The sequence below is a fragment of the Ziziphus jujuba genome, chromosome 9 (genome assembly GCF_031755915.1).
Source record: "Ziziphus jujuba cultivar Dongzao chromosome 9, ASM3175591v1".
In the NCBI taxonomy this organism is placed as follows: Eukaryota; Viridiplantae; Streptophyta; class Magnoliopsida; order Rosales; family Rhamnaceae; genus Ziziphus; species Ziziphus jujuba.
Genome location: NC_083387.1, coordinates 28,989,843 through 29,045,844, shown reverse-complemented (window position 1 = coordinate 29,045,844; position 56,002 = coordinate 28,989,843). Strand labels below are relative to the sequence as shown.

At 35.6% G+C, this 56,002-nt stretch overlaps 5 protein-coding genes across 5 annotated transcripts; 1 reads left to right on the top strand and 4 right to left on the bottom strand.

Annotated features, from left to right (window-relative positions):
• Positions 1-790: 790 nt before the first annotated feature.
• LOC132799459 (receptor-like protein EIX2) lies at positions 791-3,692 on the bottom strand. Its single transcript, XM_060811291.1, has 2 exons — positions 2,904-3,692; positions 791-2,773 (listed from the first exon to the last, which is right to left on the bottom strand). Exons 1-2 carry the CDS (start codon positions 3,690-3,692, stop codon positions 791-793), a joined length of 2,772 nt encoding a protein of 923 aa, XP_060667274.1.
• Positions 3,693-19,329: 15,637 nt separating this feature from the next.
• LOC132799458 (receptor-like protein 35) lies at positions 19,330-20,073 on the bottom strand. Its single transcript, XM_060811290.1, has one exon. It carries the CDS (start codon positions 20,071-20,073, stop codon positions 19,330-19,332), a length of 744 nt encoding a protein of 247 aa, XP_060667273.1.
• Positions 20,074-21,530: 1,457 nt separating this feature from the next.
• On the bottom strand, positions 21,531-24,983 carry LOC107435785 (receptor-like protein EIX2). The gene is made up of 5 exons (XM_060811289.1): positions 24,413-24,983; positions 23,672-23,784; positions 23,223-23,261; positions 22,852-22,940; positions 21,531-22,152 (listed from the first exon to the last, which is right to left on the bottom strand). The coding sequence occupies exons 1-5, from the start codon at positions 24,981-24,983 to the stop codon at positions 21,531-21,533; spliced, it is 1,434 nt and encodes a 477-aa protein (XP_060667272.1).
• Positions 24,984-26,712: 1,729 nt separating this feature from the next.
• On the bottom strand, positions 26,713-27,957 carry LOC112489481 (uridine/cytidine kinase UKL1, chloroplastic). The gene is made up of 3 exons (XM_060811623.1): positions 27,704-27,957; positions 27,002-27,084; positions 26,713-26,886 (listed from the first exon to the last, which is right to left on the bottom strand). The coding sequence occupies exons 1-3, from the start codon at positions 27,786-27,788 to the stop codon at positions 26,740-26,742; spliced, it is 315 nt and encodes a 104-aa protein (XP_060667606.1). The 5' UTR covers positions 27,789-27,957; the 3' UTR covers positions 26,713-26,739.
• A 4,912-nt stretch (positions 27,958-32,869) lies between these two features.
• Positions 32,870-35,286, top strand: LOC132799501 (probable pectin methylesterase CGR2). Its single transcript, XM_060811542.1, has 3 exons — positions 32,870-32,969; positions 33,482-33,856; positions 34,544-35,286. Exons 1-3 carry the CDS (start codon positions 32,921-32,923, stop codon positions 34,669-34,671), a joined length of 552 nt encoding a protein of 183 aa, XP_060667525.1. The 5' UTR covers positions 32,870-32,920; the 3' UTR covers positions 34,672-35,286.
• Positions 35,287-56,002: the final 20,716 nt, after the last annotated feature.

Here is a 56,002-nt window from a genome sequence, read left to right as displayed (position 1 = left end):
CATCAAAACTTTAGAGTGCCCTGTTTTATTAAACTAAAGTAACAAGAATTGTTTCTTACTTCCCTAAACTTTCAACTCTCTAATATCCTCTGTTTTGTTCATCGTGCATGCGGAAGAAAACAGGGCACCCTAAAGTTAATTATATACCAACTTGTTGGAGGCTTCTAATAAAAATAATAAATTAAAAAAACAAGAGAAAAATTTTAAAATATAATATAAAGAGAACTGTACATTGAGCAATTTGGAAATTTAATGTAAATATGAATATATCGGAACTTATTGTTAATGCATTTATAAAGATAAACCGCTGAAATCTAATTTACTCACTTGTGCATGGAGATTAATTAGCTGCTGTATTATTTTTCTGGTACTGGATTGAATTTTTCTATACCTACTAGAAAAGACTGGATTGCACTAAAAATTATTATTCATGAAAAATGCAAGTGAATGAGTTTGTTTCCAAATCCCAATGATGAAGAAAGACCGTAAAATTAACGAAACCTGAAGTCAGGGGACTTACGGGCCTTTATTCTATTGAGTAAAATTCTCACAGAGATTACACATCTAAAAATTGCAAAATAACAGTCTGAAATCGAAAACCATGGCAGGCTGAGCTATATGCTCATAACCTTTACATTCCACAAACGGTCAAAACAGCAAAACTAATTGTCTAAGCCAAAACACATCGTTTGGCAATCATTGAAATTTAAAACTGACAAAGCTAAATAGAAATAAAAGTAAAACCAGATTGATGCCATCTAGGATAACAGCTCAGATTTCAGTGCATCACTCAATCCGCTACATTTCTTCCTCTAAACATTCTATGAAACAGTACAAAACAAGTATCATTCACTCTTTGAACAAACCCAAAATAGGTATATCTCCAAGACCTGTTAATGATCAAGCTGCCAAAAACACTCCAAAACCCCACAATAAAGCCTAGTGCAATGCTGATGTACAAGCCTACCTTCTCAGTCTTATCCCCAACATCACCATCTTCCTCTTCTTTCTCTCCTCTTGGAGTACCAAATTGGCTGCTACCCAAACAAACATTGTCCAAAGGCTTTCCACATAAGCCGGCATTGCCCTGATAGATTGATGGATCATCAAAGGTTAAGAACTGGTTAGCTGTTGGGATTTTTCCAGTCAAGTTGTTGCACGAGAGGTTCAAATGATTCAGGAATGTCAAAGAAATCATGCTGACTGGAATTGGACCAAAAAGTTTGTTTCTTGAGAGATCAAGAGTTTCTAGCGTTGTCAAGTTACCTATGTTTGCTGGAATCTTCCCTGTCAAACGATTTGCTGATAAATTCAAAGTTTGCAGTCCTATGAGACTTGTTAGCTGCACAGGAATCTCCCCTGATAAGTTATTATCGGATAGATCAATGCTATTAATAAGGTAGAGTTTGGGGTACTTATATTCTAGCTCTCTTCCTTTTGCCATTATCTTGAAGCTTCCATTAGTTAATGCCAGTGTAGAAGATCCGACAAAATATATGTCGTCGGATCTCATCTCACCGAAATTACCAAGGCAATGTGGAATATGACCTGACAAATTATTGCGTGATAGATCTAAGATGTGAAGGCTGGTAAGGTCACAAAATTCTGTAGGAATGTTTCCACTGAAGAAGTTGGATGTTAATCGTAAATTCATCAACCCAACCATGTTTTCTCCTATCAAAGGCCGAAGTTTCCCAGAAAATTTGTTATCACCAAGATCTAGACTAACATGCGATGAGCAATTATGCAAGCAGGAAGGAAATTCTCCAGAAAAATTGTTGTTAGACAGAAGCAAAAAAGTGAGCATTTGTAGAAAACTAATTGATTTGGGGATTGTTCCAGAAAGCATGTTGTTTGACGCATCCAAAACTATCAACGGTAACTTATGTTTCCACACATCAGGAACTTCACCGGATAAATGATTATTAGAGATGATGAAGGATGTCAATTCAGTTAGATTACCTATGGAGAATGGAATGCCTCCATTGAGTGAGTTCCAAGAGATATCTAAATATGTTAACATGGGCATTGCTTTGCCGATGTCAGAAGGGATTGATCCAGAAAGCATATTGTTATTTAACGACAATGTGGAAATGTTTGATGAAAACAGTGTGAGAGGGCCATCAAATTGGTTTGAACCCAAATCCATGGTTGAACCAGGAAAAAACCTTAATTTGTTTGGCGCCCTGCCACTAATGTTATTATGAACAAAATCTAGCGTCTGAAGTTGCAAATACAATTGGAAAAACCAATGAGGTATGGTGTCAAAAATGCTAGCATTTTTTAGTACCAATGTGATGAGCTGATTTTGATTTTGAAGCCAAGTTGGAAATTTAGGACCTAATTGGCATGATTTGATGATGAGGTGTCGGAGTTTAAAAGGAGGTATCCAATTAGAGCTTATATTGAAAACCACTGAAATGCTATGGAGTTCATTACCGAGAGAAAACTCCTCCAAGCGGGAAAGATTCATGAGATGAGCTTCAGTTATGACACCTTCCCACGGGTTGTTTGAGATATCTAGCACAACAAGCTTGGAGAGCTGTCCGATACTTTCTGGGATGAAACTCTTTTCATTTCTGCATCGGAAAACTTGCTCAACAGACGTTAAGTTTCCAATGGATTCCGGAATGGAACCTCGGAATGAGTTATTCTGGAGCTGAAGAACTTTTAGACTCTTAACATATCCCAAAGTGTCTGGTAGATTTCCCATGAATGCATTGGATCCCAAGTCCAGTGTCTCTAAGCTGTTGTTGGAGCATGCAGACAAAACCTGTTATTTCACCACTAATGGCGTTATGACTCAGTTTCAAATTCCGTAGATTGCATAACTTTCCCAAATTACTTGAGAGGCGACCTCCAATCCTATTGTGTGACAAATCCAGGTGTTCAAGAGAATCAACAATTCCATCAGGAAATTGTCCACATAGACTGGAGCCACTTAGGTCAAGGTGAACCAGATTTTTAAGATTGAAAACCCAGTGAGGTAATGTGCAATTCAAGTCATTGTTGGAGAGGTCAAGCACCCTAAGGGATGTGAAATTAACAAAAGAAATATTAAGATCGGCACTTGAAAGGCCACAGTTATGCAAGTGCAATTCCTCTAGTGATGGGAGGCTATTAAGAGTTTGGATCATAGCCTTATATTCATACGAAAACCCCAAACCACCCAAGTTAAGGTACTTTAGAAAAGAAAGACGGGAAAGCCACTCCAAATGATGTGGATTTCCCATGATAACGGGTTTATCATCAAAGGCACTGAGATCGAGATGAGTCAACCACGAGAGGTTTCCGAAATTCGGAGGAATTGGTCCAACAAAAAATGAATTAGAAAGATTGAGATATCTCAGTTTTCGTAGAGAACCAAGGAAGGCAGGAATTTCGGTTCCGAAGAAAAAGTTCCCGCTCAAGTCCAAGTAATTTAAATCTTTCAAAACAAGCAAAGAAGGACTGATCTTGTTACCTCCCAACATGTCGTCAAACCATTCGCAGTTCGAACAAGGGTTGCGAAGTTTGAGGTGAACCACGCGTCCGGTTCTATTGTGACAGCTTACTCCTTTCCATTTACAGCAATCTTCTCCAACCCAAGATGAAAGCCTGCCTGATGGATCTATAAGTCCATGTTTGAACTCCAAAAGAGCTTTCCTCTCATCTTCATGACATCCTGCAGCTTCAACATCGCCACCATGCATGGCAGAAACAGAGTTTTATTAGTAAGGAACAGAATTATATATATTATAAAGCCTGACAAGTTGAATGGAAGCGGTAGTACTAGAGCCTACTACTTCTATATTTTTCACATGCTTTTGAAATATATGTGAATTAATTTCATGGCGCTATTACATATATAGCCGGAGCAAAGCAAAATTTATTATGTCATTGCCATATACGCATGCAGTGAGTTTGACCAGGGAAACTCTTCTGCTCGTATGGAGAAATCCATCTTCTGTTTTGCTGTTCGTCAGTAATTTTGAGAGGTGGGACCTATTACTTATATAGATAATATATATATATATATATATATATATATTCATATAGAGCGTAATTCAATTAGGAGCAATGTTGTTTCATTATTCGTTATAAATACTTGAGGTTACATGACCATTTATATGATAGACATTGCTTGAGAAATTAATTAATTAAGGATTTGTTTTGAAAATGTCAAAATTTTAAGGGACTGGAAATTAGATTTTCGATAGAAAATAAAAATTTTATAATATTTTTCAAAGTTTATAATAGGAATTTTAGCCTTTTCTTTTTTCTTTTTTCTTTTTTCCCTTTGGGTCTGTGAATTTTAAGACTTGAAAGTAATTTAATTAAGTTTTCTAACAGAAATTAAGGTTAAATTTGTTGTTTTACAAAATCCAAATAGTATTTTTTCAAGAAATCTCAAAATGACTTAAAAAAAAAATAAAATGACATTGACATCTATATATGTCAAACTACATTCTAACCAATTTTACTTTCCAAAATATGAAAATTTTGATTTTGGCCCTAATATTATCTTTTTAATATCACGGTGTATATATTCAGGCAATACATAACAACTTGAACACAACAAAAAACCTAATTAGAAGTATATATTAAATAAGACCCTAATTGTTAATTAGGTTTTTCATTTTTTTTCAATTTTTAATTTTATATAGATTGACACATGCTCTTTTGTTTTTTTTTTTTTTTTTTGGGTAAATACATACTCTGTTCTGTTTCATGATTACGGATTAGAGATGCAGACCATATGCTTATCAAGAATGTTATGGTGAGTCTATATAACTGAAATAAAAACAGTGTACATTTATCAAAAATAAAAAATAAACACTATACAATTATTTAAAAAATGTAATTTATACACACATACAATTCAATGGCCTAATTAACCCATTAAGTTTTTAATGGGACCATCTAATGTCAATATCCATATTTTTTTTATATATCAAATTCTACGTTCAAGTAGCCTTGATGATTAACAGTAAATAATAAAAATAAAACACGCTAAGGCCTTTTTTTTTTTTTTTTTTTTTTGGTTCCCCAAGGTAGATTGGATTGGTTATGGTACATCATCATATGGGGTAATCATTAATTTGATTGGTCAACCATTAGTTTTATTTTTCTTTATAAACTAGGTAGGGGAATTTCAACACAAATCTTGAATTTGAAAATTATCACCAATAATCATTGTTAGTGATCAACCATTACTTAAAAGTTCTACTTATTAATCTTCTTTTTTCTTGTTTGACACAGAATTAAAATAAATTTATAATCCAAAATGAGGAGGTGGGATTCTAACCACAACCCAGAAGAAGTGAATGGGAGGGCAAACTACTGAACCAACTTCATTCGTCATGATTATTAGTAATTAAGCATAATTTGATGGAGAATATATATATATATATATATATATATATATATATATCTTAGTTCTACCACTTTGGATCTTTCCAGCAAGTACCCTTGATCAGATCGTTTACAATGGGAAACATATATAATTTAAAAACAAACAAGAAATATCAAGATTTAAAAGTTTTTGTACATATCTTCTACAAAACCAAGTTTAAGAGTACTGAATTCGTACTGTACACATTGATGTGAGTGAGAATTTTTAATTCGTTACCAACGTCGTATCTTTTGTTTTAGGAATCACTTTAATAGCTAGGATGACAAACATAATTATATTATGGAAAAAATATAAAATATATAATATGTTGGGTGTATTTTCTACAAGGTTAAACTTTTAGGGTAAATGCGGAGTACTCCAAAGAGATTCAGTAAGTTTCCAAGGTCAACCAATGTTCCAGAGAAAGTGAGATATCTCAAGTTTCAGGAAGCAATATTTTGGGCATATTGGAAATGGAAGTGATTCATGCTCATCTCTACAAGTAATTTAAATTTTTTTTAAAACAACAAAAAGAAGGAGTCTAATTATCTCACCAAGCAATGACTGGTCTGCACGTCTTGAAAGATTTTCTATGTCATCTTTGAAATGGACAAGTGCTTCCCGCTCCAATTCTGCACAGTCAACGTGGAGATCAACAGTAAGGGACGGAATCCCACAAAGGAAAAGCAGAAGCCAAAGAAGTTGAGCTATGAAAGCAGTACTAGTGCTATGAGCCATGATTTATGATCAGGTTTTGCAAATTTTACTCAAAGCAAAATTGGACATTTATAGAATAATGGATATGGCGCAAAAGTCTTCCGTCAGAAAACCATACCCTTTAAAATACTATTTTATGTGTAAAAGATTCCTGTACCTACCCCTCTTACGCATTTGGTTATGGAAATTGGAGGGAGAGTAGATGAGAAGCTTAGATGCTCAAACATTTCGATCCAATGTGACCCATCATAGTGTTTCGAAGTTTTAACCATAGAATTTTCCAGATATTGCGTTCATTTCAAAAATGATAAATGGTGATTTTGACCATGATTTTTGACTCAGATTCTCATACCCATAATTGATGTCCCATTGTCTTAATTCTTTTTTGTTTTTTTTTTTTTTTGTGTTTTTATTTTGTTAATGGTATGAACTAATTACGACTCTTTATCAACAGTCAAAAAATTATGAATAAATTCTATAGGTGTATCTAGTTGATTGATATACTCCCATACATGCACTACGGAAGACATGATTCTTTGTCACGATTTTTATGATGATTTGTAACAAATTTTTTTCACAAAATCTAATACTTAGCCACGCCAAGACCTAAATTAATTAAAATGGAAATCCTATATATATAGTACTTTACTTTTCTTTTCTTTTTTTAATTTTTTTTCTCTTTGTGCATTAGGCTGATATATAATTACATATAAAGATCTAATCTTGATATAGGCTATCGAATGTTTGCCTATTTGAATACGGGGTATGTAGGATCACTCATTGCCATCTTCCAAGTATTTGTTTTTTGATTTATATATATATATATATTTTTTTTTTTTTCCTCTTCATCAGAAGCATTTGTTTTTGTTTAATTTTTTGGGTAGAAAATAAAGAAACAGTGTGGCTGATCGATGTTTTAATAAATTGGGAAGGGGAAATATCAACTGTGGCTAATATGTATGGATACATATAAAAAGCGATATTGAACATGTATGGCTCCAAATAAATTAATGAACCCGGCCATCAAGACTTATTTCTATGTTTATTATTTACCAGATGCGATAGTTAGTAATTTTCGACGAATTTTTTTGGAGGGTGAATACTTTGGATCGAAACATGACCTGATACCAAATAAGACGATTTCCGCTACTTGATCTGTTCCCCTTAAAAGACGGTTGCTTCGATGTAATGATGGTGTCTATTTTGTCTTAGAATATCTCCAAAAAGCATTCTAAAAGCTAATGTGGACCGGATTGGACGCTCCTACTGGACCGAGAGGGGGTCAACGAAGATTTTTCAAAATGATCTCACGGCTTGACTTTTCATTCATATATTTGAATGTATTTACGCACATTAAGATCACTATATGGATTATTACAAAAGGAAGTTTGATAAAGTCAAAAATAATGATGGCTACATATGGTTAACCGAAAGCACCACGTAAACAATGACTGAAGTAAATAATGATGGCGATATATGGTTGACTGACAACACCAAGTGTTGAACCTATAATTTTGTGATTTCACATGATTAAGGTTTATCAATATATCTTCAGTATTTCTAAATTAGAACGTGGCAACGGCTTGGTAAAGACATCTGAGGGTTGAGCAAAGGAAGAGATATATATAACGTGTCACCAAAGAACCCAAGGCTACCTTTTCCCATGCAAAGTGATAATCCAACTCAATACGCTTGGCACGTGCATGAAACATGGGATTTATAGGCACATATAAGGCACTCATGTTATCACAAAATAACTGTGAAGGGGAGGACAAAACCACACCAATGTCTCGTAAAATAAAGGAGATCCACGTTAACTGAGCAGTGGTAGATGCCATCGACAGTTACTCTGCTTCAAAACTAGAACGAGAAACCGTGGGCTCTTTCTTAGAACTCCATGAAATACAATTTTCTCCTAGAAAGACACAATATTTTGTGATGCTCCGTCAGGTTACAGAACAATCTGCCCAATCAACATCCGAAAAACCATACAAATTGGTTGGACTTTCAGACAAATAGCGGAGTCCAATAAACCCACCAAATAAGAGTGTAATGGCCCATAATAATGTGCAACTTAAATTGAATTATCTATAAACTTGTGCAATGTTAAAATACTAGCATGAATAATGTGAAATAATTAATAAGTGTTCTTTTATAAATTCATTGTATTTCCAAATAAAGTTAGTTCATTACTAAACCACCTACATCTGAAAGATGGCTTAATAAATAAATTCATCATATATAAATTTTTAATAACGTATGCGAATATAAATCCCATATTGATTATATATAGATATTTTAAAGTTTTTTATAGGATTAATCTTTTAAGATGAAATCCTAATTTAATTTTTATAATATTATTGATGCTTTCTATTTAATTTTTATAGGTGAGCATGATTTTGGAATTAAAAATACATTTTCTAAAGGAAAAGATTAAGCTTTGGCCAACTTGACATGCATGAATTCTTATTACCACCTACACAGCAGCCTTGGGCCTCACTCCATTTGCCAAAATGGTGTGTCCAAGAGTAGCTCCATGCCACTCATGCCATGCATCACGCCCTTTCTCCTTACTAGAACAAGTGTCCTGTACTTACCCCTCTTAAGCAGTTGGTTATATATGGAAATTGGAGGGGTGGAGTAGATTAGAAGCTTAGATGCGCAAACATTTCAGTCTTCTGTCATAAGACCATACCCATTAAAATACTCTTTTAGGTGTAACTGACCCTGTACTTACACCCTCTTAAGCATTTGGCTATGGAAATTGGAGGGGGAGTAGATTAGAAGCTTAGATGCTCAAACATTTCCATCCAATGGAACCCATCATAGTGTTTCGAGGTTCTTTCTTTTTGTTCTTTTTTTTTTTTTTTTTTTTTTCAAGTATGGGATAAACCATAGAGTTTCCGATATATTGGACTCTTCTTAAAAATGATAAATGATGATTTTGACCATGATGCTTGACTCAGAGTCTCAGACCCATAATTGACGTTACATTGTTTTTTTTTTTTTTTTTTTTTAAAGCTATAAACTAATTATGATTCTTTATCGACAGTAAAAAAATTATGAATAAATTATATAGTAGTATCTAATTGATTGATTTAACCCCATGCATGCAATATGGAAGACATGATTGTTAGTCGTGATTTTTATGATGATTTAAACAAAATTTTGTCACAAAATCTGATATTTAGCCAAACTAAGACCTAAATTAATTAAGTCGGAAATCCTATTTACATATTACTTTACTTTTTTTTTTTTTTTTTCTCTTTTCGTGTGCATTAGGCCGATATAGTTAAATATAAAGAACTAATCTTGATATGGACTATAAAATGTTTGCCTTCTTGAATACGGGAATATATAGGACCCATTGCCATCTTCCACGTATTTGTTTTTTGAATATATATATATATATATATATATTTTTTTTTTTTTCTTCACCAGAAGTATTTGTTTTTGTTTAACTTTTTGGGTAGAAAATATAGAAACAGCGTGCCTGATATTTTAATCAATTGGGAAGGGGGAATTTCAACTGTGGCTAGTCTATATACGTACATATAGAAATTAATGAACACGGCCATCAAGACTTTATTATTATATTTATTATTTACCAGATTCAATAGTTAGTAATTTTCTACGAATTTCTTGGAGGTGAATACTCTGGATCCAAACATGACCACACCTCCCCAAATTCACAAGCCCAGAAACTGCATTCTCCTTCGTCCTCAAGCTCGAACCCGTCGAAGGGTCCAGCAAATCCGCCATAACCCCCCAACACCTTTAGCCTTCAAGAAAGCCTCCTCGCTCTCCTCGCACCCAGCGATCTGAGCCACCACCGCCGTCGCATCCTCAACAATCCCGACCCTGCCATTCTTCACAACAAGTGAGAACAGCGGCGAAACAGCTTCGCGCTCGATCAGCGAGCTCCGATTCAGAGGGTAGAGAGCGATTCTGTCGATGCGATCGAGTGGAACGGTAAAACCCGGTGTATGTGTCTGCTTAAGCTCTAAAATGTTACAAATTAATCTGGATCGTTGGATTAATCCAATGGTTAAAAATGAGGCTTCCAAAAGAGGCACTGCTTTCCTTATTTTTTTTTTTTTTAAATTGTGTATATCTTTTTATTTTCTAAAATATAAAAACAAGAGAATTAAAATTTAGGATAATCCCAAAATTAATTATAAAATTCAAATAAAAGAGCAAAATTAATTTTTTTGATAGGAAATTAAAATAAGAAAAATGAAACAAATTTTTATAAAAAAAATTGAAAACAAGAGAAAAAAAATTTCTTTTGTGTTTTTATCGACATCCAAACAAGATAGAAACTTTGATAAGGAAAATTATTTTTCTTTTTCTCGTACTTTTTTTCTTTTTATTTTTCCATCCATTTTTTTGAATCTAGTTTTGGTTGTAAAAAAAAGCAAGGAATATTTCTCTAATATAGTTTTTTTGCTAACAAATATTTCTATAATATAATTGAAAAATATACACTTTTTGTTTTAATTAAAAAAAAATACATTTGTTGGATAATCCAATTAGCATAATTAAGATAAAATGTTTGTATAGTAGGCATTTATTATTTATATTTGAATTTATCAAATAATTTTCTATATTTTAGTGTTAATAAACACTATATTTTCTTTACTTATAATAATTTTTAATATTTATGAATTATTTTATTATTATTGTATTTTTATATTATCTTATTATATTAATTACTCATACGTAAAAATTTATATTCTAAATTAAATATTTACAGTTTTCTTAATTTTATTGACATTTCCATCGATATCGATATTTCCATCGATATTTTCATAAAATTATACTTTCAATATTTTTTTCGATATCGATATTTTCATCGCTGTCAATAACACAGCTTTCATTATTTGATATGTTCCTCTTACTCTTTTGTCTTTGAATATTTCCAAAAAGCATTCTAAAGCTAATGGAAAGTGGATTAGATTGAAGCTCTTAGATAGGGGGTCAACAATGTTTCCGCGGATCCATCAAAGAGTTTTTCTTCGTTTTTTTTTTAATTTTTTTAATTACATCATTAGGGAATGGGAAATTTTTGACGGAAGTTAAAAACTGAAATGCAATCTTCAGAAGTTCTAAAGAGCAGAATATCATTTTTTTTAACCATTTACAACAGTAAAATAAATATTTACAAATAAATATTTGTAATTAAAGATGTTCAGCTTGCAATAAAAAATAAAATAATATAAAGACTTTCAGGGTTATGGTCCACCAAACAAGAATGTAATGGCCCATAATAATGTGCAACTTAAATTGAATTGTCTATAAACTTGTGGAATGTTAAAATAAAAATGTACAAATATTGTAAAATAATTATTAAGTTTTCCCTTATAAATTTATTACATTTTTTAAATAAAAGCTTCTCAGTTGATAAATTATTTACATTAAAAATTATTTATATTAAAACTAAGGGTTTGAAATATCAGAATGAAAAATTTGTTATAAAAATTATCAAAAATAAATAAATAAATAAATTCATTACATAATAAGTTTTTTGCAGAGTGTGCGAAAATAAATCCCATATTTGCTTAGAAATGGGTATTTTAGTGGGCATATAAGAGGTTTGAATTATCTCTCTATAGAATTAACTTTTTAGGATGGAACCTTAAGATTCAATAAATGGTGACAAAGCTACATATAAGCATGAGATAAAAGCCTTAGGTGATTGAATGTTGATGGGCTCTCAAATGGTAGACTGCAATGGTGAATTTAGATTCCATGATCGACGACACTACTAGAATCGCGTTGATAACTGACGCAATAAATGCGTCGCACAAAATAAATAACGACGTATCGCACGGTGTCGCCTAATGTCTTGTCGCTAAATCTATAAGACAATAAGCGACGCATTATAAGAGTCGCCTATCTTTGACTTTTTAGCGACTCATATTTACTTTTAGCGACGCATTAATAGAATCGCCTATTTAGCGACGCATTGACTATTTAGAGACGCATTATTAGTGTCGCCTATTTAGCGACGCATTTTACTATTTAGCGACGCATTAGTAGAGTCGTCTATTTAGCGACGCATTAATAAAGTGACTATTTAGCGACGCATTAATAGAGTCGCCTATTTAGTGACGCATTAATAGAGTTGACTATTTAGCGACGCATTAGTAGAATTGCCTATTTAGAGACGCATTAATAGAGTTGCCTATTTAACGACAGATCGACACTTTTAGTGACGCATTATTTCTTAATGCGTCGCCCCTTCTTTTTTTTTTAAAATTTTTTTAAATTTTGTGAAAAGTGATTAAAATAGTAAAAATATAAAAATAATTAAAATACAAAAAAATGAAAACTAGCTTCATCCAAAATGAATAGAATACAAAAATTTTAAATAAATATTTTGTCATAACAAATTAATTATCAAATAAATTAAATATCATCTCATTGATATATTTTTACATAATTTGTAAGCTATTGTATTTTTCATAACAAATTTAATATTAATTAAACTTCCATGAATGCATATTCATTGAGATGGAAGTTGACCTCTTGTTGACGATATTACATCCTCATACTGCATATGGAAACATTAAAAAAGTTATTAGCATGCACTTATGCAAAATAAATAAAATATTAATCATTATTAAATTTGTAATTTAGTATAAATGAAAATTTAAAAAATATTACCATTGTTCTTAAGATTTGACGAATCACATTTCTCCCCTCATAGTCATTACAAACATAGTCACTCTCACATTCATCCTCATTATCATTTTCATCGACACTTGGCAACTATATGACAAATGGATTGTGAGCCATCTTTGTATCTCCAAGAACATCTTCTTCAACAACCGTACGATGTTGTGGTGAAGTTAAAACAATAGACCATCTTGATTCAAGTTAATCTTCAACACAAAATACTTGTTGAACTTAGCAAAATAATGTCAAGCAATATCACAAACATAATTTCTAAAAAAGCAAGATTAATAAAACCCAATGAACCTAAGCTGCAGTTAAAATGAAAAAAAAAAAAAAAAACAACCCACCTCATGTTAAGAAAAAAGAAACTCACCTAAACGATGGAGATAAAGAAAGAAGAAAACCAAAAAATCACGAGGGCGACAAAGAGAAATCTAGCTTCTCGGCTGACGACAACGTAGGCAAATGAAAAATGAAACCTGGAATATCTCACTCTTCAAGTCTCTCTTAGATTGCTTCCAAATCTAATATCGATTAGGTGGTGTACCTGATGTAGTTTTAAAAAAGAAAAAATGGATTTAAAGGAGCGCGTAAAAATTTAAAAACGCGCCAAAAATTTTCAAAAAATGGCAAGAACGCGCCTTTTCTCCCAATTGCATTTTTTTTCTTTGATTAATATTTTTATTTTTCAACTACAAATAAAAACCGAAAATATTTCTTAAAAATGCGAAGCAAAATATCGAAGATTGCTGTTTATTTTTATGTTTTTCAAGTACACCTTTACTCATTATAAAATTTGCATGTCTTTCAAAATTTTTGTTTTTGTTAATTGAGAGAATAGGCAACGTATTCTCTTCAAGAAGGATTGCCTGTGGTGTGGTGATTTCTTGAGAGTGTAGGAGGTCTTGGGTTCAATTCTTGTTATGGTCCTATTTTGATTTTATTTTTTTTAAATGTTTAAAAAAAAAATTTTTTAAAAAAAAGGAACAGGCGACGCATTTGTTGAGGAATGCGTCGCCTGTTCTTGTATTTGGCGACGCATTGATTCAATAATGCGTCGCCTAACACTATATTAGCCAATATTTGCTATATTAGTACATATAAGTGATTTGGCCTAGTGGTGTGGTGATTTCCTGAGAGTGTATGAGGTCCTGGGTTCAATTCTTGTAATGGTCCAATTTTGATTTTATTTTTTTTAAATGTTTAAACAAAAAAATTGAAAAAAAAAAAAAGGAACAGGCGACGCATTTGTTGAGGAATGCGTCGCCTGTTCTTGTATTTGGCGACGCATTGTTTGAATAATGCGTCGCCTAACACTATATTAGCCAATTTTTGCTGTATTAGTACATATAAGTGATTTGGCCTAGTGGTGTGATTATTTCTTGAGAGTGTATGAGGTCTTGGGTTCAATTCTTGTTATGGTCATATTTTGATTTTATTTTTTTTAAATGTTTAAACAAAAAAATTGAAAAAAAAAAAAGAACAGGCGACGCATTTGTTGAGGAATACGTCGCCTGTTCTTGTATTTGGCGACGCATTGTTTCAATAATGCGTCGCCTAACACTCTATTAGCCAATTTTTGTTGTATTAGTACATATAAGTGATTTGGCCTAGTGGTGTGGTGATTTTGTGAGAGTGAATGAGGTTCAGGGTTCAATTCTTGTTATGGTCTTATTTTGATTTTATTTTTTTTAAATGTTTAAACAAAAAAATTGAAAAAAAAAAAAGAACAGGCGACGCATTTGTTGAGGAATGCGTCGCCTGTTCTTGTATTTGGCGACGCATTGTTTGAATAATGCGTCGCCTAACACTATATTAGCCAATTTTTGCTGTATTAGTACATAAAAGTGATTTGGCCTAGTGGTGTGGTGATTTCTTGAGAGTGTAAGAGGTCCTGGGTTCAATTCTTGCTATGGTCTTATTTTGATTTTTTTTTTAAATGTTTAAACAAAAAAATTGAAAACAAAAAAGAACAGGCGACGCATTTGTTGAGGAATGCGTCGCCTGTTCTTGTATTTGGCGACGCATTGATTCAATAATGCGTCGCCTAACACTATATTAGCCAATATTTGCTATATTAGTACATATAAGTGATTTGGCCTAGTGGTGTGGTGACTTCCTGAGAGTGTATGAGGTCTTTGGTTCAATTCTTGTTATGGTCCTATTTTGATTTTATTTTTTTTAAATGTTTAAACAAAAAAATTGAAAAAAAAAAAAGAACAGGCGACGCATTTGTTGAGGAATACGTCGCCTGTTCTTGTATTTGGCGACGTATTGTTTCAATAATGCGTCGCCTAACACTCTATTAGCCAATTTTTGTTGTATTAGAACATATAAGTGATTTGGCCTAGTGGTGTGGTGATTTCCTGAGAGTGTATGAGGTCCTGGGTTCAATTCTTGTTATGGTCCTATTTTGATTTTATTTTTTTTAAATGCTTAAACAAAAAAATTGAAAAAAAAAAAAGAACAGGCGACGCATTTGTTGAGGAATTGGTGACGCATTGTTTCAATAATGCGTCGCCTAACACTCTATTAGCCAATTTTTGTTGTATTAGTACATATAAGTGATTTGGCCTAGTGGTGTGGTGATTTCCTGAGAGTGAATGAGGTTCTGGTTCAATTCTTGTTATGGTCTTATTTTGATTTTATTTTTTTAAAATGTTTAAACAAAAAAATTGAAAAAACAAAAAGAACAGGCGACGCATTTGTTGAGGAATGCGTCGCCTGTTCTTGTATTTGGCGACGCATTGTTTGAATAATGCGTCGCCTAACACTATATTAGCCAATTTTTGCTGTATTAGTACATATAAGTGATTTGGCCTAGTGGTATGGTGATTTCTTGAGAGTGTAAGAGGTCCTGGGTTCAATTCTTGTTATGGTCTTATTTTAATTTTTCTTTTAAATGTTTAAACAAAAAAATTGAAAAAAAAAAAGAACAGGCGACGCATTTGTTGAGGAATGCGTCGCCTTTCTTGTATTTGGCGACGCATTGATTCAATAATGCGTCGCCTAACACTATATTAGCCAATATTTGCTATATTAGTACATATAAGTGATTTGGCCTAGTGGTGTGGTGATTTCCTGAGAGTGTATGAGGTCCTGGGTTCAATTCTTGTAATGGTCCAATTTTGATTTTATTTTTTTTAAATGTTTAAACAAAAAAATTGAAAAAAAAAAAAGGAACAGGCGACGCATTTGTTGAGGAATGCGTCGCCTGTTCTTGTATTTGGCGACGCATTGTTTGAATAATGCGTCGCCTAACACTATATTAGCCAATTTTTGCTGTATTAGTACATAAAAGTGATTTGGCCTAGTGGTGTGGTGATTTCTTGAGAGTATAAGAGGTCCTGGGTTCAATTCTTGTTATGGTCTTATTTTGATTTTTTTTTAAAATGTTTAAACAAAAAAATTGAAAAAAAAAAAGAACAGGCGACGCATTTGTTGAGGAATGCGTCGCCTGTTCTTGTATTTGGCGACGCATTGATTCAATAATGCATCGCCTAACACTATATTAGCAAATTTTTACTGTATTAGTACATATAAGTGATTTGGCCTAGTGGTGTGGTTATTTTCTGAGAGTGTATGAGGTCTTGGGTTCAATTTTTATTATCGTCCTATTTTGATTTTATTTTTTTAAAATGTTTAAAAAAAAAATTGAAAAAAAAAAAAGAACAGGCGACGCATTTGTTGAGGAATGCGTCGCCTGTTCTTGTATTTGGCGACGCATTGATTCAATAATGCGTCGCCTAACACTATATTAGCCAATATTTGCTATATTAGTACATATAAGTGATTTGGCCTAGTGGTGTGGTGATTTCCTGAGAGTGTATGAGGTCCTGTGTTCAATTCTTGTTATGGTTCAATTTTGATTTTATTTTTTTTAAATGTTTAAACAAAAAAATTGAAAAAAAAAAAGGAACAGGCGACGCATTCTCTTGTATTTGGCGACGCATTGTTTGAATAATGCGTCGCCTAACACTATATTAGCCAATTTTTGCTGTATTAATACATAAAAGTGATTTGGCCTAGTGGTGTGGTGATTTCTTGAGAGTGTAAGAGGTCCTGGGTTCAATTCTTGTTATGGTTTTATTTTGATTTTTTTTTTAAATGTTTAAAAAAAAATTGAAAAAAAAAAAAAGAACAGGCGACGCATTTGTTGAGGAATGCGTCGCCTGTTCTTGTATTTGGCGACGCATTGATTCAATAATGCGTCGCCTAACACTATATTAGCAAATTTTTGCTGTATTAGTACATATAAGTGATTTGGCTTAGTGGTGTGGTGATTTCTTGAGAGTGTAAGAGGTTCTGGGTTCAATTCTTGTTATGGTCCTATTTTGATTTTTTTTTAAATGTTTAAACAAAAAAATTGAAAAAAAAAAAGAACAGGCGACGCACGGTCGCCTGTGGGTCGCCTGTTAAACGTATAACAAAAAAGAAAAAAAAAATCAACCTCAGTTATGTTGCTCTAATATCTTTATGGGTTATTTGTTGTTAAATTAAGATTAATTAAAAGAACTAAAAAAAAAAAAAAAGTGGAGGAGAGAACAGGCGACGCACAATCTATATAGTACGTCGTATATTTATTGAATTTTTACTGACGCATTAACCTAAGAGTCGCGGTTTTGTTTTTTCAGACGTGTTTGTTTCGTAGCGTCGCTAAATAAGTGTCGCTAGATATCAATTTTCGCGTAGTGCGAATTAAATTCCATTTCTAGATGGTGCAGTGATGAGGACCTCTATGCTAAGGGTATATGGAAGAGGCCATGCCAAGTGCCATGCAATTGGCCGGGTGAAACCCTAAGCCTCATTATCTATACATCTTACATGATCAAAATCACCAAGGCAATGAGCCAAATTAAGATCAGAGGACAGAATTCCACACAGATTTAGAAGTGAAAGAAATTTACTGGAAATAGTATTGCTATGTTCCATGGTTTTGATAGGAGATGGGAAAGTTGGATATGTTTTGCATAGTTTCTATGAGATATTGTATAGAGATCTAGTTGATATTGCTTATTTACAAGGTTTTCAATACGTATAGTTGGGTAAGTCAAAATTTAACTGAAATGGAAATTCTTTAATCATCTTTTCAATATATTTAGCTAAGGTGATTCTTTAACACAGAAAAAAAAATGTGTATAAATATATATATATATATATATACATTATTTTTATTTAAGACTAGAGAAAATGATCTGCCTCTAACTCAGAAATTCATTGGCTTCACATGCATAGAGCTTTCTTTCCATTTTTATATTGATTTTATTTAGATCTTTTAGAAGAGTTTTGTCTTTCTCCCTTTAACTATTTTTCAATTTTGTTTTCTTTTTCTTTTCTTTTTTTTTCTTCTTTTTTTTCATTTTTTGATGGAACCCTTCACTACTTTGTTTACGTGTTTTTGTTCTGTTTGTATATTTTCTTAGTCTATGACTTGTAGTCAATGTGGAAGACTGTGGTCTGTGGTAGCTGATCAATGTTGAAAAAAGGTGAATATATGCTCGGATGAAAGGAATATGAATGTGGCATAAACACTTAATGTTAGAGCATTTTTTGTGCACCTTCTTAGCTTCCAAACATTTCTATCATATACCAAACTAATAAAAGTACATAAGAAAAATGCGACTTTACAAATATTGGAATGTCTAAATGAAAGTTCCAATTTAATATAAGGGGTCACAAATTAAATGAGAAAATATTAAAATGTCTAAACGAAAATGCAAGCTAAAGGAGAGTTTGTTGATACAAGTTAGTTTCTACCTGTAAAATATTCTTATAATTAATATAGCAATAAAGGAGAGTTTGTTGATACAAGTTAGTTTCTACCTTCAAAACATTCTTACAATTAATGTAGTTATCTAAAATACTAGAAAATCACTATTCAAAGTCATTTGATGAAATACAAAATGTAGCAACTTAATATTGTTTTTGATTCAATTTGGTTCTCTTTTTGCCTATGAAGTGTTCTTTCGCTCTGCCAACAAAGTGAAAATAGGCATCTCTCCAAGACCTTTTGATGATCAAAGTGCTACAAACAACCCAAAATCCCATAAAGAAACCCCAAAAAAATGCTGATGAAGAAGCCTAGCTGCTCAATTACTGGATCCCCAACATCACCATCTTCCTCTTCTTTTTCCCCAACATTCTATAATGCTGCCTGTACAGTCGGTTGGCAAAGGCTTCCCACAGAGGCCAACATTGCCTTGATAGATTGATGGATCGTCAAGGGTCTGAAACTGGTTGGCGGTTAGAATTTTCCTTGATAAGTTTGTATGACAGATTCAAATGACTTAGAAATGTTAAAGAAGGCATGCTGAGTGGAATTGGCCCAAAAAGTTTGTTGTTTGAGAGATCAAGAGTTTCTAGGCTTTTCAAGTTGCCAATGTCTACTAGGATAAGCCTTGTCAAATAATTCATCGATAAATTCAAAGCCACCAATTTTACGAGCCTTATAAGCTCCTTTGGAATCTCCCCTGAGAAGTTATTATTGGAGAGATCAGGCTATTAACAATCGATAAGGTGGAGTACATATATTCTATCGTTCTTCCTTTCACCACTATCTAACTTACATTGACTAATGCTGTATCAGAATCTACAAGTTCAAATATCATACCACTCAGATTGCCAATGCAATCTGGAATATGACTTGACAGAGAATTGTAAGAGAAATCCAATATATGAAGATTGGCAAGGCTGCAGAACGTCAAAGGAATGTCTTCGGTGAAGAAGTTGGCCCGCATGTGTAAAATCAATATATTTGGCATGGTTTCTCCTATGCATGATGGAAGTTTCCCAGAAAATTTGTTATCACCAAGATCAAGACTAGCCAAACATGTGCAGTTTTTCAAAGAGGAAGGAAGTTCAACTGAAAGCTTGTTGTTAGAGAGAACTAAAAATTTGAGAAAATGAAGATTACATATTGAGCTTGGGATTGTCCCATAAAGATGGTTGTTAAAGAGATCAAGGATGCTTACATATTGTGTGGTGATGGTGGAATTGGTATTTGACACTGTACTTCTTGCAAACATTAATCCAAAGTGTGTTACGTCGTATAGACCTTTCTTTATGGATATCGATTCTGATTTCATGCCACTCAGATTACCAATGCAATGTGGAATATGACCAAAAAAGCTATTGTGTGAGAGATCTAATATGTGAAGATTGGGAAGGCTGCAGAGTTGTGAAGGAATGTTTCCAGTAAAGAAATTGGCCTTCAAGCGTACAATCAACAATGCAGAAATGATTTCAATCCAAACTGGAAGTTTCCCAAAAAATTTGTTATAACTAAGATCAATATTTACCATCTTAGAGCAGTTTCTCACAGAAGGAAGTTCTCCAGAGAAATTGTTACTCGGGATACTAAAATATTGAAGATGACTAAGTGAACCAATTGATCTTGGGATTGTTCCATATAGACTATTATTTGATATGTCTATAAACTCCAAGAAGGGTAAATTCTCCTAGAACTGAGGAACTTGACCAGATAATTTATTGTTGGAGATAACCAAGACTGTTAATTTGGATAGATTTCCTATGGACAAGAGGATGTCTAAAGTGGAGAGCAATGGCATTGCTTCGCCAATGTAATCAAGAATTGGCCTGAAAAACTGATTAGTACTCAAATACAAAGTGGTAGTATTTGATGACAAGAATGGGAAGGGGCCATCAAAATGGTTGGAAAGCAAATACACAGATGAATGTTTGTTGAACCTTAATGAGCTGAGCACTCTGCCACCTATGTTATTATAAGATAGATCTAGCATATCAAGTTTCACATCCATTTTCTAAAACCAATTTGGAATGGTGTTTGAAATTGAGGCATTGACGAGTGACAGAATGCTCATCTCATCTTGATTCTGAAGCCATGTGGGAAATTTAGGACCTAGTTGGCACAACTTGATGGAGAGGTATTTGAGCTTAAAAGGAGGTATCCAGTCAAAGCTAATGTTGAAAACCAAAGAAATATTGTGTGATAGCCCAGACCACCCGCATGAGATATTGTCCTCTTTGGACCTGGGGAATTCTCTTACAACCCAGCCTTCAAGGTTTTGAAAGGCCTCTCAATAGTTAGGGGGAATCCTCTTTCAAACCCTACACCTACCAGTTCCACTGGCCTGGGCCTCCCAGGCCCAACCGAGATATTATCCGTTTTGGAAGCTAGGTGGTGAGCCCAATCCCACCCCTCACGGTTTTGTTTCCTCACAGGAAAGTCTCTCAAAGGAAAGGTATCCACATCCACTTATATGGAGTGTTTCGTTCCCCTTTCCAACCGATGTGGGACTTCACAATCCTTCCCTCTTGGGGCCGAGGATCCTCACTGGCACACCGATCCGGAACCTGGCTCTAATACCATCTGTGATAGCCCAGATCACCCATATGAGATATTGTCCTCTTTGGACCTGGGGAATCATCTTACAACCCAGCCCTCAAGGTTTTAAAAAGTCTCTCAGTGGTTAAGGGGAATCCTCTTCCAACCCCTACACCTACCAGTCCCACTGGCCTGGGCCTCCCAGGTCCAACCGAGATATTCTTTACTTTGGAAGCTAGGTGGTGAGCCCAATCCTACCTCTCGCGGTTTTGTTTCCTCACAGAAAGGCCTCTCAAGGAAAAGGTATCTACATCCACTTATATGGAGTGTTTCATTCCCTTTTCCAACCGATGTGGGACTTCACATATTGTTTGGAGATTGGTTAGCACAACTGATTGCCAACTCCTTCAAGCTAGAAAGGTTCATCAAATGAGCTTCCGTTAAGATTCCTTCCTATATGTTCTCTGAGATATCCAACACAACCAACTTTGAAAGTTGCCCAAGATTTTTTGGTATTATACTCATCCGGTTATCTCCTAATAAAATCTTTTGCAAAGATTTTAAGTTTCCAATAGAGCATGGAAGTGAGCCTTGTAAAGAGTTGTTTGACAGTTGAAGAAATCTTAAGCTCTCAATATATCCCAAAGAATTGGGCAGTTTTCCCATTACTCCATTGTCTCCCAAATCTAAAGTCTCCAACCTATTGCTGAAGCATTCAGACAAACTGTCAAAAGAATCAACTATTTCACCAGAGATTTTACTATCATAAAGCTCCAAATTGCACAACTTTCCCAAATTTCTTGACAACTTACCCCAGTGGATTCCTGACAAGTCAAGCTTTTCAAGAAAAGCTAGATTAGATATTGCATCCGGAATTTCTCCATGGAAATGGTTGTTACTGAGGTCAAGCTTAACTAGGCTTTTAAGATTGAACAACCAATCTGGTATTGTGGATTTGAAACCATTGTTTGAGAGATCAAGCACAGAAAGAGAGGTGAAATTAAGAAAAGGAAAGGTCAAAGGCGGATCAAAAAGTTGACAATTGGGTAAGTGCAATTCCAGGATCAATGGGATCCTACTAACAGTTTGGAGCAAATATGTTGCAGACATGGTCAGGTCCCAACCTTCACTATAAGAAATTCACCTTTTATCGACAAAATAATATTGTTGGCAAAAACATTAAATTCGTCGGTATACATTTTACCAACAAAAATAAATTCATTGGCCATTTCGTCGCCTATGCCTCATTTGCAATTGTATTTACCGACAAATTTTTAATTTTTGTTGGTTAAAATTTTTGTCGACAAAAATTTAGCTTTGTCGCCAAAAACTATTTCCAACGAATCTAAAATTGTGGGTAAAAGGTTTTGGGGACAACCTAGAGCATCTGCAAAATAATTTTTTATATTGGAGAGAAATTAATTAGTGACAAAATTTTTTTGTCGGCAATAAATAATTTGTCGACAAAAATAAAATCTATCAGCAAAGGCTTCTTTTAGCGACAAAAGAAGTTATTGATTGTTACATCAAATTATTTTTTAGCGACGAAATGTTTTGACAGTAATGTTATTTTGTTATTTTTGCTGACAAAAAACTCATTTTTGTCAGCAAAGATCTTTGAAAAGTTTTTTTTTTTAAATTTTCCTAATAAAAAAAAAAACAAAATTGAACCAGCATACGTAACAAAAGCTTATCATATCATATCATCATAATAAAGGAAATGAAACAAAAGACCTCATTTTCAGGAAAAAAAAAAAAAAAATTCCTAAACAACTTGGAGTTAAGTATCATATCCTTCTCTTGTGAAAAAACTTTCTTGGCAATTGAAAGTTTATAACTCATCATGGCCTCGTAGTCAGCATCCTGCATAGATTAACATCAGAACATATTATTTTGAATGAACTTATATGTGGATCGATGCATATGCTCTCATCATAACCATAACTTTTCCCATGAAATGTCGAAGTTTAAAACATGCAGTCATGTGCCAGAATCAATGAAAAGGAGAAGGACTTCAGAGGACTTTAGAGAATAAGAAAAATAAGCCAAGTGCCACGGAATGTCAACAGCAAATCACCAAACTCTTTGACATCCTCCATCATGCAATAACTAAAGAAATAAAAAAAAAAAAAAAAATGGAATTACCTTTCCATCCAGCTTTTCTTTTGCCTCCTGAATCTCTAGCTGTAAGGAGAACGAAAAACAAATGCCAAGAAAACAAAGAATAGGTGTCAGTTGAAAACAAATGCAAGGAAACACGTGATGCTCAATAAGTTAGAAGATAGAACCGACAAAAAACAAAAATTTCATACAAGGATCATATAGCAACGGGAATTTCACTCATGACATAACCAAATCAGAGGAAATATATGGAGCTTGAAATCATGCAAGCTTGGAAGTCACAAGTGGCAAATAACAGAAAATTTGGGATATTAAGTCATATCGAGCAAGTTCCAAAACGTAAGGATCTGAACCTTTACATAGCGGAAAACAGACAACAGTAGTGCAAGCTGGTAAAATATTCTTCAGTCGAGTTCTAGCACAACTTTTCCTGGAATTTGCTTTTTATCTTTTGCCTCGTGAGCTTCTCTTACTTGGGCAATTGGAAATGTCTTCTCTACAGGTATTTTTAACTTTCCTGCTTCAGAAAGCCTTCGAACCTCATCTAAAACTTCTGAATCAGCTCTCATATAAGTCCACCAGTATTCTACACCATCATATAAAAAAGAAACAGCATGAGAAATAGCATAATACTGCTATTTAGGACGTCTTTATATTATACGTGTAAAAAGAAGCATTGAAGTATGCCAATAGGAATACATAGAATTGTGATAAGTATACATTTACAATGAAATACTTTGAAGATTATGGGAAATATGAATGATCAAGTATATATTTTAAAATGAAACAATTTTCTCCTACTTTTATGGAACAGTTATATTATCATTTGATTTTGTATTATAATATCGGACCTCATCACTGTGTAATATCTTATAATTGTTGATTGCTGGCCACTCAATTTCCACAATTTTGTAAGGTTGATGAAGAGACAAAAATCAACTGAAACCAACTACCACTTAGATCCCAATTTAATTTCATTAGTCATTCTGGTGACCACAACAAATTAATTCCCATTAATTAGTCTAAAAGCTAAAAAGGGAGTTTTAAGGAAAATATTTACGTTCACAAAAGATTTGCATGGCAATCATAAAATATCCAATTAAATTGTCCCCATCCATAACTCTTGTTCATGTTCGTGTCTGCACGTGCAAATAAAAACCTTGAGTAATCTTTTAAAGAAGCTCCCAAGTGAAGGTATTTTAAAGAAGAAAGACCAGAAAGCCATGTTATGCTACTCTTATTTGACTGAATGAAATGGTTGTTGTTGAGATCTAGATAATACACTCTTGAAAGATTTCCAAGACTTGGAGAAATAGTTCCACCAAAACATGCACCAGAAAGGTTGAGATATCTCAAGTTCTGTAGTGATCCAATAAAAGAAGGAATTTGGGAACCTCCGAAATCATTCATGCTTATGTCCAAGAAATTTAAATCTTTCAAAACAAGCAAAGAAGGATCGATCTTACCACCTAAACTCGTGACTGTTGCACCACCATCCAAACCATCTGGAAAGCAGTTGCGAAGTTTGAGCTCAACAACATGTCCAGTTCCATTGTTGCAGCTTACTCCTTCCCATTTACCGCAATCTTCTCCCACCCAAGGTGAAAGTCTGCCTGAAGGATCTGTTAGGCCATCTTTGAACAGGAAAAGAGCTTTCCTCTCATCATCAATGCATACCACATCAAGATCTCCAAAGCAGAAGCAGATTTTGCTAAGGAACCGAATTCCACTCAGAATAAGAAGTGAAAGAGGTTGATAGAAATGAATATTAATGCTTTTACCCATTTTGTAATGCATTCACTAGGATGCTGTATAGAATGCTAACTGATGCTGCTATTAACATAAAGACCATCATGCTGTGCTCTGTTCATTTGGAGAAAAAAGAATCCAAATGCTACCTACTCTCTCTACATATATGTTTTGTTAATCTGCTGTTGTTCCATAACATTGCAAAAAACTGATCCCAGTTGACTATAATGGAAGCATAAGAAGTTCAGCTATGTGTCTTACTAATTTTCTAGAGAAGTCTAACTGAGGCCACTATAATTATAGAAAACGTAATCATGGTCTGTGCATGACCAACCTTGGAAAGTCCAAAATGGTAGTCTTTTAACTTTGGTTTTTCGTTTTTGTTTCTTTATTTCTTATCAATCTTAAGATGGCTTCCACTCAATAATGCTAACATTATTTGCATATTGAATTGGCAGCATGAGAAATATATATATATATATATATATATATATAATTGAGCGTTGAAAAAGAGGTTGGTTCTGGACTTTCCAAATGACAAAATTAACAATTTTATTTTCAAAATACTCAGTTCAATTTATTTTAATTTTGTACAGTATTTAGGCTAATTTGAAAATTTATTAGAGATGCATATATAATTGAACTAAAGTGGCATGGAAAAGATAGTTTGAAGTAGGATGTAAAAAAATTTATAGTTTGGAGCCCGACGCCAAAAAAATTGTCATAAATGAGAGGATAAAATGAATCAACTTTTAAAATAAAATCATGATAATATAATTAGTTGTAATACTTTATTATAAATATGAACATAAGAGGAAATAATAATAATAATGATGTTAACTTACCAAAATATTCATTACATTTATTGACCAACATAATAATAATATGATAATATTTCTAATTAATTTTTTTAATTTACTTTTTCATTTAAAATTTTTTTCTTCCATAATTAAGTTATTACGTTATGTAAATATGCCAATTAATAAATTTAAAAAAACTACATCATATATTTTGTTTCTGTTTCTTTATTTCTTATCAATCATGCGATGGCCCACTCTCAATGATACTGACATTAACTTCTCATTGAACTGGAAGCATGAGAAAATATATTATATTGAGTTGAAAAAGGGGTTTGTACAGGATATTAGAAATGACATGACAAACAATTTTTCAAACGAAAGTGAATTTGACAAATTTTATTTTCAAGATATTCAATTCACTCTTTTTTTAAAAAAAAAAAAAATTGTGCAGTGTGCAGGCTAATTTGATAATTTTTAGAGCTGCATATACAATTAAACTAAAGTGACATAGAAAAAAATAGGATGGAGGATGTAAAAAGATTTATACTTTGGAGGGCAAAGTAAAAAAAATTCATAATTAAAAAAATAAAAAATTATATCAACTTTAAAATTACTATGTAATTCTATTTTTTTTTTTTTTAAAATCTTAAATAACTTAAATCTTATATTTATAATAAAAGAATCATTTTAATATAACTAATCGCAATATTTTATTACAGATATGAACAAAAGAGAGGTTAAAAGATTCCAAAAAAAGAAAAACAAAAAAGAAAAAGAAAAAAAAAGGACCCTCCAAAATTTGGGGTCCCAGGCTAAACTTTGCAATGCATGTTGCAGTACAAGCCAAGAAACTCGCTGCTGTTGGATTTCTTAAAATTGAAAAAGTTGCACTTTTGAGTTTCTATATAACAATCTAATTCAACGTATATGAGACCATTATACCATTACGTATTGAATCACAATTTTGTGATCTACATATCCCATATGTTTGATCAATCATCAGTACCAAAGTAACGATCACCAAACTCACCCATTCCAGGTATGACACGGAATTCTTCATTCAGTGCAGCATCAATCTCTGAAGTCACAATCTTCAAAGACGGGAACCGTTTGCAAACACAGTGGATTCCCTCAGGGGCCTGAAAGTTTGAAAAAGCAGCAGCAGCAAAATCAATCTACGCATTGCCGACAATGTTAACGAACTACACATCTCGAACCAGAACAAAAAACTATAAATAATAAATAATAACTCACAGATATGAGGTTAAGGAATATGATATGCGATTCTGGAACCCCTTTCTGTATGAGTAGTTCAATAGCTTGGTTAGCAGAGTTTCCTACAAAAAATATATTTTCATGTTAGTTTTCAATTATCAGCAGTCCAAAAAATTGAGGAATATACATAGAGCTGGAATGGAACAACATTCATAAACCATTTCATATGTCACCAAAATAAAATGTCAACTTTTAACTCGTAAACGAGCATCAACATATAACCCCGACAAAGGTGGTCAAAGCAGAAGGAGAATACCAAACCACAAAGAGTGAACAAGGTTTAAAACTAAAAGGATATAGTACATAAATGGAGTAACAATTTTTTTCCTTAAAAAAATCAAAAGAATAAATAAATAAAAAGAGCTGAATAGACTGCCCACAAAGCCAATGCTCTGGCAGTCCACAAGCATGATTCAGTAAAATTTATCAAATGAATAATGAACTCAAAATTCTTTTGACACAAGGAAAATCTGTCAGCTTAAGTCTTATCTCCTCACCTTGTTTATTTATTTTTTTTTTCTTTTTCTTTTTCTCAGAAAATATAATTCCACATGAAATCATTTTAACTGCTGCTACTCAGCTTCATGATGTTTCTGTAAAAATACACAAGTGCACTTTTCCTAGGAGTAGGAAATAAGAATTGCATGCACAGAAGTATAAAAAGAAGGATAACCAAATTACCTGTAGCAAGAACAGGATCTAGAAGCAGGACATGACGTTCTGAAGTATCCTTGGGAAGTTTCTCATATATAAGCTGAAATGGCATACCTTAGTTATATACACACAAAAAATTTTCGATGGAGAATCTAGTAGATTTCTTGAACTTTAGATACACCCATTCATTACCTTTTTCCATTGTCTCCATCACGATGGATTAGAATTTTTCCAATTTTGATTCCTTTGCAACATGCACGCAATGCACTTTCCATGCTCTCACCACTAACACAATAAACAAGGAAAGCTTTGATAAATCAGAAAATGTAACAACAAAATCCATTCATCTTTTAATGCTTAAAAAAGTGCTAAACACCTGGGATAACACATGCCATGGTACTGAATAAGAGCAGCATTGGCACCACAAACTCAAGTCCCAAATTAAAAGTATTATTGCTGGTAGCTACAACCTTAAAATCAATACTTGACATAAAGCTCACCTTCGAACAATAGAAGACCCACATAATATTTTGCAGAAATCAACCCCAGTGTATACAGATCTTGCAATAGAATAAGGACAACCATCAAAAGACATGCAGATTCTTCCTTAAATCTTGGACATAGACAATTTTTATGGTTCATAGAATACGATGATCCAGATTCACACAAACTTCACAATCCACCCATTCAAGCTAACTTATCTTCAGACAGGTATGCATGCACAGATAGATATGCTCAGGCTTAAGTATCTGAAATCACAGAATTACATGGTCCCAGCTTCATATTATAGCCATTCAAACACAGAAAAACACATAGCAAAATTTTGGTCAATAATCCTTTTAAAATAAGAGAAACGATTCTGAAACATGCAATCTGATGGGCTTGCTTTAACAACATCCAATGGTGCTTCTTTGCGACAAACATTCTTCAAAATATTGACAAGCAGACTCTCTTCACTCTGTCAGCAAAGCGAAAATATGCAATTCTCCAAGATCGCTTGATGATCAAAGTCCCACAAACTCCCCAAAATCCCACAAAAAACCCAATCACAATGCTGATAATGAAGCCCAGTTTCTCAAATTTAGCTTCACCATCTCCATCTTCGTCTTCTTCATCACCTCCTGGTTTGCTTTGGCCACTGTCTTCCACAGAGACCAGCATTTCCTTGGTAGATTGATGGGTCATCAAGGGTCAGAAACTGATTGGTGGTTGGGATTTTTCCAGACAAGTTATTGTATGAGAGATTGAGATGGTTCAGAAATGTTAAAGAAGTCATTGAAAGTGGGATTGGACCAGAGATTTGGTTCATGGAGATATGAAGAGTTTCAATCCACTCAAAATTCCCAGTGCTTGATGGGATTTGACCTGTCAAATGATTCATTGACAAATTCAAAGTACCAAGTTTAGTGAGATCCGTTAGTTCCCTCGGTATACCTCCTGATAGGTTGTTGTTGGAGAGATCAAGAAGGTATTCCTCCAAAAGGTGTTTCGGATGCAGAGAATTATGGTAAACAAAGAAATAACCAGAAGATCATTGATCATCCTTTGAAAAATGTTGTTGATGATCAGCAAAAGGAACAAAAGGGTCAACAATAAAGGGTTATCATTGAACCTTCATCAAAGAAAACAGATGAAAAGGTAAAAGATCAAAATATTTATTTGCAGGAAAAGGAAAGAATGAAGAAAGGTAAAGAGTCATCAACAGCTGATATTAGTGCAGTGTCAAATAAGGTTATAGAGAAGGAAAAAGGAAAAGAAAAAGAAGTTAGTAGGTACAACAACAAAAGAGAAGCAAATTAAGGAATTATTAGAACCATCCATAAAAAAGGATGAAGGCGAAAAGGATGAAGAGAGGAAGACTCTGATAGACATAGGTGCAGCAGTACTAGTGCTTGTGTCATTCCGTGTATATGTTTTCTATAGCTTATTTGGTTCCTTTGAAAAAACTAAAAGTGCCTAGCCTTTGTTTTCATGTTTTCCTTCCATTAATTTGCTTATAAGTTGTTCACTATGTGTGTAATTTGTAATCAACTTCTATAATAAGTACATTCATATGAAAAAACACAGTTACATGATACTAAGAAAAAAAAGAAAATACCCACTCTGTTTTCTCCTTTTCTATGGTCTTCCTCTCATTCTGTTTCCTTCCTCTTTCCACTTTCTCCCCAAACATTCCTTTCCCCACTTCTTCCACCACTTTCTCTATCCAGATTCCCCCTCCCTCTCAATTTTCTACTTCATTCCCTCTCTATTTTTGTCTCTTGTTTCCCTATTTCAAGACCCTTTCCTATATTTTCTTCCACTTTGTGTTTTTCCACTTTCTCTAATTATTTTCTCTTTACGAAAACTCTCCCCATACATTTTCTCATTACTACTTTTCTTTCTACAGTTTCACTGCTGTCTCTCTCTACTATCTCTTCTCTCACTTTATCTCTAAACTTTCTACATGTCACTTTCTCTTTTCACACTTACTCTACACTTCCTCTATAACTTCTCTATCAAGCTCCACAGCTTCTCTATAAACTGAAAGAAAAAGTTTTGAAGACGGAAAGAGAGAATTCTCTACAACTTCTTTTCTTGAATATTTGATGCTTTTTCAAGCTCACAATGATTACAATAATGTTTTTATATTCGGCAATAACAAAGCTAGCTAGCTAGCTAACAGTTAGCAAAACAAACTCTCCTAACTAACACACTACACATACATGCTTGACATTAACCACCGTAGCTGAGCTGGAACAATGACGTGGCACAACTTAGCTGGACTATATATCCTCAAACTAAACCAACGAAGAAAAGGGATAAGTAAACCCTTCTATAACTAAACATAAGTCTATTTGATGTTATTTAGTATACGGTGAATTTATTTGGTACCCTTTAGTATTATTCAATAGTATATATATGTTTCTTTTCTTTTTTTTTCTTTTTTTCTTTTTTTGGGGGGATAACTTCAATAGTCTATAATAGTATATGATATAAAAATAGAGGCGTACTTTATATATTAATCTAGTGATCATGATCATGTAAGATTCTAATTAACATTAAAAAAAAAAAATGAAAAAAGGTAAGGTTCTTGTAGGAGATCATTTGCGTTGTGGATTTGTATTAGTAACTTGTGTGCCATATGACTGTATATCTATGCTTAGCAAACCTCTACCTGCCACAAAATTAGTGTGCAACTCATTAATAACTCTAGCATTATCCATTAATTGTTGTTTATATACTAATATTCTTTCAAATGTAGCGATGGCCTCCACCACTCAAAAGTCTGTCAATGGGCGTGCGCGGTAATATCATCTGCACATTACCTTTGAATAAAAATTTAATGAATTAATTGTAAAGTTTTTATTGTAATAAATAAATAATATTAGGTATCAAATAAATCTATCAAAAATAAGTATTGATGAATTAATATTTTATGATATTAATATAATATATTATTTATGATAAATGACCTTTGAAAAAATAAGTATATATATTTAAATATAAATATGATATATATATATATATATATGAATAAATTTATTTGATATCTCAAGTGTTATCCGTTAATTTGTTTTTTTTTTTTTTTTGGGTAAAAAATCCATTAATTGGTTGTTGTTTATATATATTTACATTGTTTCAAATAATAATAGCATAATGAAGAGTGGGCTCCACTACACATCAAAGTCTGTCAATAGGCCCACGGGGGACTATCATCCACGTCTAGGATGCCAAGCAAACCAAGAAAGCTCAAGAAGCTGGGGCATGTGCTGTAGTGCTACCCTATTCCCAAAAACGAAGCTCCATAGACATAATTAAAAGGGGAATTTGGCCCAGTATCCTCGTAGGATGAGCTTAATGATTTTTACTTTTTAATTTGATTTTTTTTTTTCTATCCTTTCAATTTTTAATAATCCTAAAATATCCTTATATTCAAATTAAATATTTTTATTTTTTTCTTTCTTTTTTTCATCCGATTTTTCTCTTCTCCTTCATCACCCTTCTCCCAAAGCTGGCTCATCTCTTCTCATTCATCAAGCTTTCTTCACTTAGTTGCTCTTTTGCCAAAGAGCCCTGTTTCATTTCTTCGGTTGCCAAAAATTCCATACAAAGAAATTGATGGTTTAGAATTCGAAATTAGAGTATTGTGAAGAAGTAGGATGTGGATTTGTATAAGAAGCTCAAGGGTGGTGTTGCATGGCGGAAGCAGATGCCCAAGCTTGTTGTTTTGCTTGGCCTCTCTGATAAAATGCCTAGTCTGTTTGCTTCATTTTTCCTTTAACTTTTCGATTTGATTTGTTTATGGGGTTTTTTTTAAAACATTTGTGGGTTTTTTTTTTTATTAATTTTGGGATAAGTTGGAATCGAAATTAGGGTTATATTTTTTTTTTCTTTATGGATACTCTAGGTATTTAATTATTTTCTTTGAAACTTGTATGCTAAATATTGTAACTAACTGAAGATATTTCTTTTAATTTCATCCAGGTACCAAATCGGTCTCCGTTATACTGGAGGTGCCTGTATGCATTTAATGCTGTCACTAAAGTTTGGCATTATACCAATTGTGGGGCCAGTTGGTGTTCGAGATTTTGACATTGATGGGGAACTTTGGGTCAAATTGAGATTGATACCAACAGAGCCTTTGTAGGAGCTATTTCATGGGCTTTTGTTGCACTTCCAAAAATCAAATTCGTGTCGTCACCATTCCGCTTGTTCAATTTAATGGATATGTCATAAATTCTGAGCCTTTTCTATGCCATATTTGACAGCACAACTGTCATAAAACACACTGTCTTAAGATACTGATTCGTATCTTAGTATAGTTGTTTTTACCTTGTTACTATCTATGTTAACTTATCACACGTACGTGTAAGCAAAACACACATAAAGAGCTGATTTTGATAATGGCATCTTATAATTCCGCAGTTTAGGAATATGAACTTCTCTGGAAATGATAGTCTGATCGTGTATTTCCTAGTTTTTGTTATAGACCACCACAAATTTTCATTATCTAAACCCTGTAATCATATCATAAAATTTGTGATCAATTTATTTTTGTCTATAAGAATTAAGAAATAATATACATGTTGGTTTAATAACGAATGGGTTTTATCGTTTTCCTTTTGTCGCCTTAGTAACTGGCTTCTATACTATACGTGATAGAATTCTTCCAATTTGTTTATCAATCATGTTTTGGCTGAGAACTACTTCGCGGGATATTTTTGTTATACTCGCTATGCTTGACTGCAATTCAACTTTAATATGACAGGTGGATTTGTCAACATTAGGGAGGCTGTTGGCAAGTTTGAAGGTAAATTTTTTTTTTTTTGGGTCTTTTTACTTATTTGTTTGACATTTTTGTTTTCAATCTGTCTGAAGATTTCCAGTGATTCGTATGTCGGTTGCTGCATATTTTGTGTTACTTGGAATTTATTCATGAATTTTGGATTTTGAAATCAAAGGTGGAGTGATTATGGATGCATAACTATGTATTTGATGATTTAGTCTCGGATGATATTTTTTTCCCCAGAGGTTTCCTTTAGCTATTCTTGTGTAGTAAGGCTTCGACCATGCTTAAACCATATTTTCCATGAACAATGAAGCCTATGATCAATCAATTCATAATGTATTTCTCTGTTGATTAACTAACTTTAAAATGCATATTTGCTGCTGGCTTGTTTGAACATTGTAGAAGTGTCAACCCAATTGCAGAGTTATATAAAAGTTCATAGTAGATTAAGTTGAAATTGTTCCTTCTGAAAAAGAGCTTAACTTTCCATGGTGTCACCTCTCTTGAGGATTTTAACTTCCTTTTATTTCCAGGTGATTTTTCATGCACGGTGGAGGTCCAACGAGCAATTCCCATTCTAGCAAAAGCATATGGTGACAGCATGCACAAAATTCCGCATGTTGGCCCTGATACTTGTTCAGTGGTTTCTAAATTGCTAAAGGAGAAAGAAACTGAAGCCTGGGGTGTGGAAACAAATGACATACAGGATGCTGATAGAAACTGCAAAGCTCTTGTGAAGAAAGGCATTGTGCATGTTGCCAACATCAAGTTTCCACTTCCATACAGGCCAAAATCATTTTCTCTTGTAATTGTTTCAGATGCATTGGAATATTTGTCTCCTAGGTACCTTAACAAGACCCTCCCAGATCTGGCAAGGGTATCTATTGATGGGCTTGTGATCTTTACAGGTGAAAAGATCATACAACTGTTAAATAGATTTTGTGAACGTATAAAGGCTTTACCCTGTATTTTGTTTGTTAATTGCATTTCTATGTGGTTATCTGTTGCTGCTCTTTATGCTCTCTTTATTCTGAGTCTCTTGTAACTGTTTTTGTTGCATTAATTGGCAATCTGTGCCTCCTAAACATAAGATATATGGATAATTGGCACATAAGTATCTTTTAGTGAAGACCATGAAAACCAAATTTTATATGAGATTATGATGTTATCTTCCAATCTTGGTGCATGTTTCTTAATCCCAAGTTTCACAATTATTAAATTAGAATGCTTTAAGATTTTTTCCTTAATGCCTTCCCACATGCCAACGAAAGCAAAAGGTGGTAGGATGTTTTTAAAATTTTCTTATATATTATGTTGTAATATTATGAGATGCTTTAAACATTTAATAAATTAGAAGAAGGTTCTCTGATATTCACATTTCTATTTGACAGCAAATTTTGATTTTCCTTGTTGTGTTTGAATGTACTGGACAATCATAGTATTTTAATGATATCAGTTCTTTGAGAAAACTGCTCTTTTATGATGTTCAAACTTCAAAGTAATCTTTGCTTGATACTTATGATAGTAAAACTTCTATATCGGAATGAAAAATATATGATTGTTTTCTAGTGACATCTTTTGAAATGTCCATTCAGGCTCTCCTGGTCATCGGAAAGCTAAAGTTTCAGAATCCAAATATGGAAGGGTGCTAAGAATATCTGCATTTGAAACTTATTTTTCATATGCTTTTCTTTTATTTCAAAAGTTGTTTAATTCATTGTGATAAGCTGTTACATTAACTGCTGACGTTTTGTTATTGATCATTTTCATGATAATCTTCCTTTGCTTGAGATGGTGAGATTGGATGGAGAGGTTTGGAATCAAAGAAAATATAAGGAATTTAAAAAGCTTACCGAAGAAAAAAAACAACCTTTTTTGCTTTAGGAATGAAAGGTTTTCATTTGAAAGGCTGGTTTATCTTAATATTTCAGCTCATATTGTTGCGCTACAGATATTCCTGTGTCTCGTGGCTGCTTTAGTCTAAATATCATCTTATAAACAATTTAATTTTCTAAATAACCGACAAATTGGCATTTTTATATTTTTTTCCTTTTTGAAGGCTAAGATGAGGAGTTCATCCTGGTGGGTCAGGTATTTTGTTCAGACTAGCTTGGAGGAGAATGAAGCTACTATCAAGAAGTTTGAGCATGCAGCGACAAAGATGTCATATGTCTCAAAATGCCAAATTTTTCACCTTATGCCATTCCATTAACATTTTGAATTTTTTTTTTTAATTTTTTATCAGTCTTGAAGCACTTGGAGGTGTTATCTTTGATAATTCATCTCAAACGATTTTTTCCATAGGAGACTATCAATCTTTCCCCTCAGTTGTATTGTTCACAAGAATATGAATTGTATTATTTTATTTAAATTATTATTTGCAGTTAAAGCAAGAATGAGTGTGGTATGCGTTCAGAAGCATCCGATATTGTTATCTGAGTACGCTGATTGTTATATAAACAGATACTTTGGTACTCTCAGTATCCGCTTGGTTTCTCAAGTTGTGAAACAAATTTAATATTGCATCCATTCTTAATCTGAAAGGGGAGAGAGCATATAGAGACACTAGAAGGAAATAAAAACCAGCTGTTAAATTTTTGCTTTTTTTGGAAGGGACTATATCTTAAGTGAATGAAGAAGTGTCAATATATATGTTAGAAGGTACTTGAAGACGTAATTTTTCTGGAGAGGTAATTTAGGTTAGAAGGTACTTGAAAAGGTAATTTTTCTTAACCTGTGAGATTGCAGAGAGGGAAAAAAAAATGCAAACCATACAAGAATGTATATATATTATACATGTTGGTAAGTACTCTTTTACTTATTTGTTCTTTTCTATTATGGAACAAAAAGAATGAAAATGAAAATTAGTGTCTCTCAGTCGTTATATCTCTATGATGCTTGCTTTTATCACCTTCATTCTTTAGCCTTTCCAAAACAAAATAATTTTAATTTGATACAAGGACTTTTGCTTAGTTGTGGCATGGAACAGAAATGGTTCTTTGTCCCCCAACATCTGCTTAATTAAGGTGGGACCTCTGTTCTTTGCCTTTTTTTTTTTTGTTTTTTTTTTGGCATTACTAAGTTTCTATAAAGATCTAAACGAGCTCTGCTCCTTGTGTAGACAGTCATTCTCCTTCAAACATAACAAAATCCAATTGTCATTTGTTGTAGGGGCCAGTTGGAGATAATTTATTGGGCTTGGATGACAAGGGCAGGTTTGTCTATTAACGTATTGATGTTTCATAATTATCTGCTATATTTGTTCCTACCCTACATTTGAACAAGCCACTTTTACCACCAGCACAGCAGAAAAAAGCCGATTCAACTATGCTGTGTTTTGATTCACCTTTCTATCATCTCGTAAGGTCCTATACCTCTGTAATGGCCATGTGGCATATGGGACCATTGATATAGTGCCTATAGTACTAATACTATCTATCAGGAGATATCTTTTTAATTCATCATTAAAAAAATAAAAAAAAGGCACTTTTAACGCTTAAATAGACCCCATCCATATAACCATATGTCGTTATGATATAAAATCTCAAAGCCCCAAACTTAATCATACTCGTGGATGAAACATTAAAATTTCGGGGACCATTTGAACGTGTTTGAATGGTATGCATTAAAATTTATTTAGTTTTAGATTGGATGTGACAGCCCAAACCATACGCATGCGATATTATCCTCTTTGGGCCTGGGGAATCCAAAATTCCTCACCGGAACCTTAGAGAAGCCCTGATCCCAGGGGAACTGTAACACCCCGTCCCGAATCGCACCGGAATCCGTGCACGTTGACCGAGGTTGACCATTGACCGTTGACCAAGGGGTCAAAAGTTGACTTTTTGACTCGGTGGGAATTTCGAGATGACTAGGGCACCGTGGCGAAGTGCACGATGCCACGAGTTCGTAGACTGGTAGCACGTCGAAAACGGAGCTACGGTTTGAAAGTTATGGACGAAACAAGTTGCGGTCCAAACTGTCCAAGGGGTGCCGGAGTTGACTTTTTGTTTATGGGGAATTGAGCTTTGACTCATGCATGGTTGTGAAGTGCTCGTCGATACGAGTTCACAGACTAGCGGCACGCTCAAAACGGACATCCGGTTAAAAAGTTATGGACGTTTGAAGTTTACCGGATAACGTATTATTTTAATATTTTTTTTGGGTCGGTGAACAGTGAAACACCACGTGTCAGTTTCTGATTGGTCCACGTGGCATGAACAGTGTCATGCAGGGTTTTAATTTTGAAAAACTCTCGGGGAAGAGAGAGAAAGAGAGAGAGGAGAGAGAAAGAGAGAGAGAGGACCCGCCGGCCACCGGATTTTGCCACTGTTCCGGCCGAGTTACTGTACACGCGCCGGACAGAAAGCTTGCCCACCTCATTTCCGGCAAAACCTCCAAATTTCACGGCGAACGGCCGCCGGACGCGCCCGGATCGGACGTCCGAAGTTTGGCGGCGATTTTTCTCCCTCCACCGCCGGCCACCTCGAATCGGCACTATTCCGGCCGATATACAGTACACGCGCCATACACCCAGCATCCTCTCCTCAAGTCCGGCCTACCCACCAAAAATCACGGCCATCGGACCACCGACGCGCCGGGATCGGAGCGTTTTCCGGCGAGGGGTCGAAAATCTTCAAACGGTGATTTCTCCGCCGTCCGACCTCCGTTTTGCTCACCGTCGGTCCCGTTGGATTGCTCTCCTCACGATCTACAAATCTGCAAAATTTCACAGCAAACGGCCACCGTTGGAAATTACTGTTCCGGCGACGGTTGCCGGTGACGTGGCGGCCCGCCGGAAATTACTGTTCCGGCGAGTACCCCGAAAATTCCGGCCAGCTCCAGTCCGCAGTGTTCGACCTCCTGAACCCAAATCCGACTTCCGTTTCCACCAATTCGCGACGGTTTGGGAGAATTGCGGAGCCGAAACCCGAAAAGCTTCCCGATAAAATTCCGACCCCGTCGGGTACGATCATCGGAAATTAAGACCGGATCTGTGATTAGCATCACTCGAGCTTCGATTCGGTATATGATTCGTAAATTTTAGTTATCGTTTGTGTTTTGACCCCCCGGGTACCGGGTATTATTTACCCGAATAAAATATTAATTTATTTGACTGTCTGTGAATTTTGTTCTAGGAGCACCGGTGAGTCGTAGAATTGATCCCGTAGTGGATCATGGGTTAATTGCGTGCTCCAGGTGAGTGACCCACCTTCAAATTAATTTTGGGGAATTTAATTGATGAATATATTATGTGTGAATTAAATATTTGGAATTTAATTTCTATGTGCCAAATATTTATTGGATTTATTGTAGAATTATTTATGAATTTATTGGATTTAAGAAAATGCGAATTCTACAAATTTATGCCGTGTGGAATTATTTTATGGTTTTGAGGATTTTGAAATTGGTGTGGTTTTAATGGTAAATTGGGCATGATTTGATTTTCAAATATTTCAAAGAAAATATTTGGTTATATTGGTGATTTCAATTTTTATAAAATATGCCCATGGAATATTATGAGATTTGATTATGATATTTCGAGAAATTATTTATGCTATTGGGAAAATGTGGATATTTGAATTGATGGATTTGGAAGTTGGTGGATTTGAAAATCATGGAATTTATGGTATGGATTATAAGGAAATTGTGGAGAATTTCCCGGTTCAAGCGGATGGATTATGCCCGCTATGCTTATGAAAAATGTGAAGTTTGTTTTATGATTTAAATTTATGGATTTTATAATTTTTAGATGCACCGTGCACGTACTGGTGTTCTGATTATGTGATATGGTTAGTGTGCACACGGTTGTGATTAGCGCGCAGGTGGGTGTGATTAGCGCGCAGGTGATGTGATTAGCGCGCAGGTGGGTGTGAGTAGCGCGCGGTTGATATTATGAGGGTGTCCTGTGGATGCCATCGGAGAGGGCGGCCACCCCCCTTTGGCCGGGACACCAGGTTAGCAGCGGCGCAGTGGGACGCCACGCGACCGTATGCCGGTTTCTTTCTATAACCTCCTGTCTGGCGGTACCTTGGGACGCTGGGTACTGTTGGCGCCACTGGTATATAGTGGGTGCATCAAATGATTTTCAGAACTGTGTTTTAAAAATAAAATGTTTGGAAACTGAATTGGAATTAAAAATATAATTGTTACCGCTTCTGGTATTTAATTGATGTCTTGGTTTTCGGGGAATATGAATAAAGGGTTTTGTGAAATTGTTTTAAAAGGGGAACCTTTCCAACTGAGAGAATTGTAAGGGTTTTGAGAGAAAATATTATTTCCAAATAATTATTATTTATACTTATTACTGTGATATTATATGGTATAGTAGTAGGGTCGCTCACTGAGATGATTAGCATCTCACACTCTTAAATTCCGTTCCTCTAGGTACCAGGTTGTCGGTGTTCATTCGGAGCGGACTTGATCTTCATCGCTGTTTTACTTCGTGAAGTACCCTGTTCTTCTTTATTGCAGTTGTATTATTTCTTTCATTCTTGTTGTATTTATTATGCACTGGATTACTGTATTTATTTTGAAGTGCTCAAATTTGTGGAACCAATTTGTAGTATTGTGGGAGGAATAAGGGGATATTTTTGAAGTGTGTTTTCAGTGCAGGTAAATTTGTGGTAAGTAAATCCCTTAGGGGAGGCTCTGCCGGATTTTCCGTTGGAGGGTTCGGTAGGGTTTCCCTGGGATCAGGGCTGTCTAGGGTTCCGGGGAAGGAATTCTGGACGGGTCCTGACAGTTGGTATCAGAGCTCTAGGTTCTAGTATTCCTAAGGGACTGTGCATTGTTGTGCATCCTATCCGTGTTTAATCTCTCGTTTTACCCGTGTGAAAGCGTTCTTTCTGTTTGTCTCGAAGTAAATTCGTTGCCCGAGTTTGAATAACTCTAATCTTCGAGGGTGTCAATTAGGATCATCTAGCCTAACGGGGAATTCCTATGGCCTAGTCAATGGTCGAGGATGCCTTTTCTTTTTGAAGGTCAAGCTTATCATCGTGAATGGTATCCGTTTCGTTCATGGAGGAGAAAGATGATTGCCTAAGGATGTGTGTCGATCGATCGATTTCAAGGCGTCAAAAATATTTTTCCGATCGATTATCAAAATTAAATACTTTTCAAAGTGGTATTTGAAATTAAAGGTGTTTTATTCAAGTATTTTTGGTTTGTGTTCATACATGTATCTGTATGTTATATTGTTTGATATTATACTGCACCATATGGAGGCGGCGAACCAATGTGGTCCATGTAGAGCTAGCCCCATGATCATGTTGCCTACGAGCCCGGGGAATTGGACGGCCAATATAGGCAACCACCCTGGTTTGTATTGGTAGCAGAGTGTCGGCGACAGTTGGAATCATGGATTACGTAACATGTAGAAGGTGTTGTACGTACCTCCATTACAAGCGTGCATATTTTATTTTATGCTATGGATTTTAAGATATGAATTTCAATGTGGAGTTTTAACAATTGCCTATGCAAGTTAGGTATATTTGAAAAATATATTTTATTATTTGTTTTATGTTATGGTTTTTCCAAAAGCGACTTAAGGTTAAGTATCGCCAATTAAGAATCCAAAGCAGGGTATCGTTGAGTTCAAAAAGGAGATCTTAAAGGAAGCACGCGATTCAATGTATGCGATACACCCCAAGGGTACTAAGACGTATGGAATGCTCACTGGATGACATGGTGGTTTGGCACGATAAAGGAAGTTGCAAGATCCGAATAAAGGTACTTAGGTCACCGATAAGTAAAAGTAGGGAGATGTAAATATGGATTTCGTGCTTAAACTATCATTCACAAAGAGAAGGTACGACAGCGTTTAGAGAATCAAGCAAGATCCGGATAGCGACTAAAGTTCTACTTGGTGGTTGATGAGGTTAATGAGATGAGGATGATTCCTTAGGCATGGTTGGATGTTTAAGCATGGTTATTTTTCATTCTAGAAGCTAAGATCTTGATATCTTATTTCCTTGGAGATTTAAGGTTCGTATTGATGGTGCTTCATCGATTCAAGGTGGTTGATATTGTTGGTGATAATTTACAATGATAAGGAGTATGATTTTTGGGACGGAGTTAGAATTTAAGAAGTGTGGAATACTTTATTGGGTTAAGGATCTAGTGATTTGTTCATAGTATTGGTGGTGATGCTAGAATTAAGATTTAAATTTCTTATTGCTTGAGGTGTGGATTCATGGAATCTATTTGAAATGGGGGAAACTTAGGGTTTTCAAGAATGGTATTTGGATGTTGAGAATTTTATTCATGACCTTGATGAATTTAGTTAAAAGAAAGATTGATGTTTGTCGAGGTTAAGACTATTGGTTAATCAATGAGGAGCAAGGGTTTTATAATTGTAAGTACTAGGAGGGTAATCGAAGACAAGTGAATTAATCTTAACCTTAACTTGGTGATACCAGTATTTGAGGAAATTAGACTTAAGTTCTAATCTTACCTTTTGGATTGCTGATCGAGTTACGAGAGTTGGTTGTTGGTTTAAGGATGCATGCTTCAGGAGTTCTTATGGCTAGCTTCCAGGTACGACCGGTATTGGTGGATCGTATAGTAGAGACCCAAATGGAAGATCCTAAGTTGAGGACAATTAAGGGCAAGGTACAAGAAGGTCTTGATCCGGAATTTTCCATAAGGAGGGATGGAGCCCTCGTGTATAAAGGACGACTTTGCGTTCCGGATATCCCAGGACTCAAGAAGGAGATTTTGGAGGAGGCGCACAGCTCGATGTATGCGATGCATCCGGGAAGTACCAAGATGTACCGGACACTTGTTAAGTATTATTGGTGGATTGGTATGAAGAGAGAAGTGGCAGACTTCGTATCAAAGTGTTTGATTTGTCAACAAGTGAAAGCAGAAAGACAGAAGCCTTCGGGACTACTCCAACCTTTACCGATTCCCGTGTGGAAGTGGGAAGAACTCAATATAGACTTCGTATTCAAGCTTCCTTCCACACCTAGAAGGTACGACGGCATTTGGGTAATCATTGATCGTCTCACCAAGTCGGCACACTTCCTACCGGTACGAGAACATTTTTCACCCGAGAAGTTAGCTTAGTTGTTCGTGCAACGCATTGTAAGTCTTCATGGAGTACCGTTAGCCATCGTCTCCGATCGAGATCCGCGCTTTACTTCACGACTATGGCGGAAATTGGCTGATGCACTAGGAGCAAGACTTAACTACAGCACCGCTTTTCACCCGCAATCTGATGGACAAGCAGAGTGCACAATTCAGACATTAGAAGACCTGCTAAGGTCTTGCATTATGCAGTTTCGTGGTAGCTGGGATGAACAACTGCCATTGATAGAGTTTTGTCCTCCTGCGTACCGTGAGGCGAGAAGGAGAGAGTTCGAGGAACTGCGACAGGGGAACATGACAGTGACCGAGTACGAGAGGAGATTCCGAGAACTATCAGGATTCTGCATGCACCTGATTCCCGACGATCACACGAAGAAGGTGAGGTTCATAGACGGATTGAAAGAGAGCATCGGTTACACCCTTTCTGGATCAGTACATCCCACCTATCAGTCCGCCAGGGATGCAGCGCTCGAGCTAGAGAGACAGGAGGAGATACACAGACCCTCGAGGCGCAGATCATTCGAAGGATCGTATAGCGGAGTACCTCGACAGGGGGCAGCTAAGAAGAGCCATAGCTCAGGCTCAGACAGTGATGGGTTAAGCCCACGAGGCAGATTCCAGAGGAGAGATAGTTATCGCATGCCCCAGCCAGCTCGCCATTCGATCAGTGTGGATGCAAGCTCGTATCAGCAGTCACGCATTGGTTCTCCGCGGATTTGTCCACTTTGTAGGGGGAGTCATTCTGGGCAGTGTCAGATGGATGGTTTATGCTTTCGGTGTGGGCAGCCAGGCCACATAAGGAGGGATTGCCCTTATTGTAGCGGCAGTGTGCTAGAAGCAGGTCGACGGACACAGCATACGGGGATATTTCCAGGACAGAATTCCCAGGGGAGTCAGCCAGTAGGAGTTTCTTCGGGATCAGTCCAGCCGTCTGCAGGATCGAGTCGAGGTAGAGGAAGGAGACCCCAGCAGACAAGTCAAGGCCGGGTGTTTGCTATGACGCAGCAGGGAGCCAGGACTACGCCCGACGATTTCACAGATCAAGGGATGGAAACAGACCTGATCCTGTTGGATCTATCCGGACTTGAAGTAGTGTTGGGCGTGGATTGGTTGGCAAGGAACCACTTGGTCGAGGAAGCAACGTGGGAACCCGAAGCACAGATGCGTGAGCAGTACCCGTATCTGTTCCAGTGACGTGCGGAAATTTCGAGGACGAAATTTTTGTAAGGGGGGAAGGCTGTAACACCCCGTCCCGAATCGCACCGGAATCCGTGCACGTTGACCGAGGTTGACCATTGACCGTTGACCAAGGGGGTCAAAAGTTGACTTTCTGACTCGGTGGGAATTTCGAGATGACTAGGGCACCGTGGCGAAGTGCACGATGCCACGAGTTCGTAGACTGGTAGCACGTCGAAAACGGAGCTACGGTTTGAAAGTTATGGACGAAACAAGTTGCGGTCCAAACTGTCCAAGGGGTGCCGGAGTTGACTTTTTGTTTATGGGGAATTGAGCTTTGACTCATGCATGGTTGTGAAGTGCTCGTCGATACGAGTTCACAGACTAGCGGCACGCTCAAAACGGACATCCGGTTAAAAAGTTATGGACGTTTGAAGTTTACCGGATAACGTATTATTTTAATATTTTTTTTGGGTCGGTGAACAGTGAAACACCACGTGTCAGTTTCTGATTGGTCCACGTGGCATGAACAGTGTCATGCAGGGTTTTAATTTTGAAAAACTCTCGGGGAAGAGAGAGAAAGAGAGAGAGGAGAGAGAAAGAGAGAGAGAGGACCCGCCGGCCACCGGATTTTGCCACTGTTCCGGCCGAGTTACTGTACACGCGCCGGACAGAAAGCTTGCCCACCTCATTTCCGGCAAAACCTCCAAATTTCACGGCGAACGGCCGCCGGACGCGCCCGGATCGGACGTCCGAAGTTTGGCGGCGATTTTTCTCCCTCCACCGCCGGCCACCTCGAATCGGCACTATTCCGGCCGATATACAGTACACGCGCCATACACCCAGCATCCTCTCCTCAAGTCCGGCCTACCCACCAAAAATCACGGCCATCGGACCACCGACGCGCCGGGATCGGAGCGTTTTCCGGCGAGGGGTCGAAAATCTTCAAACGGTGATTTCTCCGCCGTCCGACCTCCGTTTTGCTCACCGTCGGTCCCGTTGGATTGCTCTCCTCACGATCTACAAATCTGCAAAATTTCACAGCAAACGGCCACCGTTGGAAATTACTGTTCCGGCGACGGTTGCCGGTGACGTGGCGGCCCGCCGGAAATTACTGTTCCGGCGAGTACCCCGAAAATTCCGGCCAGCTCCAGTCCGCAGTGTTCGACCTCCTGAACCCAAATCCGACTTCCGTTTCCACCAATTCGCGACGGTTTGGGAGAATTGCGGAGCCGAAACCCGAAAAGCTTCCCGATAAAATTCCGACCCCGTCGGGTACGATCATCGGAAATTAAGACCGGATCTGTGATTAGCATCACTCGAGCTTCGATTCGGTATATGATTCGTAAATTTTAGTTATCGTTTGTGTTTTGACCCCCCGGGTACCGGGTATTATTTACCCGAATAAAATATTAATTTATTTGACTGTCTGTGAATTTTGTTCTAGGAGCACCGGTGAGTCGTAGAATTGATCCCGTAGTGGATCATGGGTTAATTGCGTGCTCCAGGTGAGTGACCCACCTTCAAATTAATTTTGGGGAATTTAATTGATGAATATATTATGTGTGAATTAAATATTTGGAATTTAATTTCTATGTGCCAAATATTTATTGGATTTATTGTAGAATTATTTATGAATTTATTGGATTTAAGAAAATGCGAATTCTACAAATTTATGCCGTGTGGAATTATTTTATGGTTTTGAGGATTTTGAAATTGGTGTGGTTTTAATGGTAAATTGGGCATGATTTGATTTTCAAATATTTCAAAGAAAATATTTGGTTATATTGGTGATTTCAATTTTTATAAAATATGCCCATGGAATATTATGAGATTTGATTATGATATTTCGAGAAATTATTTATGCTATTGGGAAAATGTGGATATTTGAATTGATGGATTTGGAAGTTGGTGGATTTGAAAATCATGGAATTTATGGTATGGATTATAAGGAAATTGTGGAGAATTTCCCGGTTCAAGCGGATGGATTATGCCCGCTATGCTTATGAAAAATGTGAAGTTTGTTTTATGATTTAAATTTATGGATTTTATAATTTTTAGATGCACCGTGCACGTACTGGTGTTCTGATTATGTGATATGGTTAGTGTGCACACGGTTGTGATTAGCGCGCAGGTGGGTGTGATTAGCGCGCAGGTGATGTGATTAGCGCGCAGGTGGGTGTGAGTAGCGCGCGGTTGATATTATGAGGGTGTCCTGTGGATGCCATCGGAGAGGGCGGCCACCCCCCTTTGGCCGGGACACCAGGTTAGCAGCGGCGCAGTGGGACGCCACGCGACCGTATGCCGGTTTCTTTCTATAACCTCCTGTCTGGCGGTACCTTGGGACGCTGGGTACTGTTGGCGCCACTGGTATATAGTGGGTGCATCAAATGATTTTCAGAACTGTGTTTTAAAAATAAAATGTTTGGAAACTGAATTGGAATTAAAAATATAATTGTTACCGCTTCTGGTATTTAATTGATGTCTTGGTTTTCGGGGAATATGAATAAAGGGTTTTGTGAAATTGTTTTAAAAGGGGAACCTTTCCAACTGAGAGAATTGTAAGGGTTTTGAGAGAAAATATTATTTCCAAATAATTATTATTTATACTTATTACTGTGATATTATATGGTATAGTAGTAGGGTCGCTCACTGAGATGATTAGCATCTCACACTCTTAAATTCCGTTCCTCTAGGTACCAGGTTGTCGGTGTTCATTCGGAGCGGACTTGATCTTCATCGCTGTTTTACTTCGTGAAGTACCCTGTTCTTCTTTATTGCAGTTGTATTATTTCTTTCATTCTTGTTGTATTTATTATGCACTGGATTACTGTATTTATTTTGAAGTGCTCAAATTTGTGGAACCAATTTGTAGTATTGTGGGAGGAATAAGGGGATATTTTTGAAGTGTGTTTTCAGTGCAGGTAAATTTGTGGTAAGTAAATCCCTTAGGGGAGGCTCTGCCGGATTTTCCGTTGGAGGGTTCGGTAGGGTTTCCCTGGGATCAGGGCTGTCTAGGGTTCCGGGGAAGGAATTCTGGACGGGTCCTGACAGGAACCCTATCGGATCCTCAAATGGAAAATTCGGCAAAACCTCCCCTAAGGGTTGAACTTACCACAATTTTCCTGCACTGAAAACACACTTCTATATATACCACCTTATTCCTCCCACATTACTACAATTTAATTCCACAAATTTACAGCACTTCAAATGAATAATAGGAAATCAGTGCATAACTAATAAATAAATGTCCAAGACAGTATACAGAGTTTCATAGAGTACAATTAAGTATGGAAGTTATACAACAAGGATGAAAGAAATATTACAATAGAAATAAATGAAAATAAAGAGAACTCCTCACAGTATGACAGCAACAAAGATTAAGCTTGCTCCGGACGAACGTCTACCAATCCTTGTACCTAGGGGAACGGAATTTAAAAATATGAGTTGCTAATCATCTCAATGAGTGACCCTATCTACTGTACAATTATAATAGTCGATAATTATAGTACACTTGATTAATTTAGAATAAATAAATAATAATTAATCGGAAATAATATTTTTTCTCAAAACCCTCACCATTCACTCCGTTGGAAAAGTTTCCTTTTTTAAAACATTTTACAAAATCCAATATTTTATGCCCCAAAAATCAAGGAATGATTAATTTAATAAAAATTTAAATAATCCAAATACGAATAAAATATAATCAAATAAATTTAGTATACTTGTATTAAAGAAATATAACATAAAAGTAAAATTCAATATATAATTCATAAAATTTGATTTAATAAATCAAAATAAACAGTGTCAAAAATATAATTTAAATAATTACAAACAATCATATAAAATAAGTGGTAGAAAAATACTACAATATTCATTTTGAAATATTCAACCAATCTATATAATATTTTTATGGCAAGATGCATTTAAAAAACATTAATTTAAAATAAATGACATAAAATATGAATAAATACATTTTAGAAAATACTAATTGGAAATAGGTAAATAAACAAATTAAATACATTTAATTTAAATACGGCTTTAAAACTTTAGGATTTGAAACTTATATCAGAAAAATAATACTTGACGCACCACACTATATACCAGTGATGCCCTATGATACCCAATGCCCCGAGCACCATCTGACAGGAGGTTAAAAAGAGAAACATGCATACGGTCGCTTCGGCGTCCCGACAGTGCCACTGCTTAAACCATCATCTCGGCCATGGAGGGGGACGGCTTATGGCCAATATCAAACTTGCCTGCCCTCGGTCCGATGGCTACTCAAGGGAGACATTATAACTTGCGCGCTCATCCACATACACAGTACAGAACACCAATACTGTATGAGTGCATCTAAAACAAATAACTATATTGTTTTAAAAATAACAATTTTTCCAAAACTAACTGTGGGAATCATACCATTTTTCAAATTCACAATCCCACATTTTTTTTTTTTTTATATCACCAGCATAAATCCATCGATACAATTATACAATTTTCAAATCTATCAACTTTCATTTCCATCAACTCTAATATACAATTTTCCAATAGCATAAATATTTTTGAAACATAATTCTTTAAAACAATATTTTTCTCCAATTCTGAAAAATCAATTTAAATCAGTAATATGAAAACCATATAAATTCCATATATAATTAATTCATATAATTGTGCACAATAATTGAATAATAACCATAGCAATAATTAAAATAAATCAAAACCACAATTTCTTTAAATTTCCAAATATATTCTTTTGGCACCAAAACATATATTAAAAACATTATAAATTGGCAACACAATTCTAGAAAGAAATTCTCATAATATTTAACACATAAACATATTTTTGAAATATTCAATTATTAAATATTCCAACAAGTTAATTTAATAATTAATAATAAAATCCCATATCCGTAAAATTCTTGAAATCAAAATATTTTTTGATGCACAAATAATTATAACTCATTCAATTTTGGCATCAAAATTCCAAATATAAATTTACTAAATATTCAACACATCAAACATATTTTTTCAAATAACCAATTAACACAAAATATATATATTTTAACATCCCAAAATAATTTTGAAGGTGGATCACTCACCTCGAGCATGCAATCCAACCAAGATCCTCCATAGGATCAATTCTATGGCTCACACATGCTCCTCCCGGAGATCGAACCCGTGGTCACCGGGATCTTGCCGGAAAGCTCTCGGAATTCAAGTCCTAGATTTTCTCAATCCGTCGCAAACTAAGGAAAGTGGACACTAGAATTGGGTTCAAAGGGTCGGAATTAGTGGGAAAGGATGGGCGGTGCAACTGGAAACTCGTCGAAAAGTCGATTTCCCGACGAGCCGCCGTGGTCATAGGAATCAGCCACCGCCGGCGGCGCGTCCGGTGGCCACTGGCTGTGATTTTTGGTGGGAAGGTAGATCGGGGAATGAGTGACTCAACGGGACTGGTGGTGAGGCAAATGGAGGTCGGAATGGAGAGAAATCGGGGTTTGAAACAATCGGCGGCGCAGCCGGAAAAAGTCTCGATCCGGATGCATCGGCGGTCGGTTGGCCATGATTTTTGGCTGGTCGGCTGGTTTTCAGGTGGGCTTCAAGCTAGGGTGGCGCGTGTACTGTTCTGGTGGCCGGAAATGGGTGAACGGCGGTTGGTCGGTTGGGTTTCTCTCTCTCACTCTCTCTCTTCCTTCTCTTTCTCTCTCCTCCCTCCCCTTCTCAGTCAATCAAAACGCCCGTGGGTGCCACTATGCACTCACGGGTGGGTCCACTTTTTTGACACGTGGCATCACTGTTCACATACATACAGATCCATGAATAGTAAATGCTGTCTCAGAAAAACTTCACAGGTCTGCAACTTTCAAACCACATGTCCAAATCAGACGTACTGCTAGTCTATGAACTCGTATCGATGAGTACTTCACAACCATGGATGAGTCAAAGCTCAACTTTGCATGAACAAAAAGTCAACTCTGGCACCCCTTGGACAGTTTGGACCTCAACTTGTTTTGCTCATAATTTTCAAACCGTAGCTCCATTTTCAACGTGCTACTAGTCTATGGACTCATGACAACATGTACTTCGTAACGGGACCTTGGTCAATGTGAAATTCCATCAGGAGCAAAAAGTCAACATTTGATCCCTTCTCGATCAACGATTGGTAAACCTGGTCAACCTCGATCAAATTTTAGAAATTTCGATGTACTTTGGGATAGGGTGTTACAATTGTGAGATCCCACATCGGTTAGAAAGGGGAATAAAGCATGCCATATAAGTGGGTGTGGATACCTTTCCCTTACAAGGCCTTTTAAAACCTTGAGGGCTGGGTTGTAAGAGGATTCCCCAGGCCCAAATAGGACAATATCGCATGCGGGTGGTCTGGGCTGTTACAGATGGTATCAGAGCCAAACCCGGATCGATGTGCTAGCGAGGACGCTGGGCCCCAAGGGGGGTGGATTGTAAGATCCCATATCGGTTGGAAAGGAGAACGAAGCGTGCCTTATAAGAGGGTGTAGATACCTTTCCCTTGCGAGGCCTTTTAAAACCTTAAGGGCTATTACATTGGAGACTATTCTCAGCTTGAAAGCTTCTTCCAATCTCTTTTAGATTTGCATTTCTCCTTTTTATAAGTCATCTATCGTATTGTATTGGTAAAATATCATTCTGTGTTAAGTATTTTTTAAAGTTTCTTACTGTTACAAGGATGCTATTGATGCCCAATGGTAATTACTGATGCATCGTTGGTGATTGACATTTGTCCACCGTCACAAAAGAATCACCACAATTCCATCCGACAGCTTCGATAGCGTGTGTTTCCACCAAGAACGTGCTAAATCTAGCTTTATTAATGATAATCGTTGACAAAATTAGAGAAAAAAAGACATTAAGAAGTGAAAACATTTAAAAGAAAAAAAAAATCAATATGGATGGTGCATCGATAATTACCAATGCCGACGGTTTCATCGGTAATTACCGAAAGCCTTTCAGTAATTACAGCTGACAAAATTTTTGACTCCCACAAGTCCTCTAATGTGTGTTTTGTGCAACAACATGCAAAATATACATTCATCAATAATCCTAAACAGCAAAATCCCCATAAAGTTTGGAAAAAGTTCTAAAATTGCCAAAAAAATATGATTATCGTACGGCCTTCTGTAATTACCAATCAAACCATCGGTAATCAAATTGCCCTTGCTATAAAAATTACTGAAGGTTTCATCGGTAATTACCGAAGGCCCTTCGGTTATTACAATTGACAAATTTGTTGACTCCCACAAGTCCCCTAATGTGTATTTCATGTAACAACATGTAAAATATACATTCATCAATGATCCTAAACAGCAAAATCCCCATAAAGTTCGGAAAAAGTTCTAAAATTGCCAAAAAAATTTGATTACCGTAGGGCCTTCGGTAATTACCAATGAAACCATTGGTAATCAAATTACCCTTGCTGGAAAAATTATCGAAGGTTTTATTAGTAATTATCGAAGGCCCTTCGGTAATTACAGTTGACAAATTTTTTGACTCCCACAAGTCCCCTAATGTGTGTTTCGTGCAACAACATGCAAACTATACATTCATCAATGATCCTAAACAGCAAAATCCCCATAAAATTCAGAAAAAGTTCTAAAATTGCCAAAAAAATTTGATTACCGTAGGGCCTTCGGTAATTACCGATGAAACCATCAGTAATCAAATTGCCTTTACTGGAAAAATTACCGAAGGTTTCATCGATAATTACCGAAGGCCTTTCAGTAATTACAGTTTACAAATTTTTTGACACCTACAAGTCTTTTAATGTGTGTTTCATGCAACAACATGCAAAATATACATTTATCAATATTCCTAAACATCAAAATCCCCATAAAGTTTGGAAAAAGTTCTAAAATTGTCAAAAAAAATTTGATTACCATCGGGCCTTTGGTAATTACCAATGAAGCCATTGGTAATCAAATTGTCCTTGCTGGAAACATATAGAAGTGAATGGATAAATTGACAAAATATAAAACCCAGTTCCCCAAGATTATGTTGTGACAATTAGATACAGCAGAACTGCAAAATCAAAGCCACTAACCAAAATCAAAAGCAATTTCTTGTATTAACCAAACTTGAAGAATCACATTTACTTGCTAACATGTGGGATTTGACTATCAACGCGAAATAGAATAGCAATAGACACAACACTACAAAAAGAAGAAAAAAAAAATGAAATCAAGGAAAATGAAAAATAAAAATGCAGCATTGAACTGAAGAAAGAACACCTAGTGCACAATGTACGGCTGAATTATTACATCACTGACAAAATCAAGAATTAAAGTAAACAAAATCCTGTACCCAGAAAAAAAAAAAACAATTCCTAAAATTTGAAATTGAGAGCAACAAATAAAATGGTAGTCTAATTTTGTACCAATTCTTTGGCACGCTTTGCACGGTAGCGGAGAGAGCGAAAGAGAAAAACAGATATGGCTCCGGTGAGAAGAACGCTGGTGGCCACTTGGATAGAAGAAGGTTCATCATTGGTGGCAAAAATAGGAGAATCAAATTGAAAGAGTTCGATGGGACTTTCTTCCTGCGCATTAGTCTCTGTAGAGGTGGTTGGTTTGGCGACTTGGGCTAGCCATGGCAGGGTTCTATATCGAGGTTGGAGTGGAAAAGAGCAGAAAGTATTGGGTCTGTGGAGAAAACTGAGAGAGGACGAAACAGTGGGTAAGAGAAAGTGGTTGGAGGGATTAGAGGAAGAGAAGGGAAAACTAAAGGTGAGTATGTTTTGGGACTGCAGCATTTGAATGTTTTGGGAATACTGGTGTGGTGTGGTGAAAATAACGTGATGCTGGGAAATTAAAATAAGGATACCCAAGTCATTTCACATTGTTTTAAGGTTAAAATGGATATTGAAGGGTAGAAAAAAAAAAAAAGATAGCAAATAAAGGGGTACCAATTGTTAAGCTCATCCTCATGAGGGCATTGGGCCAAATTTCCCTAATTAAAAAGGTAAAGAAGAGTGTATCAATTCCAGTTATTGTAGCATTGGTAGCCCAATGTGGCATTGAATATACATCTAAGAAACCCAATCTTCTGCTGTGGACATCAACAACAGTCCTTATATAGACAAGCACAGATTTAACATCCCTTTTTCTTTGCGATTGTGAGAATCTCAATGAGGCATTGAAAATGATCGGTGAAGGTGCATCCTTGATAAGAATTTATGGAGAAGATAAGTTGGAATCCATAACCAAAGCTGTGATGAAGCTAAAGCAGGAGATACGCAAGCTGAACAACATGGATTCGCTAATCGAGTTCCTGTCCCTTATGGCCTGGTTGCTCAAACAAAGAAACTCGGTAGGCTTCTTGTTCCACTCTTTGCTCATGCTTATGGCATTAGCACTCTGGCAGATGCAGTCATGTCGATGGAATTTGGGTTTGATGGAGTATTTTTGAGTGTTTATTATTCTCACCTTTCTAAAATGGTTAAGGTTGTTAAGCACTACGATGACCCCATAATGCACACCATGCTCTGGTGATACACATAACCCCCTTCATTTTCATTAGTTCTTCTTCATTTTTTGTTTGTTAATTTTCTTAAAATTTTATATCCACCTGTTAGCTACCTTAATTATAAACAATCTATTACATTTATATTTATGTTAAGGATTGAATTTTTATTTTCTTAAATTCAAATTCATCCGATTAAGATTTGAACTGTTAATATGAATATGTATTTTCAACAATTCTACTACTATATCAAACCTATGATTACTTTTTAATTAAAAATCCAAATTAGTGCTATTTTTTTTTTAAATCTAATTTCTTCATCTCTATATTACCTATAAATATAGTATCTAGCATTCAATAAATGCTATAATGTACTTTTTGTATATATATTGTCAGGACCCGTCCAAAATTCCTCACCGGAACCCTAGACAAGCCCTGATCCCAAGAAAACTCTACCAGACCCTCCAATGGAAAATCCGGCATAACCTCCCCTAAGGGTTGGACTTACCATAATTTTCCTGCACTGAAAACACACTTCTATATACACCACCTTATTCCTCCCACTTTACTACAAAATATTACCACAAATTTCAACACTTCGAAATAATAACAGGGAATCATTACAATAATTAAGGAAATATATCCCACGGTATACAGAGCATCATAAGATACAATTAAGTATGAAAGTTATACAACAAAGTAGAAAGAAAATTACATAGTGAGAAACAAAGGAAAGAAGACTTCTCGAAGTTCCAGGAACGATCAAACTGTCGAGGTCGCCCTGATCGAACAATGTCTACCACCTGAGTCTAAGGGAACGAAATTTGAAAACATGAGATGCTAATCATCTCAATGAGCGACCCAGTCTACTAACTACTAATAATCAAGTAATTTAGTAATAAGCAAATGAATAAATAAATACATGAATGGTTTAGTAATAATGATTGAAAATAATTTTTCTCTCAAAACCCTTATGGTCACTCAGTTGGAAATGTTCCCTTTTTAAAACATTTTTACAAAATCCGATGTTTTATGCCCAAGATTCAGAAAAATAATTAACCAAATAATTTACAAATACAACACAACAAATTAAGAATTCAAAATTAGAATGAGAATAATAATAGAAATGAAAATGACTTGTGTAACAATCCTAAAACAATAATAACATATCATCAACAGATAATACAAAGATATCCATGATAATCATATTTAAACAATTTAAAAAATAATCAAATAATTAGAATAACTCAATTAATTGAACAATTAAATAAAGGAATAATTTAATCAAAATAAAACACCCATTTGATATAAATGTTAAGAATATAATAAAATGAAGGAAAATATAATATATTAGAATGGATTTCAAAATACCAAAACAATTTGGATAATAATTTTGTAAAAGCATTTTTATAAAAATTGCGTAACCTTTAAATTCAATAATTAATGAAACACTATTAAATACATTTTATTAAAAATCAGGTCGTGAAAACCATTTGATGCACACACTATATACCAGTGGCACCAACGGTACCCAGCGTCCCGAGGTACCGCCAGACAGGAGGTTAAAGAGAGAAATAGGCAGACGGTCATATGGCGTCCCACCGTGCCGCTGCAAACAGGCGTCTTGGCCATGGCGGGGGGTGGCTACGGCCGATATCAACTTGCTGACCCTCGATCCGATGGCAACCACAGGACAACCCATAAATCACCTGCGCACTACTCACACCCACCTGTGCGCTAATCATATCCATGTGCGCACTAATCATATCCACATATACAGAACACTGGTACGTGTGTGGCATCATAAAAATTCTAAAATCCATATAGTTTCAAATCCCAAAAAAAAAAATTCCACCGGGTTTATTCCATTCAATTAAACCCGTAAATTTTTCCACAATTCCTTTATAATTCATTGTCACAAATCCATCGCATACTTTCCATCAATTTCAAATCCATCCATAAATGTAACAATAATTAAAAATAAATATTACTTCAATTCCTCAAAATTCAAATATAATTGGATCTCACAAAATCATCGATGGATAAATATATTTTTATTAAACATAAATAATTCCAAAATTTATTGCAACCACAATTTAAATAAAATTAAATCCACAATTTCATAAAATAAAATTCCCATAATTTACCAAAATCAATTTATATTTTAATGCACAATTATACTATAATTTTATTCAATTGTGGCATCAAAATCCCCAAATATAATTTATAAATAATTAATACATGAATATAATTTCCAAACACATATTCAACATAAAATATATAAATTTATCAACCCAAAATAGTTTTGAAGGTGGGTCACTCACCTCAAGCACGTGTATCAATCAAGATCCTCTGTAGGATCAACTCCACTACCCACACGTGCACCAAATCAAAGCTTGTGTAACGAGGATTATGAATATGGTCTTACTTCCAGGATATCAGACCCGAGGTGGCTGGAATCTCGCCTGAAAGCTCTCGGATTTTAGACCTTCGATTCTCACAATCCGTTAAGAATTGAGGAAAATGGACACTAGATTTGGGTTCAGAGGGTCAGAATTAGTGGGAAAGGATGGGCGGTGCAGCTGAAAACTCGTTGGAAAGTCGATTTCCGGGCCAGCCACCGTGGTCACCGGAACCCGTCACCGCCGGCGCGTGTTCGGTGGCCACTGGTCGTGATTTTTGGTGGGAAGGTAGATCGAAGACTAGGTGACTCAACAAGACCGGCGGTAAGGCAAACGGTGGCCGGAATAGGGAGAAATCTGGGTTTGAAGAAATCGATGTCGCCGCCGGAAAAAGTCTCGATCCGGGCTCGTCAGCGGTCGGTTGGCCGTGATTCCGACCTATGGAAAGGGTGGCCGGAAAATGGCTAAGCAGTGGTGGCCGATTGGTTTCTCTCTCTAGCTCTCTCTTTCTCTCTCTCCTCCCCTCTTTCTCTCTCCTTCCCCGGTTCACGCGTTTTAGCCAGAATAAAAGCCACCTGTGGGTGATACTGTTCACTCACAGTATTGGCTGAAAACACGACACGTGGCACATACTGTTCACTCAAGTCAAAATATATTAAAATATTACGATATTCGGAAAACTTTGCATGTCCATAACTTTTTAACCAGATGTCCAATTTAAGCGTGCCGCTAGTCTATGAACTCGTATCAACGAGTATTTTATAACCATACAAAAGTCAAAACAAAATTCTACAACCATAAAAAGTCAACTTCCGACACCTTTGAACAGTTTGGATCTCGATTTATTTTGCCCATAACTTTTAAACGGTAACTCCAATTCGGATGTGC

Coding starts and splice junctions, on each gene's coding strand:
- LOC107435785 (XM_060811289.1), bottom strand. CDS start 24,983: ATGGGTAAAAGCATTAATATTCATTTCTATCAACCTCTTTCACTTCTT. Junction 23,785..24,412: donor TAGCATAACATGGCTTTCTG/GTCTTTCTTCTT, acceptor ATGATGGTGTAG/AATACTGGTGGACTTATATG. Junction 22,153..22,851: donor GATATGATACTTAACTCCAA/GTTGTTTAGGAA, acceptor AACTGTTAGTAG/GATCCCATTGATCCTGGAAT.
- LOC112489481 (XM_060811623.1), bottom strand. CDS start 27,788: ATGCCATTTCAGCTTATATATGAGAAACTTCCCAAGGATACTTCAGAA. Junction 27,085..27,703: donor AGATCCTGTTCTTGCTACAG/GTAATTTGGTTA, acceptor TATTTTTTGTAG/GAAACTCTGCTAACCAAGCT. Junction 26,887..27,001: donor TATTCCTTAACCTCATATCT/GTGAGTTATTAT, acceptor TCAAACTTTCAG/GCCCCTGAGGGAATCCACTG.
- LOC132799458 (XM_060811290.1), bottom strand. CDS start 20,073: ATGGTAAATATTGATCTTAGTTATAACAAATTTTTTGGGAAACTTCCA.
- LOC132799459 (XM_060811291.1), bottom strand. CDS start 3,692: ATGCATGGTGGCGATGTTGAAGCTGCAGGATGTCATGAAGATGAGAGG. Junction 2,774..2,903: donor GACAATTTCCTGATGGAATT/GTTGATTCTCTT, acceptor GTGAAATAACAG/GTTTTGTCTGCATGCTCCAA.
- LOC132799501 (XM_060811542.1), top strand. CDS start 32,921: ATGACAGGTGGATTTGTCAACATTAGGGAGGCTGTTGGCAAGTTTGAA. Junction 32,970..33,481: donor GGCTGTTGGCAAGTTTGAAG/GTAAATTTTTTT, acceptor TTTTATTTCCAG/GTGATTTTTCATGCACGGTG. Junction 33,857..34,543: donor TGGGCTTGTGATCTTTACAG/GTGAAAAGATCA, acceptor ATGTCCATTCAG/GCTCTCCTGGTCATCGGAAA.